This window comes from Narcine bancroftii, chromosome 8 (assembly GCF_036971445.1).
Source record: "Narcine bancroftii isolate sNarBan1 chromosome 8, sNarBan1.hap1, whole genome shotgun sequence".
NCBI classification, from domain to species: domain Eukaryota; kingdom Metazoa; phylum Chordata; class Chondrichthyes; order Torpediniformes; family Narcinidae; genus Narcine; species Narcine bancroftii.
The window spans coordinates 99,448,867-99,520,955 of NC_091476.1; the positions used below are offsets into that span (position 1 = coordinate 99,448,867).

The window sequence follows — 72,089 nt, forward strand, 5'->3', positions numbered from 1 at the left end:
CAACATCCAGTCTTTGTTTTCTTGTTTTCAGACACAACGTCTACATAGAATTGCTCTATCCCCCTTTCATCTAATGGATGAACTTTGCTTTGTTGCACTTGATTCCTACAGCAATGGGCATAATGGTTGCTTTTGTTGCACATATTTCATGTTTTACCATATGCTGGGCACCTTTTTGGTAGGTGTTGTGCACCGCATCGACATGGCTTACGATTGTCCAATTCATTTTTGTTCACTGGCCATGCCTCTCTTTCCACTTTGGCACACTTTGTTAAATGGTTTATGTCTGTTCTTGCTCACTGTATCCATGTTACAGCTAGTTTCACTGAACAGCTCTTTTGCCTGCAATTTTATAGTTTCTGCAGCTCTACAGAGTGCTATGGCTTTTTACAGGTCTAGATTTTGCTATCTTAGCAGTATTTCCCTTAGACTATTATCTGAAATACCACACAATCTATCTTTTATCAGTGAGTCGGTCATTCCACCAAATTCACATGATTTGTTTCTGTTTCTCAATTAAGTCTCGTACTGATCAATACTTTCTTCCTTTTTTCTGCACACATGAAAAATCTGTGCCTCTCACATCACATCATGATGCAGTATGCCTCCATTATTTTTTCCAGTTTCATTTTTTTCTCTTTCAGCAAATGTGAAGTTATTATACACCTCCAGGGCTGCTTCACTCACGACTTGTAGGAAAAATAAAACTGATGCTTTCACTTTATCACTTTTCTCGCCAGCTCTGACTGCCACAAAATACAATCCAAAATGCTGTTTAAATCTGTTACAATTTTCAACCACATTACCTGTCGGCTGAAGTTTCACTTGTGTATGTAATCCTTCAATTTTTCTGTTAGCAACTGATCAGTGACGAGAAGCTGACTTTAGATTTTACCTTTTAAAGTATTTCTTTCTAATTTCCTTCATCTCATTTTTGACACCATGCTTCATCTTGAATTCGTGTGTGAGTTTTTAGACAACACATGGATGAAGGAAAAAATTCTTTACTTTAAAGTTGATATGAAGTGTCATGAGGCTGCAAGTCCCCATTACAGCTCCAGCATACTGTGTGGCTCCTGCTCTGTGACAGCCCCTAATGGCAGCAAAGTATAATCAAACAGTAAGGCATTGCTAGTTGCCTTCCAACAACAATCACTATCATTACAGGTCATGACCACAGTTACCCTGGGTAATGTGGGCATAGATACTCTAATACTATTAAAGAATAAAACATTCAATGAATTGAATTAAAATTAAAATTTGGCATTTTAACCCTTTATCCATTTTTCACATAGAGTTTCTACTGTTTTAGGCATCTTCTGAACATACAAACACCTTTTAAGTACCTTTTTACATTGCATTTTTACCCTTATCGCAGCATTTTTGCCAGGGAAGTATTACCTCCAGTTTCATACTGCCTCCATGACAGCCTGGGCCTCTTTTTTGGCTGAGGAGTTAGGGATTTCAGAGCCTTGAAGGGTATGTGAAAAGAAAGCAATGGGTCTGCCCACTTGGTTGAGTGTTGCAGCCAGGGCAAAGTCTGATGCATCACTTTGCACCTGGAAAGGTGTGGATTCATCTATTACATGCATCACCACCTTGATGCTGCTGAAGGCTGTGCAAGCCTTTGCCGGTGGGGATAAGAGGTGGCTTTTACTAATGGGTGAGCCTTGTTTGCAAAGTTGCGGACCCATTGAATGTAGTATGAGAAGAAACCCAGGCATCTCTTTGGGGCTCTGAGTGTGTGTGAGAGGTCCAACTCCAGTGGGTCAGGGCCAATTATGCCATTTTTGACAATGCAGCCAAGAATAGCTAGTCGGGTTGTCTGGAACACATTTCTCCCTTTTATAAGTAAGGCTCATGAGCTTTGGGCCCAGAGGAATTTTTGTAGGTTGGCGCCATGGTCCTGCAGGTCGTGGCTGCAGATGGCCACATTGTCAAGGTACGGAAAAGTGGCTGCAGTTTATAGTGGTCCACCATGCAGTCTACCTCTCACTAGAAAACAGACCCTATTTGGTGACACTGAAGTGGGCCAGGAGGAAGTGGTAGAGACAGCCATCTGCCTCGAAAGCAGAATACTGGAGGTCCTCCGGGCGGATCGAAAGCTGATGATGGGGTGACTTGAAGTCAATTGTGGAGAATACCTACTATTGTGCAATCTGATTAACCACATTGGAAATGCGGGGGAGGGGGTATGGATCGAGCTGTGTGTACTGGTTGCTGGTCTGGGGGTGGGAAAATCTGGAATTCTCGGCCTGCGAATATTGGAAAGACTTGAAGCCTCATCCCATTATAAAAGTGCACCTAGAAAGCAGAGACCCACAGGGATATGGGGCTGTTGACAGAATTTGAGACCGGATCTGGAACGGGAAAAATATCTTGCATCAATATCATTACCTAAATATCTTACCACTGTTAAAGTCAAATTTTAATTGTCTTTGAGGATGAGCAAATGTAGGTTCTTGGGAGTCATTATCTCAGAAGATCTTTCCTGGAACCAACACACCAATGGCATCATGAAGAAAGCCTCTACTTCCTCAGGAGTTTGCGGAGGAGCTAGTGCAGTTGTTCAAGTGAACCGGTACGGACTTGAAGGGCTGACATGGCCTGCTTCCATGCTGTAAACGGTTCGATGGTTCTATAACCATCCTGTTCTTTACTATGACCACCTGGGACCTCCAGGGACTATTGCTGGCCTTGATGATGGTCTCACCCAACAAATGCTGAATCTCTGACTTGTTGAATGCTCTGCCTGCGAAACAGTATTGCCTTCTCCTGGTGGCTTCCAGCTTGCATTCGGGGGTAAGGTTTGCGAACAGCAGTGGAGGGGTGACCTTGAGGGTCGAGAGCCCACAGGTTGTGCATAGAGGGCCATCTAGGAACTAATCATTGCAAATGGTGAGGAGAGGAAAGAGGTCCATGAAACTCCAATGTAACACTTTTGCATTGTCACTAGAAGTCCAGCTCCAGCATCAAGGGGGTGCAGAGCTGTGGCATGACGAGAAGCCTGTAGTATCTGTCCCTCCAATGGTCAAAGTCACCTTGGACATTTGCCATATGGGATTTGGATGTGAGTGATATTTTATGGCTGACTGGCCGCACTTGGAGAGATAGGCGCTTAGTAGTATCAGAGTGGATAAAGCTTTCTATTCTCCTGCTATCAAACAAGCAGTTGTTACATGTCTGTTGATCTGGATGTCCATCAAGGATCTGGTGAGTTCATGTGGTCCCTCTTGTTTCAGAGTAATGGAAGCCAGTATGGACTCTCTAGTCCAAGTTAGATGAGGGCTTGAGTTCCCAACATGGCCTCTATCCACACCACAGTGCTGCAGGCTCTAAGATAGTTCTGACTGTACAGTCCAAAACGGTAACCCCATGGCTCGCACGTGGCGTTGCTAATCCGCAGAGAGAATGGCACTGATTCCACTGCCTGGGGTGACAGCTGTCTGTATATAGCGCTGCTAGGTTTTGCTGATGAGTTACTAGTAGATAGTTGTGTAATGTCCCCTTTTCCCGTATCTAGCACATCTGCCTCCTTGGCAGGGCAGCATTTCCTTGAGTGCTTGTCTTGCCTGCATAAGTAGCACTTGGGGAGATCACCTGACCCAGTGACCTAGGTCAGGTTGCTAGAGGAGTGCGATGAATCTGTGACCATTCATTCACAGGACGAGAAAATCCCCGTCCCAAGAGAGCAACATCTGTGGTGGCCAAGCGACGGCCGCATAGTTGTCTGAGCTTTGGAGGGCTCCAGTGTCTCTGTTAATTCAACTGCCCCTTATTGGTCGAGTACCTTCTACTCCAGGAGTTTTATTTTTTTACTTTTCACACTATAAACCATATCAATCAAAATACATACAACATTTCCCTCTTAAATATACACAGTGGCATTTTCTCCCCTTTTTTCCCCCTACCTTCCCTCCCCCCTCTAAACCATTAAATGTTCAACATGTACAATACAATAAAACCATTAAACAATGTTATCACACAATGAAAATAAACAAGAAAATTGTGTCATTTACTTTTACACACTGGATCAGGACATTTTGTCGTCTTCTCATTCTGTAATTTTAGGGGGTGGAGGCCCGAGCTAAGCCCTCTCTGTTTTGTTCCATGTACGGTTCCCAAATTTGTTCAAATAATGTGACTTTATTTTTTAAATTATGTTATTTTTTCCAATGGAATACATTTATTAATTTCCATGTACCATTGCTGTACTCTCAGGCTCTCTTCTGATTTCCAAGTTGACATTATGCACTTTATTGCTACAGCTAAGGCTATCATAAATCTTTTTTGCACTTCATCCAGTTTGAGGCATAATTCTTATATTACTTAGAAGAAAGATCTCTGGATTTTTTGGTATGTTGCTTTTTGTGATTTTTATTTAATACCTGATTTAGATCTTCCCAAAACTTTTCCACTTTCTCACATGCCCAAATTGCATGTACTGTTGTTCCCATTTCCTTCTTACAGCGAAGACATCTATCTGATAATGTTGGATCCCATTTTGTAACTTTTGGGGTGTGATATGTAACCTGTGTAACCAATTATTTATCATGCATAACCTTGTGTTTATTATATTCTTCATAGTTCCAGAGCACAATTTTACCCATATTTCATTTTTTATCTTTGTTTAAATCTTTTTCCCACTTTTGTTTGGGTTTATAGCTTATTTCATCATTTTCCTTCTCTTGCAGCTTGATGTACATGCTCGTTATAAATCTTTTTATTATCATTGTTTCTGTAATCACGTATTCAAAGCTGCTTCCTTCTGGTAACCTCAGTCTGTTTCCCAATTTATCCTTTAAGTAGGCTTTCAATTGATGGTATGGAAAAATTGTACCATGAGTTATTCCATATTTGTACTTCATTTGTTCAAATGTTAATAAATTATTTCCCAAAAAACAATTTTCTATTTTAATTCCTTTTCTCTCCCATTCTCTAAAGGAAAGGTTATCTATTGTAAAAGGGATTAGCTGATTTTACGTCAATAATAATTTTGGTAGTTATTAATTTGGTTTTTTTTTTCCTTTCTATGTGAATCTTCCATATATTGAGTAAATAATGCAGTACTGGTGAGCTTTTATATTGCACTAGCTTTTCATCCCACTTATAAAGTATGTGTTCCGGTACCTTCTCCCCTATTTAGTCCAATCTGGTTTTTCCCTTGTCTGATAAAAATCTGATAAATACCTTAATTGTGCTGCTCTATAATAATTTTTAAAGTTTGATAACTGCAAACCACCTTGGTTGTACCTCTCTGTTAATTAATCTAACGCTATCCTCGGTTTCCCCCCCTCCCCCTTCCATAAAAATGTCCTTATTATTTAGTTCATTAAAGTATTTCTCTGTTAAGGGAATTGGTAACAATTGAAGTAAGCATTGTATCCTTGGGAAGACATTAATTTTAATGCAATTTACCCTCCCTATCAACGTTAGTGGTAATTCTTTCCAATGTTCTAAGTCTTCCTGCAATTTCTTTATTAATGGCTGATAATTTAATTTGTACAGGTGGCTTAAATTATTATCTAATCTAATACCTAGGTATCAGATTGCTTGTGTTTGCCATTTAAATGGTGATTCTTTTTAAAATTCTGCATTACTTATTGGCATCGCTTCACTTTTATTTACATTGATCTTGTACTCCAATATTTCTCCATATTCCTTCAATTTCTTATGTAGTTCTTTTATGGATATTTCTCATTCTGTTAAGTATACTATGATGTCATCTGCAAATAAACTGATTTTATGCTCCTTCTCCTTTATTTTTATCCCTTTTATTTTTCTGTTCTTATCAGTTCTGCCAATGGTTCTATTGCTAAAGCAAACAGTGAGGGAGATAGTGGACATCCCTGCCTAGTTGACCTACTTAAATTGGTTCGATTATATATCCATTTACTGTCACCTTTGCCAATGGTCCATTTTATAATGCTTTAATCCAATTAATATTTTTTTCTGGTAGATTGAACCTCTGTAATACTTTGAGTAAATAATTCCATTCTACCCTGTCAAAGGGTTTTTCTGCGTCTAAAGCAACAGCCACTGTTGGCATCTTATTTCCTTGAACTGCATGAATTAAATTAATAAATTTACAGACATTCTCCGCTGTTTGTCTTTTCTTAATAAATCCAGTTTGGTCTTGTTTTACTATTTTTGGTATACAGTCAGCCAATCTGTTTGCCAATAATTTTGCTATTATATAATCTGAATTAAGTAGAGATACTGGTCTATATGATGCTGGTGTTAGTGGATCCTTCCCCGTCTTTGATATTGCTGTAATTATTGCTGTCTTACATGAATCTGGCAAGTTTTGCGTTTCTTCTATCAGGTTCATTACTTCCAGGAAAGGAGGAATTAATAACTCTTTAAATGTTTTATAGAATTCTATTGGGAATCCATCCTCTCCAGGTGTGTTATTGTTTGGCAGCTTTTTTAATATATCCTGTACTTCCTCTATTTCAAATGGTTTTGTCAGTTTGTTTTGTTCTTCTTGCAATTTCAGCAGTTTAATTTTAGCTAAAAACTCTTCTATTTTATCATCTTTGCCCTCGTTATCAGTTTGGTATAATTGTTCATAAAATTCCTTAAAGTTTTCATTAATCTCCATTGGATTATATGTAATTTGTTTGTCCTTTTTCCTTGATGCCAAAAAATTCTTTTAGCTTGTTCTGTTTTAAGTTGCCAGGCTAATATCTTGTGTGTGTTTGCTCCTAGCTCATAATACTTTTGCTTTATTTTCATTATAACATTTGTAATGTTTTTGTATTTTATTTTTTTTATCCACCAATTCTCTTCTTTTTGTTATATCGTCCTTTGTTGCTAGTTCCTTTTCTGTAATTACTATCACCCTTTCCAACTGTTCTATTTCCCGATTGTAGTCCTTTTTCATCTTAGTGACATAACTTATTATCTGCCCTCTAATGAAGGCTTTCATTGCATCCAATAATATAAATTTGTCTTTCACATATTCCGTATTTATTTCAAAGTACATTTTAATTTGGTGTTCAATAAATTCTCTAAATTCCTGTCTTTTAAGTAGTCTGGAGTTTAATCTCCATCTATATGTTCTTGGTGGGATGTCCTCCAGTTCTATTGCTAATAACAGGAGTGAGTGATTAGATAGCAATCTCGCTTTATATTCAGTTTTCCTAACTCTCCCTTGAATATGGGCTGACAACAAAAACATATCAATCCTTGAGTATGTTTTATGCCTACTCGAATAATATGAGTATTCCTTCTCCCTTGGGTGCTTCTTCCTCCATATATCCATAAGTTTCATTTCCTGCATTGATTTAACCATAAATTTGGCCACTATTCTTTTTGCTAGTCTTTTGTCCAGTTTTATCCAACATTGGATCCAAATTAAGGTTAAAATCCCCTCCGATCAACATATTCCCCTGCGTATCTACAATCTTCAAAAAAAAATCTTGCATAAACTTTTGATCCTCTTCATTAGGTGCATATATATTGAGCAAATTCCAAAATTCTGAATATATCTGACACTTTATTATTACATATCTCCCTGGTGGATCTATTATTTCCTCCTCTATTTTGATTGGTACATTTTTATTAATTAATATAGCTACACCTCTGGCTTTTGAATTATATGATGCTGCCGATACATGCCCTACCCAGTCTCTCTTTAATTTATGTTCCACTTCAGTTAGATGCATTTCCTGCACAAATGCTATATCTATTTCTTTCTTTCTTTTTTCAGTAAATTTAATATCCTCTTCCTTTTAATTTGGTTATGTATTCCATTAATGTTTATAGTCATATAATTCAACATGGCCATCTCGTATTCTGTTTACATCTCTTTTCTGCTTCCTCACCACCACCATCCCCCTTTTCCCCATTTTATCTCTGTTTTCCCTTTTTGAACTCAATGTACGACAACATTTTTAAAACATAAAATACTTCAACAACTCCCACATCTAAAATTCCCTTAACCCCAAATGTCCCCCACTCCGAGTTACCCCTTGTCCCTTGTCAGGCAACCACAACTCCCCTCTCCATTTGGATTGTGAACCCACTCGCAAGCATCAACTGATTTCGCAGTGACTGTAATTCTCTCCCACCCAACCCCCTCCAGAAAAGACTTTTATCTTCACATATAACAAAGCTCACCCTCTTTTTTCCCTTCCTTTCTTCCCTTTAGTTCTTACTTACACATTATTTTTACATCCTTATATGTATTTTGTCATCGTTCTTTGTTCTTGTTACATCTCTTCATCTCTCCTTCTGTCCTGCAGGTGTCCTGCAGGCGTTCTGCAAATTCTTGTGCTTCCTCCGGATCCGAGAACAGTCTGTTTTGCTCCCCCAGGATAAATATTTTAAGCACAGCTAGATATCTTAACATAAATTTATAACCTTTTTTCCATAGGATCGATTTTGCTGTATTAAACTCCTTCCTCTTCTTTAAGAGTTCGAAACTTATGTCTGGGTTAAAAAAAATATTTTTGACCCCTGTATTCCAATGGTTTTTTATGTTCTCTAATTTTATTCCTTGCCCTCTCCAACATATTTTCTCTTGACGTGTATCTCAGAAATTTTACTAAAACGGATCTTGGTTTTTGTTGCGTCTGTGGTTTCGGGGCTAGTGTTCTGTGTGCCCTTTCTATTTCCATTCCTTCCTGTATTTCTGACATTCGCAGGACCTTTGGGATCCATTCTTTTATAAATTCTTTCATATTTGTGCCATCTTCATCTTTCTTTAGGCCCACTATCTTTGTTGTTTCGCCTACTATAGTTTTCCATTATATCAATCTTCTGAGCTAACAGCTCTTGTGACTCTAACCTTTTTGTCACTTTCTTCCAGTTTTCTTAAGTCATTCACTTCCATTTCTACGGGCATTTCTCATTCTTCCACATTTTCTAATTTTGCTGTCTTGTGTATCTGGACTGATGGACAGCCACAGAAGTGTCCTGGATGAAGTCCTCTGTTCTGGGTGGCCATCTCAGCTTTGCGGCTGAACGCTCTGCCAAGGCTCCATAGGTACTCAGCAGTCAACTCACAGGGTCGCTGCTCCATGGTGGCCAGGAAGGATGCCGTGCACAGACCTTGTTCACCCTTCTGCAATATTGGAGTCATTGATCATTGGTAAGACCAGGGGTCAGACTTGTGAGAAGAGGAGCTTCAATCTGTCCTTGTCCATGCTAACAACATTTGGGGTCACCATCAGGAAGTCCTCAAAGCAACGTAGCCAGAGTTTGAATGTGTTTGGGGTGTCAGAGGATTGAGGGTCTATGTTGAGTCTCTCTGGTTTCAGGTATTGCTTCATTTTATTTGAAAAATATAATCAATAAAATGGATGCACCATCAAGTACTACAAAAGTGAGGTTGTGAACTGATGGGCTTTTTATTGATTATAGATTGGATCAGCAACCAACGTCATCATGACAGGAAGAGTGGAGGGCATGCAAACGGTAATGGGTAGGAATGGCCTTGGGAGGTATATCCAGCCAGAAGTAGCCAATCACAGAATAAGTGGTTTACCACAACCTACTTTTCCCAGTATGCTTGTGAGTCACTATTTTGTTTCACTGAATTATTTTGAGTCACCAAAGGGAGGGTTTTAATTATTTTATCTTTAAACTGGTTGTGCCTCCCTCATAGCTTGCATGCACAATTGCAGTGGACTGACAATCATCTGTTGGATGAGGTTGACTATCTTGGCTTGAATCATGCGGACTATGTCAAATCCTTCTGACAGCTGACTTGCTCTCAGCTCAAACTGCTGTTACCACAAATTCAGTTCTTCACTGCTGTGAATCAATCCCTGATGGCAATGTCAGGATAAATTGTTCTCAAGGCATTTGTTTTCACTGCAATAACCTGTAAATTAGCAAATGGTACATTGGCAAAAATAAAATCTGTTCAACAACCTATTGTCAAATGTTTCACAGGGGAAATAAAATTGCAGCCTGCATTCATGTCGTAAAACTGTATTTCTTCACTGACTTTAATCATGTCTATCCACAAGCAGAGTGAAAGGTAGGAAGTTATCTCTTGTTCCTGGAGCATATTATTATTGTTGTTGTATTATGCCTATTGCAAAACTTGTTCAAGACCATAAAAACCCAAGAACTATTGAAAATGGGGTGATCAGGCATTTCAGTCTGCTTCACGACTGAGTAATATTGTGGCTGACCATTTACTTCCCATCAATACCCATATCCTTAGTCCCTACAGAACTCTTAACCAGCAAGCATCATGAGAGATTGGATCCATGGTGTTCCGAGGTGGAAAGTTCAAAAGATCCACAGATCTCTGAACAAAGAAATGTTATTGTTCCTCTGCCCTGAATGGTTCACCTCTATCCTTTCAAGATCTTCTACAACCCCATTCTTCCAAACTCCAGTGTGCAATTTCCCCCTTTTTAATAAGCAAACGTGGCTTATTCCAGGAACCAATCCAGTTAAGCACATTTTGCATTAATTCCAAAGCCAACCTATCCATGGGTACTGAGTAAAAATAATGTACAAAAGTGGGACCTCACTAGAGCCCCATATTTTGGCTCCTATATTTTTCCCATTTAGGGGCAGCTCAGTTGGCGCAGTGCTTAGCATAATGCCTTTGCAGTGCCATTGATGGGGATCAGGGTTCGAATCCCACTCTGTTTGTAAGGAGTTTGTATGTTCTCCCTGTCTCTGCATGGGTTTTCCCCGGGACCTCTGGTTTCCTCCCACTATTCAAAATGTACTGGGGTTTGTAGGTTTATTGGGTTCATGGGCTGAAAGGACCTGTTATCGTCCTGTCTTAAATGTCTTATTTTTAAATTAATGGACAATATGTTATTGCTGTGCTTACATGTTTACTTCCTCTTTCCATAAATGACTATTATTCAATGTGAATAATTGTTCTAGCAATGAATATAGCCATGAAACAAGAATGTCTGCAGACACTGAATTTAGTTAATACACAAAAGTGATGATGAAACTTAGCAGGTCCTGTTAAATCCATAGGAGGCAAAAATGTATAACTAATGCTTGGGATCTGAGCCTTTTGTCAAAGTGTGAGCAAAAAGCAGACAGGTGCCTGAATGGGGGAAAAAAAAGCACCAGATTCAAACCTGGCGCTGTTAACAGCGTTGCGCTAACTGCTGTTTTCTTCTTTACAGCGAGACGCTTTAGCTGTCGGATGTGTGTAGGATACAACTTGAATCAACAGTTTTCCTTTCATTATACACCAAAGGTGAAAATAGTTGGAAAATCGTTTGAAAATCCTATCTTAGAACACAATGCAGATGAGATTTTCAATATGAATTATTGACACCAACTTCCTGCACCAAAAATGTACTGTACATGAGTATAAGTGGTCCAAGTTGAGGTTTTACATGTTTTGTAAGTTGGTATAAACAGATCCATCATAACTACACAGTCATTCATTGTGAATGTCTATGGATTTCACAATTGTTATCCAAATAACATTAATTAGCTCATTGTTGCCCATTCTGTGAGTAACCTGTTTGATACTCCACCAAGTATTCAAGGAATTTAAACATTTAGTACATTACACCAAAGGAAATCTTGTACATTTTTTTGTCGTTTCACAATTTTTGGATGACCCAAAGCATTTTGAGCTGACAAAATACTGTTGAAAGGCGGCAAGCATAGTGAAATGAGAATTGTGCTCACAGCAAGTTCCTATAAAGAGCAAACCTGCACAGGTCAGTTGAATGAACACTCCAGCAGTGTTTCAGAGTTTGGTATTAATTTTGGTCAAATATACAGTAAAATCCTCATTATCCAGCACCTTCGGGGATCGTGGATGTTGGATATGCAAATTTTCCGGTTGACTGAGACTCCCCCTTACAATGACTAACTAATATACCTGCATTAAGAAAAACTATAGTTTAAGGGACAAAAGACCGTGCAAAATTCTGAAAACCAAACATTTTTTGAGGGCTGTCATCTGCTCACTAAAGTTCACATATTGCGCCAAACATAACCCAATGTGACTCGCACTTGAATATTCTTGTGTCGGTCTATATCAGTAATTAGTAGAACCCTAGGGAATCCTTTCTTCGGGGCCATCTTCTTCGTTTGTGCCAGTTTGTTTGAAATATTGTATGTTTTAAAAATAAAAAGTATGCTAGTGATTTTATGATCTATCTTATTCTCGTCCCCTCCATTCCAGCACCTCCATAAACCCCTTTTCTTCTTCCCCTCCCCTTGTTTTGCATGAATCAGAAATGGCGCAATTACTTAACATACCTCTGTTACTATTATTCTAGTATCTGAAAACTGTCTGGTCCCAAGGATTTTGAATAAAAGATTAAGCACCTGTAATCGATATCTAATTATGCAAAGTTCACTTTAATCAGCTAATTCTCATAAATTACATAATTTGAATTTGAACCTTGGTTACTGGTACTGTAAGTGTTGCGCTAGCCATACCACAGTCATAATTAACCCCCTCCCCTTCGTGCTGACAACCTGATTCATCTCCATGCAAGTGTCCCAGTCAGGTCCTCTGCACAACCTGACTCTTCTCCACTCAAGTGTCACGGTCAGGCTCTCAGCGCATCTTCCTTTAAATTCAAACCCCGTTTGAGCACTGTAATGATGTTGCACTAGCCACTACACCAGGGTAGACAACCTTTTAATTTTTCATTTTTAATTTAGACATACAGCACAGTAACATGCCATTTTGGCCTATGTGTCCGTGGCACCCAATTAACCTACACTCCTGTTAGAGTGTGACCTGAAATGGCCTGCTACTGTGCTGTATGTCTAAATTAAAGATTAAAAATTAAAAGGTTGGCTACCCCTGCTCCACACTAACTGCTGCCCTTGTAAATACCCCACCAAGTTTATAAATAAACCCTTACTAATAAAGACTCTTACCAGGCAGGGATAAGGAAACACTTTGGGGGATTGCCGCCGTGACAAGTGGTACTGGCTGGCTTTTCATTCTGGGCACTGCCATCTTATTCAAGCACAACTTCATTGAAAATTTATTCAAACAGCTGCTGAGGGCAGGGCCCGACCGGTACACTTCGCTGTCTGAATGTTTGCTCCCAAGGGGTTGTGTCGCTTTGAAGAACGTTATCCTTTACAAATTTAGACTTTTATTTAAAACTTTATTCTTGTTTATATTTATATTTGTTTATTTTCTCTATAGTTTTGACAGTTTGAGTTTTGAGTTGATTGAGTGCCAGATAATGGGGATTTTACTGAACAAAACTTTTATTGGAAACATTTGTACACATTTGTTATATGAAAAATGTTGATTTACTTTTGACCACTTCATTTTCAAAATACCTTTGAAAAGTGCTCATTGTCCAAACCCAGCAGCCAAGTCATACAGAACAATGACCAAGCAAGACCAGAAAAGTAACTGTGGACTTTGTCAAATTTAAAAAAAAATTGCTGAAGGAATTCAATGGATCAGAAAGGATCCACAGCAAAAAATTATCAGTCATTGTTGATAATTATTCTCAATAAGGGGTCCAATTGCGAAATATTGACAGGCCTACTGAGTTCTTCCAGCAATTCTTTGCTCGAGATTCCATCGTCTGCAGTTTTTGTTTCTCCAATAGGATTTGTATATCAAATTGATTATTAGCCACTCTGCTGAGAGAATATTTCTGTTCTTCCAATGGTACCACTGAACCTTCTATTTCCAGCTTGAGGACAAATATTTTAGTGTTTCACTCTGTATCTCTGACACTGAGCCATTCACAAAGATTTCCATTGAACTGCTGCCCCAAATTCCATATCTTAATCAGTGGCATCTGTAGTCATAGTGTGTGTCATACTCCTGACTACTAGATGGAGTGATCTAACTAAAATGGAATCAAAGTTCAAATTTATTGTTTGATTCTTTCTCCTGCTGGCCAGGCAGAATTTCTACTTGTCGGTAGTGCAAAAAAACTAATCAAGAAAAGATGCGTATACAAAAGAGAAATCTAACAAGGAAAGAAATGAAAACAAATTGTAATACAGAGAAAATATTATTCTTCATATTTAGAAATATAGCCTGGTAACCATATAAACCATATAACAACTTACAGCACAGAACAGGCCAGTTCGGCCCTACTAGTCCATGCCGTAGCAAATCCCCACCCTCCTAGTCCCATTGACCAGCACCCAGTCCATACCCCTCTAGTCCCCTCCTATCCATGTAACGGTCCAGTCTTTCCTTAAATGTTACCAATGATCCCGCCTCGACCACGTCTACCGGAAGCTCATTCCACATCCCCACCACCCTCTGAGTAAAGAAATTTCCCCTCATGTTCCCCTTATAATTTTCCCCCTTCAATCTTAAACCATGTCCTCTAGTTTGAATCTCCCCCTTTCTTAATTGAAAAAGCCTATCCACATTTACTCTGTCTGTCCCTTTTAAAATCTTAAACACCTCTATCAAGTCCCCTCTCAATCTTCTACGCTCCAGAGAAAAAAGCCCCAGTCTGCACAACCTTTCCCTGTAACTCAGACCCTGAAATCCTGTAAGAGGCTATTGTGGCCCACAAGTCAGTGCCATCCAATTTACACCCAATTAACCCACACTCCCAGTATGTTTCAAATAGTTGGAGGAAATTGGAGCAGACACAGGGAGAACGTAAAAACTCCTTCCAGTGTGGTCCTGATCACTGGGGATGTAAAGGCGTTGCACTGACCGCTATGTCAATGGTGTTGTGCCAAATTTAGTAATATTCAAAACCAGAGTCCTTAAATCCACAACAAACTAAACGGTAGGCAAGTGAGCTATCACTGAGGCAAGGATGACAATGTCACAACATTTAACTGGAAAAGGGAATAGCAGGACTTTCCAAGTTTATCTATACAATGTCATAAATTGAAGTAAAACAATGCTGGGGAAGCTCAGCAGGTCAAACAGCATGCTTTATATAGCAAAGATTCATAACCAACATTTCAGGTATCAGCCCTTCATCAAGGTATGAAAAATGTAGGAAAGTACCCAAACAGAATGGCGGGGGTGGTAGTGTGAGAGGCAGGAGGAGAAGCATGCTCCCAAAAGCAGGAGGTAATAGGTGGATAAGGAAGAGGGCACACCAGCAAGTAAGGTGAGGAGGGATGGTTCTAAATGGGGAGGGGGGAAGAGAGAGAACTGGAGGAAAGAAGACAGAGTAGGTGATCAGAAAATGGAGAATTCGATGTTAATGCCATCTGGCTGGAGAGTGCCCAGACAGAAAATCATGTGTTATTCCTTCAATTTACCGGGCGGGGGGATCCCTTGATGGGATAGTGTCTGCAGACTTTCATGTTTAAATCCAGTATGAGGATGGGGCCTGGTTAGTATTGCCGCTGCTCTACAAAATTGTAATGTGACCTCATTGGCCATTTTGTAAACATAATGAATAAAGTGTAGTTTCAATGAATGCTGCACTTTGTCGTTTACTAATGACAGATTCTGTTTTTGGAGCACTGTGTTGTGGATGAGAGCAGAATGAATGTGGTTGTTAATAATGAATTAAATGCAATGTAAATTTTTTTCAGTAATAATTATAGTGGGTGAAATGATACAGGGTGAAGCAATCGAGTCTGTGTCAAATTAGTAAAGTGCTTTTTTCATTTATGAACAGGATCAATCCTAACAATTACAGGTGATGATTCAAATTTCACATTGGCAGCAGCAGAAAGCAAAATCAAACCTTCTGTTATATCGCCAGAATAATGAAAACTATTTTGTAACCACGTAAAAATACACCCTTCTCACTGTAGTGCATCACCGTGGGGCATCTGAACAGTTTCCTGAGATGATGGAAGGCATTAGTAAGTAGTCTCTTCTTTTATTTGAATCTTGCATCTGTTGTTTCAGAAGCCTCCCAGGTAACCCAGAGACATTACATGGTAGCTGCGGTATAAGAGAACAGGAATAAACCCACACAATTGATTGCAAGTCACTGAAATACAAAAGGGAAGAAGAGGGGAAAAAAATTTACTGGTTTTAAAAAAATAAATGGCTGGAGCAACAGTAGTTCACCCAGTGATGGACTGGGAGGCTGAAGACACTGTTGAATTGTTTAAAAGGTTTCAGCTTAAGTGCAATTTAGCATTCAAAAGTTATTTTTAAAATGCAACAGCAGAAGAGGTCATTTGGACAGGGGAGCGAGAGCTTGTTTAATAGCTGAGAGCTTAGAGGTGGAGAAAAATTATCCAGAGCAGATATTTGAAAAGTTTGCTTCTCATCTTGAAACCAGCTCTAATTTCAAGGCTTAATGCAAGAGACTGATGAAACTGTTGATAACTTACTTACTAGACTAAAAATTGTTGCTAAAAAATGCAGATTTAAGGATATAGCGGAAAGATTAGTTGATCAACTAATATGCGGGAGTGCCCATCCCAAAATGTCAAAAGTCCCCTATGAGGAAAGAGAGCTTGAAGCTGACCAATGCTATAGACACAGCCAGAGTCTTCGAAGCCATGAGAACACAAATAATATCCCTATCTGTGCAGACCCACCCACAGCAAAGAGAAGGAAGGGTTGATGCTATAAAGAACACAATCAGAAAAATGCAAACCCCCCCCCCCCCCCCAAGACCTGCAGGAAGAGCAGCAGACATCATCCCTTCGATGACTGAAACAAATGCATCGCGTATAGTTCCGAATGTAGAGCCTATGGTAAAACAAAGATGTGCAAGGCTGGTATGAAGAAAACAGTAATACCAGTGAAAAATGAAGACAAGAAGATCCACCACATAGAAGGAAACGACAATGAGATACTGAACATGGAATCCATACACCTTCACGAGATGTGAGATAAAAGAAGGAAGCGAGTTGCACACAAGGATCCAAATGCAAAGGACAATACAGAACAAGCCTACGATATTTAACCTAAGGGTGAAGCTGGATACTGGATCACAAAGCAACGTCCTTCCACACAGACTCACTGCCAGATGCTCCCAGAGACTATAATAAAAAGGGCATCCAAAAGTCAGTGAAATGCAAATAGCAAATGTCACATTAATGGCCTACAGTGGACCCATGATCAAGCAGCTAGGGAGAGCTAAGATCAATGGCTGCCATAAAGGAAAGATGGACCAGCAATTCTAGGTCTGGATAGCTGCCAGGAGTTTCAATTGATCTGTTATTTGAGATCCAGATGAAGATGATATCCAAAAGGATCAACAGAAACACACAGCAAAAAAAAAAGATTTCCACAGAAGTATCTGCCAAGGCCATGGCACACAATGGGAACAGACTTGTTCACTGAGAATCCAGAATTGTATTTAATAGTAGCCTGTTGCCATTCTTAAGTTTCCATTTGTCAAAGGGGTGAAAGACCTGAGAGCATTAACTATCACCTCATAAATGAAAGTGCTCTTTGCTGAACAAGGAATACTTGAGCAAGTAACACGTGACAATGGAACACAGTTCATGTCACAAGAATTCAGAAAGCTGGCTGCAGAGTATGGATTTGTTATCACTACGTCATCCCCATCCTACCCCAAAGGTCATGGGTTCGTTGAAAGATAAGTGCAAACTGAAATGCACACTAGTTAAATGTTGTGAAACAAAAGACCCATCCCTAGCTCTTCTATCATTACAAGCAACACCTTTTAAAGGCTGACATGAAGTCCGCAGCAGAATTTCTAAATGGCAGAAGATATAAAAGAACTCTGCCAAGCCAAGTACACCCTCCAGAAGACCAGGAGGAAAGAAGATGATTGGCTGACATGCAAGAAGAAGGACGCCAGCATTATAACAAACATTGCCAGAATTCTTCAGAGAGCAGCATGTGCATATTCAAGAGCCGATGTTGGAAAAAAATGGACCCCAGCAAAGGTCCGCAGAGAAGCTGAGACACCAAGATCATACGTTGTCGAGACAGACTCTGGCAATCAGCTGAGGAGGAACAGAATTCAATCGCAAACCTGCGATTGGAGTAACCTCAAATTGCATCTATACGTTTAGGATTGGCTGTAGTTAGAAAATGTATAGCTGTTACTTGGAAAAATGAAGTTGAACTGAGTATATAAAGATGGCACAATGAAATTCAATCATGTGTTTATTTGGAAAAGATAACAAAAAATAACAATTGTTCCACAAATTATATGTTAAAATGTGGAGTTTGTATTTGAAGTGTATGGGTTTGGATGTTAAATAAAAGGTGGCACACCATACAACCTGTTATTACCTGATATTTTGGGATTTTTTTCAAAAGCCCGCTGGGGAGTGGGTTTTAGGGGGTGGAGGAGGGGGGTGGAAGGGGGGTAGTAGAGGGTAATTTTAGATTATACTTTGTTTTTTTTTGTATTCTTCTTTGGTTTTGTTAAATTCTTAAATGAAATTTTCAAAAAAAAGAGGTCCGGCCGATACAGATGTGATGAAGCAGAAAGCTTTAATACCAGAAAAGCCTGCAACACTAATATCAAGTGAAGAGACCACAACCACTAATACCAAAACATCAACACAGCAGTTGTCAGGTGAATCACAACAAGCTACATCGCCTACACGTGGACCAGCAATGCAGAGCCCAACGATGGCAGCCAAATCCACAAGATGGTGAAACAACATACTGCCACCAGTGCCATAGCGATAAGAACTATTTTCAAAATAGTTGTGTAAATAAATCCAGTTACTTAAGTTGAACTGGAAAGTGATAAGGAAAAAATTAGTGTTATTTTTATCTTGAGAAGGAGGAATGTTATATAGTCAAGATAATGAGAACTATTTTGTAACTGTAAGAATACACCCTTCTCACTGCAGTAACTGTAGTGCACCACTGGCTCAATTGTGTGAATAGTTTCCTGAAATGATAGAAGATATCTATATGTAAAATCTCCTCTGTTATTTGAATTTTGCATCTCTAAGTTATTTAAGAAGCCTCCCAAGTAACTCAGACATAATATCCTCCCTAGTCACTGGTCTGTAAGATGGCTGCAGCCCAGCAGTACCAATATGACACCTATAGTTAAGACTGAATTAAGTGAGAAGGGGAGTAAATGGCACATGCCAGAGTAATAAGCAGGAATATTCATTAAAAACCTGAAATGAATTTCCTTCTGAAGAATAGCTTAACTCACTGTTCAACCAGTCTTCTGTATAAAGGAGAACTGAGCAGGAACGTTCCTTTCACTCTTATCATATACTTCTGGCTCAATTGTGCCACTAACTTGGGCAACTAGCATCAAGATTGAACAATCTGTGTGAGATCCAAGAAAACTGGAAGAGAAAATAACTGAACTCTGCATCCAGCTAAGAACCAAATACAAGATGTTCAATAAATTGTTCAACCCTTTCCAGAAATTCAATCCTTATAAATTCAATCCAATGTTTAATGAAGATTGGGCTCTGACAACCTAATACACAACATTGGAGACTGGTTTTGGCAGCAATCTTTCAGAAAACTTCAGGAAAATGCATCAGGCTAATGGTGACAAATAGTTGCTGATATATTTTGTGTGTCATTTAAAATTATATGTAATTGTAAAGAAAGTAAATGTCGTTGCCCTCTGGAAATGACTACAAAACTCTTCACTCTCTTTTCAATGCAGCAATCTTGTTCAAATTTGATTGTAAGCAATGAAGTTCTCTGCTTCCATGTGCCTCAAGCTGTCTCAATGATCCACTAGTACTTGGAAATATGAACCAACCCTCCTGAGAACTGAGGGCCTTCACAGAATCTTTTGTCAGCACACTTGAGTCGCAAGCAATCTAAAGGGTTCATGTTCTGTACAGGAAACTCAGCAGTTCAACGGTATTTCACAACTGATTACTTCCCTTCATTCCATAAATTGCCAACATTGTGCAAAGTTTTAATTGTCAAACAATTCAAGAAATTTAGAAACCAGGAATCTTACAAAACAAATTGAGGAAAATTGTAATCCCTGCAGTAAGGCTTGGTTCCCCCGAGGTTGACAGTTAGTACCTTCCTAGTAGTATACATAACAGAGGACCTCTTGGGTCCCGGCAACTCGAGACATTGGTGAAGAAAGCCCAGTAACACCTCTACTTTCTGGGGTGTCTGAGGAGATTTAACATGTCCTCTAATCATCTATCAAACTTCTGCATGCACTGGGAAAAATATTCTGACTAGTTACATCTTGGTCTGGTTTGTTAATTTGAGGACTCATGAACACAAAAGGCAGCAGAAAGTAGGAAACACAGTCGGGCCCATCACAGCTTTGACCTACCGTCTTCATGACGTGCTGCCTCAAGAAGGCAGCCAACATTGTAAAGAATCCCATGACCCTAGTCATGACCTCTTCTTGAGACTAACTTCGGGAAAGGACACAGAAGTCTGAAGTCCAGCACCTATTGGTCAAGAACTGTTCTCTTCCAGCACCTCTTAAGATCTTGAACTTCTAACTACCCCAATTATAAATTACTCCAACACTGCAGAAAGACCAGTCTGTACTATTGAAACACCACTTTATTCTTGCACAACTAACTAAATATTTATTAGTCATGTCAAGTTTGTTATCCACTGATTGCACAAGTACAATCCAATGAAATAGTGTTCTCCAATCCCCGGTGCAAAACTTGTAGTCACGCAACCAGAAATAACACTTGTAGACAAACAATACATATATTCATAGATCTAAATAAATATTGTTTCTGGAATATGAGAGTCCTGGATGGTTAGTGTGAGCAGTTCCTTTGATTGTTCAGCATTCTCACTGCCCGCATGAAGAAGCTGTTTCTCAGCCTGGTGGGGCTGGCTCTGCTATTCCTGCTTCTCTTTCCAAACAGGAGCAGCTGAAAGATGTGTGCAGGGTGGAAGGGGTCCTCAATAATTTTGGGCACGCTCTCTTCAGACTATGATCCTGGTAGATCACATCAATTTTGGTGGGGCACGGGGGAGACTCTATTTGTCCTCTCTGCCACCCTTATGGTCCTGTGGATTGGCCTCCGATCCATTTCTCTGCACCAGCACTGGCCAGACTGTGATGCAGCCAACCAGAATGCTCTTGATAGAGTTCCTGTAGAAGGTGGACGTGATGGTTGCTGGTAGCCTTGCCCACTTCAGTCTTCTCAGGAAGTGCAGTTGAGGAGATGTTATGTGTCCACAATAGGTCGCTTGCTAAATGGACTCCAAGGAATTCTGTGCACTCTCTCCACTTCAGAGTTATTGATATGTAGTGGAGGGTGGTCATTCCTAGTTCTCCTGAAGTCCACAATCATCACCTTTGACTTGTCCACGTGGAGACTTCAGATTTTCTATCTTTTTTCTGTAATGCGACTGATTGTTGTTGCACATGAGGCCATCAACTGTTGTCATCTGCAAATGTGATTACACTGTTGGACTTGGATCTGGTAATGCAGTCATGCGGCAGTAGCATGAACAGGAGAGGGCTGAGCACAGATCCCTGAGGTGCACCAGTGCTCAGCATTATGGTCGTCAGCATTCTGCCTCTGACCTGGACAGACTGTGGCCTTTCCATTAGGGAGTCCAGAATCCAGTTCCAGGGAAGGTTGTTGATTCCCAGTGAGGGCAGCTTCTCTACCAGCCTCTGGGGAATTATCATATGAAACACCAAGCTGAAGCCAAAGAACTGCAGCCTGGTGTGTGAGGCATTGTTCTCCGTGTGTTTCAGGACCGAGTGAAGGGATAAAGCTATAGCATTATCAGTGAAACTTTCTTCTGTAGGTGAATTGAAATGGGCCCAATGTCTCTGGGAGGTGTGTGTTGATACGTTCCATCACCAGACACTCAACGCATTTCATAATGGTGAAGGTCAGTGCCATAGGGCAGTAATTGAGGTTTGTTATTGCCATCATCTTGGGTACCGTGATGATGGTGGCTGTCTTGAAACCTGAGGGGACAATAGACTGATTCAGTGAGGTGTTGAAAATGTTTATAAAGACCTCCATCAATTGGTCTGTGTAGTACTTTAATCCCTGACCAGGTACGTTGTCTGGTCCCATTGTCTTGCATGGGTCCACCTTGGATAGGGTTCTCCTCACCTCAGCCATGACTACACAGGGGGCCCATTTGCCAGGGGGACATTCTATTCTTCTCATCAAACTGTGCATAGATGTTCAGTCTGTCTGGATGGGAGGGGTCATTGTCTTTAACTTTCAAGGATGATGTGATCTGTTGTAGTCTTGATCCCTTGCCACATGCATGTCGTGTCATCAATGCGACACAGTTGTCTGTATATCCTCTGTACGGATCTGCACTTTGTCTTCTGTAATGCAAGGGAGAGTTCATTCCTGGTTAATCTTACTGCCATCTTGTTTCTCATTCTGAAGGCAGCATGATGAGCTCTGAGAAATACCTGGACCTCTACATCCAACCATCGTTTGAGCTGACCCTGGTTGCAAAGCATTTGATCTAGGTGACATCCTCAAGAACTTGCTGATGTAGTCATTCACTGAGCTCATGTACTCCTCTATGTTTACATGACTATTGTAAGTGGTCACCTTCCTGAAACAGCTCCAGTATGTGGTCTCAAAGCAGTCTTGTAACACTGCTCAGCCCCCCCCCCCCCCCCACCTCCGCCCTCCTCCTGATCTCCCTGTGAACTGATGTCGTTTGCTTTGCCAGTTGTCTGTATGCAAGGTTAGCAAGACGGATACGTGATTCGAGTAACCAAGGTGGGGAACAAGGTGCATCTTTGTACGCACCAGAGATGTTGGTGTACACCCAGTCCAGGGTATCCTCTCCTGTGGATGCGGAGTTGACGTGCTGTTGAAACTGTAAAAAGATGGTTTTTCGGTTGGCATGATTGCAGTCATCAGATACAATCATAGCACTGTCAGTGCTTTGCAGATAATTCCATAAAGCTCCTTCATGGCTTCACTCTCGTTAGCTGAAGATTGAACGTAGACTGTGGCATTCAGCATGGCTGAGAATTTCCTGGGCAGGTAGAAGGGTGTACGTTTCACCAGGAGGTACTCTAAATCTGCTGGACAGAAGGTCTTTACAACAGAGACATTTGTGCAGCAGTTTTTGCTGATTTAAATGCACAGCCCTGTCCCCACCTTCTCAAGTCTTGCCAGAATCCGCAGTGTCTCTGTCTGGCCTGAAGGAGGTGAAGCATCTCACTGGATTGCTGAGTCTGGAATGGTTTCCTGTAATCATCAGAACACAGGCACCCTGCAGTTCTCTCGAGTTCAGATGCAGCCTCAGCTAATCCATTTTTTGTTTCTGCAGAGATCTTACATTTGAGAGTAATGGCATCAGGAACTTGGGTCTGAATGGGTTAATTCTCAGTCTGACCCCAATGCCACTCCACTTTCCACACTTCTGCCGCCTTCAGCAGTGCTTTAAATGGTTTCCCACGATCCACTCTGTGGTTTGCAACACGTTGTGCTCCCTGCTTAAAACTGCTCAGTAGCTTACCAGTCCAATCCACTAATTTGAAAGTCCAGTTTGCATTTCTTATCTATCATTTTTCTCTTATAAATAATGTGGTAATTTAATACGTTAATTTGCTGTTTTCAAAGTTCCTGTTTGGCTGCATCAAGTAAAAATTTTGGTGTGTCTGTATATTCCACAGATGCTGCCTTTCCTGCTGAGTGTTTCCACCTTGTATTTGATTTCCATCATTTGCGCTTTGTTGATTTTCATTCCCAACCTTTCTGACTTTGTGAGAGCTAGAAACTGGGACGGATGATATTTGAATTATAATTGATGAATCTTTGTATTTTAATGTTCAGAACATATTTGAATCATTCTCAGTTTCTCCTATAAAATATTCCCCAAGTAGCAGTAGGATAGGCTTCATATTTTCAAAGGTTCCACAGTGCTTGCTGGGAAATTAGTTCCAAGGTCGGCCAAAGTCACTTTCCCAGAGCAGTTCATTCCCATTTTTGTCAATTTTACTTCCCGAAAGAGCTCTAAGGCTTTGGAATTGTCAACAACGAAGGATAGTGGGTGCATTCTTTGAATATTTTAAGATTCTCAACAAGACAAGGAGATGATTATGGACTTCGGGAGGATGAAGGTCAATCACTCTCCACTACACATGAATGGCTCCATTATGGAGGAAATAAAAAGAAAAAAGTTTCTTGATGTTCAAAAAATGGACAACTTATCCTACACCCACAATACCTCATTTGTCTGGAAGACGCAGCAGTGCAGGGTCGGCACCAAAACAAGTCTTAGTGGGGGAGGGGCATTAAGGTAACACAAGGGACACAATCTGATGTTCCAAAACTTGCTCAGAGGGGGTGGAGTCGGGGTGGTGCCATCCCTCCAACATAGCAGACAAACACGCTGCTTGTACTGTGTAGAGACTGTTGACGCTTGACTACTGTTGCTAGTGGGCAGAGGGGTCACAATACCTCATTTTTGCGAGTGGAGCAGGTGGGGGAGGCTCATCACAATACCTCATTTGTCTGGAAGATCAGCAGAACCGACACTTCCTAAGGAGGTTGAGTAGGATGAGGCCATGGACATGACAACATTTTACAGGTGGCCCCATTAGGAGTGTCCTGTGAGGCTGCATCATTGCTTGGTACAGGAGCTGCAAAGCATCTGACTCTAATACAGAGGATCATTAAAACAGCTGAGAAGATCACGGAGGTCTCTATTGACAACACTCGCCAGGAGCCTTGCTTAAATAGGGCTCATAGAATTATGGAGGATCCTTGCCATCCATCACAAAGTATTTTTGACCTTGTACCAACTGGAAGGAGATGAGGGAGCATGAAAATCAGCGCCGCCAGGCTGGGAAATAGATTCTTCCTGCAGGCTAAGATTGTAGAATGGTATCCTGTAACCTTGGTTCTCTTATGTTAAACTGAGTAAATTATTCAGACTATTTATACATATTTCTGTTGTATTATAATTAATGTACGTTTGTGATTATTGTGTGTGAGGGTGTCTGTGTGTGTGCGCACCGTGGTCTGGAAAAACGCTGTTTTGATTGATGAAAAGTGTGTGCTCAGATGATAATGTCAGATGGATTCTTGATAAGAAAATGTAGAGTGAGGGGTAGGAAGAGTTTTGTTAACATATTATCAGAAGTGGGCAAGCAAATTGGCCATGATGTCATTGAATGACAGAGCAGACATACTCTTGCTGGTAAGTGGTTTATGCCTGCATCTAATTCATCCGTTCGTACATGTGGTTGTCTGCAATAGAATCAATCATCTGGGGCACGATGTTATAATTAAACTGGGTACCTCCAGAGAATTAAGATTAATCAATATTTCCTTTTCTATATTTTACAATTATCTGCCATTTCTCGTCCGGTTGACTGTATATATGAATCTTTCTTTTGAGTCTCATCCTTGAGACTTCCCAAAATAAATCAGCCACAAGAACTTGGATGAAAATTGGTCCCTTGGGCAAAGAGCATTGGGCACTTGAGATCCCCGAAACTGTACCACCATGCAAACTAACTACCTGTGGGAGAAAAGAGCTGGATAGGAGAGAATAGTATAGATCTCTGACTGAGTTACAAGGACATGAATGATTTATGTTCTCCCATGTTGTGAGATAATTGTCTTTTCTCATGAAGTATCTTAAGAATCAATGCAAGAATTATTTATGCCTTAAGTATAATGTATAATTTAGGGCCAGTATCTGCCACAGAAATAACTGGGTCATGCAGCTGCAGGATAGGGAAAATAGTAGGTTTAAAACCTTTTTGTTTCTGTGTTGATTTTACAGGTGAAATCTGTCACATGCAGCCCTCTACATAGCAATCCCTGAGCAACGTTGCTGTGCAATTGTCCCCTCTAGTGGCAACATGATTATTTAATGATCTAGGATTTAATAATTTAATGTCGCCAGATTTACAGAGTTCACCAATCAATTGTACTTTGCATTCAGTTTTAATTTTACTTTTGCTTTAGATTTGGCATCATTGCTGTTTTTGCTAATCCACCCAGAGGTCAGATATGTTTCATCTTGTATTCATATGTGTGAGCTCTTAGACAACACAGGGATGAAGGAAAAGGTTCTTTACTTTAAATTTGTTGTAAACAGCACATGAGGCAGGCCACGAGGCTGCAAGTCTCCATTACAGATCTGCATACTGTGTGTCAGCCTCCTGCTGACAGCCAAGTATAATCAAATAGTAAGGCATTGCTAGTTGCATTGCAACCACGATCGCTATCATTATAAGGTAGTTCCAAGATGGAACCAGGAAGTCTCTGTTTTGCTCCACTTGTTGATGGGCAACACTTTTCCAAGATCCTTTTGGCAATTCATTGAAGTGATCGAAGTTCCTCATTGAGGACCTGATCAGAAGTCGACAAATGCCAGCATTGAAACTCCTTACCCACAACATGCAACTAGAAACCTGAGGTAACATTTGCTAATACTCATAATTACTGCATCTAATTCTTTAAATATGTGTTGCCAATTGGAAGATTCCAACTTCAATTCTATTTCTTAGAAACAGATGAGTGTATGATTTATTTTCCAAATTAATTGTGGTTCATATTTTGCACTTGATGGTAAAAGGAAGATATATTTGATATATTTCTTGGCACTTGGACAAGTTTCCGCGAATGTCTCATAATCATGTACTGTCTGTCCCAGTACTAATGAATCTAAAACTGGGCATATATGGTAAAATCCCCATTATCCAGAATTCAAGCAACCATCAAAAAAATTACTGAAAATAAATAGGTAAAAATACAAAAGATTAAAATTGGTGCTCCCTTGTGGTTAGTTCACCAATCACGCCACACTCATTCTGAAACAACTGGAAAATTCACTTATCCGTCATCTACCAATCCCCATAGGTGCCAGATACTGGGGGTTACTTGAATAAGATCAAGAATTTTCCTGCTCTAACTTAAACTGATATCTATATAAATAGCTTATATTTGAAAACTTTATAGGCTATAGACTCCATAAACGTTGTGCAGCTTGCATTCTAATTAATAGCGATCTGTGTTGACTCTTTCCTGGTGATTTCAATTATCGATCAACTGTAATATCTGCAAAAGGCAAGCTCGATGATAATAATATAATAAATGCGAGAGACTGCAGATTGTGGAAAATGGGGAAGCACACAAAATGCTTGGAGAAACCAGCAGGTCAGGCAGCATCCATGGAAGGAAAGAGTCAATTTTTCAGCCCACATCCTAGTCTATTCTATTTCTGCCCCTCTTGCTTGTATTCACCTATTAACTGCCAACTTGTTCTTCCCCACAAGCTCCCCCCACCCCCCCACCTCCACATTCTTATATGGATATATGTCCATTTCTTGATATTCCTGATGAATCTATTGCCTACCCCAAATGCTGCTCGACCCACTAAGTTCCTTCAGTATTTAATGTGTTTCTCTCTGATAACTATGTAGGATACGATAGAGGTAAATCAAAGGTTGGCATTTTTAATCAGTGATTCCTTTTAACCGATTCTGGTTCTCCTTCTGCTCCCTGTGATAAGGTATATATTTGAATGAAAGTGAAATATACAGCATTGGTATTCATATAGTCCTCTCAGCATGTGAAAATACTGCATTAACATTGAGCCAAAAATGAGAGAGATGAGGACTCATAATTAAAAGGCACAATTAAAGAATGACATTTTATGAAAGTTCTTTACTACACAGATGAAGGGTAGAGTGATGTGAATAAAATCAAAACATAGAATCTGAAATCGATAACCTCAGCACTGATAAAAGCAGAAATGCCTGTAATGTACAAGAAGTCAGGCAGCATTTGTGGAGAGAGTAATAAGGTTAATGTTTCAAATCACTGGTCTTTAATTAGGGCTTCAGTATTATATAGAATCTAAACTCTGCTGTAAGTTTTCTGTTTTTGGCACTTTGTCATATCCAGGCAGCCGCATACTTTACCTTGTGATTTCAACTATGATATTTCTCTTGGTTTAGAATTCTATATTCCTGAATGGAAACAAATTTTGATAAAGGTTTTTTTTTGGATTAAACATCTGTTGGGTGTTCAAACTCCCAGAAGGGCATCAGATAAAATATGCCATTTGGGTTTTAGCAAAGAAATAAACAATAGAGTTATTATGATTACCAAGTAATCCAAGAAGGTTTGTGTGATGACTTCTGCTCTAGCTCGATTACATGAGACATTTTTAAAAGTTTATTTAATACAGAATTTTTAAAATAAATATTCGGAAGCATTTGAATGAAATTCAATGGCTTGGGACAACCATGAAATTATGCATAGTTTTGCAGATACTCCATGGTTATTTATTAATAATTAGTTTTAATTTTCATCGAGCTTACCGACATTGTCATGTTATAGTGAAAATATTGTATTCAAGGTTTGGTTGATTCACCTTCGTGGCCATTGAATCTTATTTCAGAAATAATGTTATACATCGTGTCAATCAAATCTATCGTACTCCCACCTTGCAATGTTTAGCCAAGTCATGCCCAGTAGAAATTTTTCAGCCACATTGAACTGTCATTCATTTGTATATCTCGGATGCCTCATTCCACTGGCTGTTGAATAGCATGTAAAACAGAATGAGCTCAGATTACCTAGACTTTGAAGTATGTGGGGCAATCACATTGACATGCTCAATGAACATGGAGGGCTTGACAAGTTAGATGTTAAGGGATTGTTTCCCCTGACTGGTGAATCAAGCTGTGAGGAAGGGGATTGTTTAATTAAGATTGAGATGAGGATAAATGTTTTTATTTTTTGACAGGGGTGAACTTTTTCAACTCCTTGTTCCAGAGAGCTGTGGATACTCAGACACTGAATAGATTCAATGCAGTGATTGATTGAATTTCTTGGGTGTCTCTATCTGAGGATCGTTCCTGGACCCAACACACTAATGGCATTGTGAAGAAAGCATGCCAGCATCTTCCTCAGGAGTTTTCATGGGTTTGGTATGACATCAGAACCTGGAAAAAAATTCTACAGATGTGTGGTGGAAAATATACTGACTGGCTCCATTACAATGTGGTATGGGGACACCAATTACCCTGAGCGTAAAGCCCTACAAAAGGTAGTGGACACAGCCAAGGAGATCACAGACAAAACCATCTCCACCATCACAAACATCTACAGGGGACGCTGCCATCGGACAACAGCAGCAATCATCAAGGATTCACACCAAAAACATTGTATATGTGCCACAAGACAAATCATCAAGTTCAGGACCAACTGCTACCACCCCCTGCTCCACCACCATCCGACACATCAGCAACAAACTCAATCAGGGACTCATTTAGGAACTCTTACTTTTGTACTTTGATATTTTTCTCTTTGTATTGCACTGTTTGTTTACCTTTATTTACATGTGAACATTGTGTACAGTTTTTTTGTACTACCAATAAGTGTTAATTTGCAAGAAAGAAGAATATCAGGGTTGGATGTGATGTCATTCATGTGCTCTGACAAAAAATCTGAATAAGTTCTTGAAGGATATAATGTGCAGGAAATGGAAATTGATGTAGATGCTCAACTATGGTATTCTTGAATCGTTTAAAGGCTTTGAGGGTTTATTGGGCTTATTCTTGTTTTTATCTATGCTTTTGCATTAACGGACAAGTTAACATGATTTGGATGAAGGATTCTGAACTATAAGTTCTATTGTTTATCTCCAACCTTCCAAGGTGGTGAATTAGCATGACTTTCCAGATAAAATGAGGTGGCCTGGCACACTGGGGCTTGGTGTAATTAGTTTAAGTAACAAATAGCAGATTGTAATGGTGCCAGTATCTCCCTAAACACGCATATAGTTTATGGGACTTGGCAATAATAATAATACATTTTAACTGTCTTATGCAGTTATGACTGTGTAAAAATTCTTTTGAATCCTTTTACCGAATGTATACTGTTTTTCTGCATCACAGCAAACTCGTTTTTAGTAAAAGGATTCGATATATATTGTGGCCTCTAAAGTTGCACCCCACATAATGTTCATAGTGTTTTTGGACTTATTTTGTAACATCTTGTTGCATTCTAGATCTAAAAAGGTTTCATATTTCCAAAGAATTGGATTAATGCAGAATGTTGTATGCACAAGATAGTGTTTTATATTATATTAGTCAGATGAATACTGTAAATATCAATGCACCATCTTTCAGGAGTACCCTTCAGCATATTATTGGATGTAATGTATAGATAGATGTTCACTATAAAAATAACCAAAGAGTATTCAAAATGATTTTTTTTCCACAGCAAACTACAACATGCAGAAGAATGATAAAGGAAGTTTGCTTCATTTATTTCAGTGTTGTGTATTTGCTCGGTAGTCCCTAGTATGCTTCTGCAGTCATCAAATAATATGCCTGACAAATACTCTCTTTAGCTTTTATCCACTTCTTTCGCCTGCAGCGCAGCGGAAAAATGTTGCCTAGCAACATCCATTGTAAGTACAACAGAGGAACAATTAATTCCAACGCTTTACTGCAAAATCTCTACCAAATCTCACAGGATGTCCACAGTTTTGATTTCACAGTGCAGCCACGTAACTCTATGCAGATCACTCTATGCACGTAACTCTATGCAGATCAGATTTCTGCACATGCAATGTGTGACAAACAGCATGAAGTTCTTAATAACTGATGCAACATAACTTTTAAAGGAATGGTGATTTGGTGATTTTTTTAAATTCCCACATTTATTATTTCAAACATATGGATTGTGTTGTTAACCAGATTAAAATAACACAACAGGAATTGAATGGGGGAATTCATTTTTTAATGTACAAGGCCTTTGTTTTAATATTGAATGAATTACAGAATATAAAACAAGGAAAATAAAGATGTGGTTCTTGCCCACATTTCAGTGGGAAAGAATTGTGTTTCTGTGCTATAAAATTCTATTCAATTCGTAGAAATGCAAGAGGAACTCAGCTTGTCGCACAGCATCCATAGGAGGTAAAGATATATTACTGATGTTTTGGTCCTGAGCCCTTCTTCGAGGTGTGAGTGAAAAAACAGGCATGTGAAAGATTGGGAGGGAGAGAAGTAAAGACCAACAGACACAAGGTATTAATTGGATATGATGTCACGTGCTTACCTGCTTCAGGAATGGGGCTGGCCACCGCTGATGTGCGTGCTTTTACTCCTCCCCCCCCCACCCCCGGCACGTCACATCGTGTGGGTGTGTTGAGTGTCAGTATACGGATGATGAATCTCCGATGCAGGAGGAGGAGAGTGTCAGGATTACCAATGTGGCAGTGAGCCCATGAGAAGGTCAGAGGAGTTTAGCCGGGTGGTGGTTGGGGAGCTTAAGAATGCGACGTTGTGTCTAGTGAATAATAAAAGCGAGTCAACTTCATGGTGTGTGAAAGAAACAAGTGAGTGGATTCTTTATTTGTAAGCTGTTAATCAGTGCAATGATAAGAGGAAAGGTGAGAATTGATTTTTGACTTTAGCTGCTTTCAGTTGGAATAGTTGGGAGAATGCAACTCCAGAGCCAGCTGTGGGTGTGTGCAAAGCGACATTCAGGTGGAAGCGCTGAAGGCACTGTTCTGGCACCTGAAAGGATCGCAGCGGGGAGAGGCACCGCGGAACAAATGCTGGCTCCTGTCGACTGTGGCCATAGTCCCACCCACTTCCAGGTGCCTTGGGAGTGCTCTGAAGCAAAGAATACACCTACCCAAGGAGGGATGGGTAAGTACTTCTTGAGTCAGGGTTCTCCGCTTTCAGGAGGCCTCTCAACAGTTTGGGTATTTTAGGCAGCTTTACTTTGGGGTATTCTGGCCACTTGAAAATGGCTTGTGTGAAAATAGATGGTGGGATTGGGTGAGAAGGAAAGGGAGAGACAGAACCAGAGGAAAGAAGACAGAGGAAAGAAGATTGGATGGGGGGGGGGGGAGGGAAGGGAGATGGTTCTAAAGGAAGCCTTGGAAATCCATGTTAATACCTTCTAGTTGGAGAATGCCAGACAGAAAATTAGGTGTTGTTCCTCCAAACATTGACTTCTCCAGCTTCTTGATTACAGTCACATCTGCAAACCTTCATGTTTCACTGTGAAATTCTATGTAATTATATGTATTGCAGATTGAACTACATTTTATTCAATCGGCTTGTAGATGAGAGTTTGCGCCTCACAAAGCCCACAGCCATGTCAGTACAATGTACCATTTTCACATAGTCCACGATATTATGGGATTTTGAAGCAGAGGAGAGGAGCTATGGCCACTTACTTGCACACATCTGGCTTTAACATGCGTGCATGGGACATTTATTAGCAAGTCCTCCCACCAGGCAATAAAGCAGATTGAAAGGCTGGTTCTGTTTGGCAAGGGAATGCAGCAGGCCATTAAAGTCACGGGGTTCAAGTTTATTATCTGACCGCACAGATACAATCCAACAAAACAGCGTTTCTCAGGTCCACAGTTCACATGCAATGCACAGTACATAATAATTGCATATACATAAAGGTACAATTTAAAATAAATATAACTATGCTGGGATTTACCCAGTTACAGAATGACATGTGTGAAAAATGTAATCTCAGTCCTTTTGAATATATCTCCTCTCATCTTCAATCTATGCTCTCAAGCGCTTGACTCCTGTCCTCTGCGAAAAAGACAATGATTATTTGCTGTATTTATCCCTCATGATTTTATAAACCTTTATGTCCCTCAGCCTCTGTGACCCTAGACAGAAAAGTTCTATTCATTCAGTCCTTGGTTATGTTTGTAAATCTCTTCTCCATTCTTTACAGCTTTATGATATCTTTACTCTAACTGTGTGATCAGAAATGCATTTAAAAAAAAAAGCAATGGCTGGTCTTTTGGGGAAAGGGTCCTGAACTGAGGGAAAGATGGGTGGGATCTGGTTGTTCAGATCAGCCATGATCTCATTGAATAATAGAGAAGGTTCAATGGACCTGAAGGCCTACTCCTGCTTCTATTTCTTAAGTGAGTCTATGATCACTGAAGTGGGGTTGAGGTCATTGATTGCTGGGAACAAGATTGGGAAAGTAAAGGGTGGTCTGTGGCACATGCAGGAGCTGAAGGAAATCACTGCTGCCATACCAAAGGTTGTAAATGACTTTTTTATTCAAATTCAGTGTGCCCTTTTAAGGGCAGCATGAGCTCAGTCACCTGGTGCATTGTGATATCATAATCGCTGCCCAGGGTGCACGCTGGAAGGGATGCTGGAGTTGGAGAGAAACCTCTGACGACGCCATTTCCCCATGGCTGCCCTGCCACGTGGCGATACAAGTGGGGCTGTTTCGCCATGAGGATGTGCGCCGCCACAGGTCATTATTTATCAGGGTGAAAGTGAATTTAGTGGGAGGGATGGGGCATCATTGATCACTGGGCCTCAACACTGTGATAGCCTCGGTGACCTTGATTGTTGGTGATCAAATGGGATTGCCAACATTACCTGGCATTGTTGACTCTCTGTCATAATAATTGATACCCTCTTGAAGTGTAATCACATGAGATGCTCACTGGGAATGTTGATAGAGACAACAGGAGGACCTTCTGGCCTTTGTGTGGTCCTTTTCTGGACAACCACAAACATTATGAATCCAATAATCTTTGTCTTCTAGTTTTTAGGTTCTGCAACCCCCTGAAACCAATGTAAATTTAGATGTATTGACATACATTCAGTATGATAGCAGGCCCTTTCAGCCCACGAGCCCATGCCGCCCAATTAACAACAACTCCAGTTCATTTTGAAGGGTGGGAGGAAAGGAGCACCCAGAGGAAACTCATGTAGATGCAAGGAGAATGTACAACTCCTTATAGATGGTGCTGGATTCAAACCTGGGTGCTGTGCAAAACCACTATGCTAAGTCTTGAGCATTTTGTTTGAAGCACAAAAAAGATTATTAGAAATGCATACGAAGGAAAACATACATGGGTTTGAAAATAAGTGCAGAGATGTATTCCAGTGCCAACCTTTGTGGATGCCAAAATTTGCTTTGATTTCACTCACAGTGGGTCAGACACAGGCATTGAATGTGAAAGATGAAGCTTGCACCAAAAATGGCAGCAAGTTCAGACGTGCTTTGCAGTTTTTGTAAACTGCTGTGTGCAGGGAAGCCTCTGAGACAGTCAAAGTATTCAAATTACTACATTAATATAATGGATCATCACTAACCAAAATGGACAGTTGTAAAATCACAAATTTGTTGCATTCACATGTCAGATTTAGATAGTACATGATACCATTGCCCAATGATCAGATGTGACCCAATGCCAGTTCATGTTGTGCTTCTAGTTCAACATCAGCATGCATTTGAAACCAATTGACTGTAGAAACGTTTGAGTTCTTGCCCTCCATCACACTCCAAGGCCAGGGACCCATTCCAGTTGCCTAAAGAGAATAGAAACCCCACTGGCTGCCATTGTTTCTCCGCAAAGGTCAAAATTGGTTTGGAGCAAATCAATTTAAGGGAATATTTGACTGACGTGAGCTCTGGTGTGGCAATGACCAGACATGAATGGTGCCAGAGAGAGAACCAATGGAGAGAAACCATGAGCTGAAAAGAGGTAAAAATCCACCAATGATTGCAAACAGCAAGGCTGAAATGTTCATAGACATCTTCAACTGAAGGTTTCAGAGGATAAACGATCCCAGTCCATTCCTGAGGTGCAGACCACCATAAAACCCAATTTTATTCCCTCCACACATGAAGAAACTTTTGAGAAAGGGAATGCAGCAAAAGCTTTGGGCTTGATTTATCTGCATCTCCAGCCAAACTACATCAGTGTAGTTAAAATCTTGGCATCTGCCCAGCAAATAAAAAATCGTTCAATTATGTTGTGGAAGTAAAATGCAAGATAAATTCATTGAAACCAATTACCATTCTATCTACCTGCATTCAATTATCAGCAACGTGATGGAAGAGGCCATCAGTTGTGTAATAAATTGGTTCTTAGTCACAAATAATCTTGTTGGCTGATTCTCAGTATGGGTTCTGCATGGCCCACTTTCGTAGTCCAAACCACAACAAAAGAGCTGAGCTTTAAAAAGGAGCTAAGTATGATTGCTTTGACATCAATGCATAATTTAACAGTATGGCACCAAGCATCCATAGATACCATTATCTTCTTTGGCTTGGCTTCGCGGACGAAGATTTACGGAGGGGGTAAATGTCCACGTCAGCTGCAGGCTCGTTTGTAGCTGACAAGTCCGATGCGGGACAGGCAGATATGGTTGCAGCGGTTGCAGGGGAAAATTGGTTGGTTGGGGTTGGGTGTTGGGTTTTTCCTCCTTTGTCTTTTGTCAGTGAGGTGGGCTCTGCAGTCTTCTTCAAAGGAGGTTGCTGCCCGCCGAACTGTGAGGTGCCAAGATGCACGGATTGAGGCGATATCAGCCCACTGGCGGTGGTCAATGGGGTAGGCACCAAGAGATTTCTTTAGGCAGTCCTTGTACCTCTTCTTTGGTGCACCTCTGAGGTGGTGGATACTTAATGTGATGCCTATACCAAGGTACTTTGTCCTACTTTGCACCAAACTTTCCAATTTTTGTTTTGGCTGCATCTCATGCTGATGAAAGTATTTGCCGTGTCCCCTTTCTATGAAATAGAGGCTTCAAAGAGCTAGACGTCATGTAAAGTACCTCTGTTCTGACAAAGGTTCAAGGTTCCTTTGTCACATAATAATACATTAAAATGTAACATCCATGATTTTTTTAAAAAACTTTTGCCTGCTGTAAGGCAGGAAGAGACACCATTTATTTTACAATAGGGAAAAAGAAACAAAAGCGAGTTCCTTCAGAGTCATTGGATTTACCTTCAGTTCCAACGGTCTCTGTAGCCACACAGACTCCTGGTCATCAGTAATCCAAACACCACATCCAAACTTTTGACATGATCTGGAAGCCTTTAGCTTCCCTTTCAACCCTGAGAACCCCCTTGAATCCTGCCTTCAATATATGGTTCCCATAAGCCAGTATCAAGCAAACCACAGCCAGTGTGGGTTCCCCCCCCCCCCCCCCGAATGCAAGTCATCAACAGCACACAACCTTTGTGGATCTCCCCACTGTAAGTTGCCTGCAGCCTGCGTGGATCCCTCAGTCACTGAGTCCCTCACTGGTCTGTTGCCATGGTCACCTTCCCTTTAGGGCCTTTCAGCCACTGAGCCCCTCACTTATTCACTGCTGTGGTCTCGTAATGTTGGTAATAATGTTGAAATAGCTATTTCAGATAAATTCCCAGTCAATGATGGCCCACAAATTGTTGATGGAAATGTGGCAATGAAAGTCAAGCTAAGTTGTTCTGAATTCCTGGTTGAAGATGGTATTTCCTGGTACTGAGATGCTAAACAAATAAGCTTCATGTCTGGCTAGGTCTAGATGTTGTCTCAATCTTGCTGCTCACAGGGTTAAAATGCTTTATTATCACCCAATGTAATTGAACATCTATCATGAGAGAATAGGTCTTTGCTGCTGAGTTTATAGTAGATGGAAGATGTCTGCTGAAATAACTGACAGTAACTAAGTCGATCATTCTGAGGAACTCCTGCTGCAAAGCCTCTGCCTTTTTTTTAACCACAGCCACCTTGATTTGGGGCAGGCTCAGGACTGGTCTGTTCTTGGAGGGGAGATCGCCTAGGAACACCACGTGCTGTAGGTTTCTGTGAGGGGTGCTGGACTAAGTGGAGACTCTCTGCCTTATGATAGACAAAGGTTAAAGAATTTCATGTATGTTACATTCTGAATGAAGTCTTACATGACTAGATGGAACCTTTACATTTACAGTGAGCAAACAAGAATCACAATTGCATACCAAAGCCTTAGGTTTGGTACCCTGAAGGCCAAATGGGACGGAGGCATGGGACTCTCCGTGTCTGCTCTGAATCATATACTATCCTTTCCTAGATATTAACTTTCAGCATTGCCACTGGTTTAAAAAAAAACCTTCTGGAATATCCTACCCAGCAGTGTTGTGAGAATAATTTCAGGGCACACCCCACATTAGTTCAAAGGAGTGGATTACAATGACTTTCAATTGGAGAGCATTGAAAAAAATCAGTAATAAGATTGGATTGGTTATTGACTTGTGAACAAGTACATTGTGTGTGTGTGTGTGTGTGTGTGTGTGTGTGTGTGTGTGTGTGTGTGTGTGTGTGTGTGTGTGTGTGTGTGTGTGTGTGTGTGTGTGTGTGTGTGTGTGTGTGTGTGTGTGTGTGTGTGTGTGCTGCAATCAAAATATCACAAGATTCACCAACTATAACAGTGTACTGTAGTCGAGCTAGCCGCACAGTGGGTGAAAAACCTGCCAGAATCAAAAGTGAGTTGAACTAACTGCTTTACTGATTCCAAAGTCGCTCGCTTAAGAACCCTCTCCCAGCAGCCCCTGCCACCTGCGGGGTGGAAATTACACCAGACGCCAGACCGCAGGCTTGCCCTGCATCCGGAGTTCAATCAGATCTGCCGCAAACTTGCCTGCGACTCCATGAGCCAGTTCGTCTATTGCGTGGCGAGCTGCCGCAATACTTTAAATTATCCAAGTACGGAAAGAGATAAACATAAAGGAAAAATACATTGTTATGATTACAGTTCAAGAAAAACAGTTGCATTTTTGAACCATTTTATGGTTCGAGTAGTAAGGGTAGGTTCAAGACCCTGATAGCTTTTCGATAAGAATTGCTTTTGAGCCTAGAAGTGCTAGGCTTCTGTATCTTATTTATGAAGGTAGCTGCAAGATGAGGTTGTGATCAGTGTAATAGGGGTGATTTATGATGTATCAGTTATGTTTATTTTTACGTAGAACTTGTGTGATTTTGTTTCCCCCTTCTGTTCTGAAGTGTCTCCCTAACTTCTGGGAGTGGCCGTTCACACAGGAATGACCAAAAGTCCAATTAACTGTACAACACCATGAGTTCAGACAGAATATCTCAAGTGTGGTATTTAAGAAGGCTGGATATTCTATTCACTAGCCCATTGTTCATGGATCACCTGCAATTAAGTTTAAACTGTAGGCGATCCGTGAAAATAACTAGGGCTCGAGGAGGTAAAATGTCGGAACAGGAGTGAGTCCCTTATTCCAGTTCTGATCTTTTTACACAAATTGGAATAATTTCCTGGAGCACAGCGGCTGTGTGTTTTTAAAAAGAAAACACAAGTGCCTCACAAGGATGTCTGCAATTGATGGGAGCTCAGTTCTGTGATAGACCTGGCTCTGTTTTCTACATTCTGGAGCCTTTTGCATTCGTGGGCCCTTGAATTGCCAGACTAGGCTGTGATGCAACCAGCCAGAATATTTTCCTCTGTGAAAACACTATTTTTGTTGAAAACTTGTTTATTTCCACATTTGAAAGCTGAGGAACAGAGGACATCTTTCTTCCCTACACAAAGCCAGCATTGTTAATGTTTATTGAGTTTAAACCTGTCAGGAAAATAGAACATTAATTGTCCTTTGTTTTAAAAAAAATCACCATCTAACGTGGTGACAAATGGAAAGTGAACATGGTACTCATTGACTGAGGTGGGAGAACAGGGAAACAAAATCACAAAGTTGGCATTTAGATAGCAGAATCAAATTTTAAAAAATGGAACAAATAAGGAAAGCAAACACAAGGACAAACTAGGGCAGAATTTGCTGTTGAATCTTTCACCAAGGTCAGCCATTGTTAAAATAAACCTTTTGGCTCGTAATCATTTGAAAGTTTTTGACCAACATCAGTTTTAAGGCAGGCTATTTCTTCATTGGTGTGGGTGGCAAAAATGTTATTGCCAAAATTATTATTCTTGTACTCATGCTTGAAGACTACTTTGGATTTCTAAATATGATTTTGAGCAATTATAATACTAGGCAATACACAAAAGTGCAACACAAAAATCCCCTCTTTATTCCGATTCCTTTCTGGTTTTGCTTGTACCTTGACAAAGGGCTCAGGCCCAAAATCTTAGTTTCCATTTACTTCCTATAAATGCTGTGTGACCTGCTGAGTTTCTCCAGAGCTTTCAATCACAGCATCTGCAAACTTTCCTGTTTACGTATATTTAGCAATTGTTTGATTATGATTTATAGAATTGGAAGTCAATGGATTTACTCTATATCAAAGGAGAGGATATTATACACTTTATTCACATCTGTAATTTGGTGTAGGGATCCTTAACCAGGTTTTTGAAGTGTTCCCACTGATTATATCTACATTCTTATTAGAGATAGCAAATAAAAGATAGTCTCCAATGCATTTGTTTTATTCAGTGATGATTCACTCACTCAAGTAAAGATAGAAAAAGATCCATAAAGAGAGTGTGAATTGTGCAAAGGTATGGATATTCTGCCCTTTGGAATGAATATTCTTTTGAATATATTTCTCTCACAGATTTTCACTCTTGAGATTTCTCAACTTGCAGTTACAATGACATTCAATGAGAAGCTCCTAGATTATTTGATACATATGGCACATTGCTTGGGAGAGATATTTTATGCACTTTGGATGATCTGTAGCTGGTGAGCTAATCCTTAATGAAGCAAATAAGGGATTTTGAATCAAACCATGGGGTAAATCGTCTCCATTTTGGCCAACGACATTACAGAGTGCTCTTGACCTATTGATTTCAATTATTGAAAATTGAGATCAAAAGAAAGTTGTTCAATCAGTTTTCCAGATTACCTCTCAGATGGTGAAGCTGAAATTACAACTCAACTTTGTAAGTAATGTTCCAAAACTAGAATAAACAAATATAACACAGCATGTATCATTTATTTCTTCCTTCCATTTAGAGAGACTATCAATTCTATCTTCTTTTCTTTGGCTTGGCTTCGCGGACGAAGATTTATGGAGGGGTAATGTCCACGTCAGCTGCAGCCTCGTTTGTGGCTGACAAGTCCAATGCGGGACAGGCAGGCACGGTTGCAGCGGTTGCAAGGGAAAATTGGTTGGTTGGGGTTGGGTTGTTGGGTTTTTCCTCCTTTGTCTTTTGTCAGTGAGGTGGGCTCTGCGGTCTTCTTCGAAGGAGGTTGCTGCCCGCTGAACTGTGAGGCGCCAAGATGCACGGTTTGAGGTGATATCAGCCCACTGGCGGTGGTCACTGTGGCAGGCACCAAGAGATTTCTTTAGGCAGTCCTTGTACCTCTTCTTTGGTGCACCTCTGTCTCGGTGGCCAGTGGAGAGCTCGCCATAGAACACGATCTTGGGAAGGCGATGGTCCTCCATTCTGGAGACGTGACCTACCCAGCGCAGTTTCCTTCCCAATTCTATCTAAACAATGACTAAAGGGCATAATTGCATTAATATTGTATCATCAGTGTGAAATCCCATCAAAAGTTCTACTCCTTTATATTGCTCCAACTACCCATATCCATTTACCACCTTTTGTCTGTTGGCCTGTGCTCCTCCCCATACCCTTTCTTCCCTTCTCCCCTGCCTTTTTAATTCAGGTGCCTGCCTGCTCTTTCCTTGTTACTTGAGGAGAGGCTCGGGCCAAAAATGTTGGTTACCGTAAATACCTTTTCCTCCTATGTGTGCTACAAGACCTGCTGAGTTCCTTCAGCATTTTGTTTTCTTACTACAATCACAGTGTCTGCAGACTTTGGTGTTTCACTTCCCTCCTTTACTGCTCAATGTTGTATGTGGAGGAAACGTGGTCTTCCTGCCTATCTGGAAGGTGTGTATTGCAGGTGGTCATATGTCCTTCCTGTCTGAAACTTATTTGGAAGTCACATCATCTGTCAATCAAGGTTGGACTGTGGCTGCCCATTAGTGTACACCTTGCAGTTGGCTAATTTAAATCACCAAAATCATTATTGGTTAGATGCCCAGATCAGAATGGTATAAAAGATTGATGCATAGCCCATTCTTTCTCTCTGCCCCAGACATCGCTCCATGCAGGTCACTACTATGGACATTGCTGGAAGTGTCACGGGCAAGGTGTCCACTAAAATGAAGCTGAGCTGTAGTATTGCAATAGATCAATACTTGCAGAGAGCTGCACCCTCATTGGTAAGGGAACCAGGTGTGTGTAAGAGTCCCTGTTTATTATGTGTGTAGTCAAGTGTGTGAGAGTGTTGAGTGTAGGTTCACTATTGTTGAGAGTCCAACCTAGGTTGGAGGTGAATGTCTCTATTGTTGCTTAAGTCAAATAGTAATTGAGTGTTATTTAATATTCTCCCCAGTTTGTCTCCCGTGTGTTAATTAAATTTGCATCTTAATGATTCCCTTGTGTCCAGGCTCGTCTCTCTGTGAACCCACCGAACCTGATACTCTTCCCAACATGACACTGTTCCGTTGCTTGCTAATAATCCCAAGTTTAATACTCTCTACATAATACTGCCTCCCACGCAGGAGCTGCTATCTTTTTTTGTATTCCCATTTGGTCCTTTGACTGCCAGTGATCAACCCCCCAACTCCGCACCTCCCTTTCATTACTCTGTTGCTGGACTTGCAGACATTTTCACCCCGACATCTAGAATCCTGTCACTGAATGACTCTGCTCCAAGTCATCTCAATTCTTATTCTTCAATTGTTTGGTCATCAATTTTTTCTATCTTACTGTACATGGGTTTTTTTCTTTTGTGTAGGCAATCATGGAAAAATTCTTGCATGTTGGTTATAATAGGTCTTCTCTAGTTTTTTTGCTTGGCTTGTGAAGAATTCTTTACAAACCACATTTGACTAGTCAATGTTTTTAACTTTTGTGTTTTTCTGCCCCCAAAATTGCATAATCTTTAGATAGCACAGCCACTGGCTTATTTCTTTATTTTGTTCCATGGTTCATTTATTCCAAATAGATTGCCAGTTCTACCACAAGACTGAAGATTTATGTCTTTCTGGCTGATGTGTTTGGCATAATTAAGCACTGCATCAGCTTGATGTTTTTTTTCTGGAAACTGAACTTCCAGTTAAGATCTTCCCTACCAGTCAAAAAGCAGTTTTTATCCTCCCTGCTCATTTTTTCCTGTCAGTTTGAAATAATATTTGACATGTTATGATTAATTCAAAACCACAGCTGAATCCTGACAGGTGGAAACCATCAGAGAGAAATTGAAAGGAAGCTTCAACATTTCCAGTTGCCCTTAAATACTTGCCACAAAATTGCTCAAGGTCCACATTCTCCTTAAATAGATCATTTCCCCACAGAATGTGCCCTTTTTTTTTCAAATTCTAGTGAAATTTCTATTTCTCTCATCTTCTCGTCGATGGCATTTTCTGATGTTTCCGAAACCAAGTTATGGCTTAACCATTCTTTATGCTTCAATGAGTCAAAACCACATAAACCTAGTCTAGCAGAAAACATATTGTTGGCTAAATGCGTTATCAGGAAATAGGAATGGTAAGTAATCTCACAGCTGTCAGAACGTTCATCACATAGAAAATTTAGGTGATTGCCATTGGAGGGTTAGATTAATTTGAGTGAATTTTTCTGTGCCCTACAAACCTTTATTTTTTAAAAAGGAAACTTATGGTGATTGTAGAGATAATAATGTATCATGTCCATGTTGAGTGCTGATTCAACATCCACCTTGCTTTCAGAAGTTAAGCATGTTTTCTCATAAGAATGAATATCGGATAAACTCTTACAAACAGAACACAATCTGTAGACAGCAAAATCTCAGTATCTGGCACCTATGGGGATTGGTAGATGCTGGATAAGTGAATTTTCCGGTTGCTTGAGATTGCATGTTGCGTGATTGGCGAATGATCCATGAGGGGCACCAATTTTAATCTTCCAAATTTTTGACCAATTTATTTTGCACGATGTTTGCTCTGGTTGTTTGAGGCTGCTGGTTGCTTGAATTCCAGATATCAGGGATTTTACTGTATTTAATTTTTGGTTTGTGCAGCCACACAGCTAAATGCAAACATTTTGTTCTTAAAACAATCCAGTTTGGCTATGACATTCAATGCATTATTATAGCACATAAACGAAAATAATATAATTGTATGAACATAGTCAGCATTTTTTAGACACACCGATCCAAACATCTAGGGATAATTTTGGGCAATTTCACAAATGAAATATTTCAAATTTAGACAGAGAAATAACACAATATTCTAGGGATATGTGCCTCCAGATTTAAATTAGAAATATCTGAGTTCTGCAAGCTTATTTTATGATCAAATGTATTTCCAAGTTCATAACATCCCACATATTGTAACTGTTACCACAGCAAAAAATATTTTGAGGTTTTCTTTAATCAATATTCACCCATCTCCCTTTTGTATGATTCACCTGTGGCCTCTGGAAATCTACAAGACATCTATGTTAGCTACTTTTTTTAAATTTTCAAAAAACATCCTAAAAATAGCAGCACTGGCGGAGCTGCTGTAACAGCCACTGGTACGGACCCACAGAGAGGGAAGAGCGGAGATACAGCGCTCCCATGGTGTCCAACTGCCCAGTCAACTGCCGTCAGCTCCACACAGGCTTTGAATGGCCCATTAGACAAGCCGACGGTAGTTTTATTTAAATTCCTGCGATCACAGTGTCTGCGCCCCAGCTGGCGGAGCCTATCATTACCAGCAGCCACGAGGGACTGCAGATTCCAGGGAAATGGAGGACTGGTGAAGGGCACCATAAAAGAGGAGATCACCCCTTCCCCACCACCCCTCACCCGGGTCTGAGAAGGAAAAGCAGAGGAGATAACCCACAGGGAGTTGACTACGGTGGACCAGCTGAAAGACCCACACATGTGGCAGGCTACTGGTGACTCAAGGTCAGGAACCCACAGAGGCTATGACTGGTGTTGGGGGACTTGTGCCAGGCTGTGGACTGCTGGAGACTGGCTCTAAACTGGCTGAACGAGTACCAGGTCTCAGAATTGGGACGTGAGGGGGTGCCAAAGGCTATGAAAGGTTACTGAACATGTCGGAGGTTCGGATCTGGAGCTTGAGTTGCCATTGGTTGGGATTGGACTCTCTGTGGCTGCAGAAGTGCTGGAGGCAAATCTTTGAACACTCGACAACTCTGAAGGACTCTTGTATCTTTCTTTGACTGGAAGAGGTGCTTCAGGCACCTTCTTACAGCAGGCAAAAGCAATTTTGTGTAATATGACACTGTTTTATTACATGTCAATAAATTGAATCTTGAACTAAGTCCAGAAGGTTTGAAGCTGAAGTTCTGCATACATTATGAACATGTTTAAAATCTAAACACAGATAATTTTAAACATTCTTACTCATTTAGTTTTATTTAATGTTCTTAAAAATCAAATGTTACTACAGAAAGCTGAGTAAGTAATGTGTTAAACTGTTCAATTAGAGATTTCCAATTCCTTTGTATGTCATGATTTATTAATTTTACAATCAGATGCTTTCAATATTTGTCTTAAAATTCATTCTCCTCTTTTGGCTTGAGTTTAACTTTTCAACAAAAGCTTTGATTTGTTCCTATTCACTGCTCATAATTTTCCAAATGTAATTTAATAGAGGTTTTTTTAAAACATTAAGATGTTTGGATGGCTACCTGTTCTTTATTTCGGTTTATTAATAACCATCCCTCGAGTTGTCAATATAAGCATCTTGCATTCCTTTGAGGAATGAAAGTGTTCATTCACTGTCTATATTCAAGACCAAGAATGATTCTTGTACAAAAGTAAAAACATAATCCTGGAGAAACTTAGCAGGTCAAACAGTGTCCTTTATATAGCAAAGGTAAAAACACATAACTAAATTTTCTGGTTTGAGCCCTTTGTCAAAAGCTCGAAATTTCAGTTATGTATTTTCACCTTTGCTATTATTACGTGTTCCCTGTTCACTTTCATTTGACTTGGACTGTCACTTTAAGAGAACAAATCAAGCTGCAAGTTACAGGAGACTGTGAGCTGATGGGCTAGAATAGTGTGTACTCAAATGTCCTACTTCTGAAGAAAGAGGAAGTGGCCCTGGAAACACAGGTGTGGAGATCATGTGACCAACATGTTAAAAAAATCAGTGCTCTGTTTGCTCGGGGGCCATTTCAAGGAAGCAGCACAGGAGCAGCAGTTCTCTGAAGAATACTGTGCTAAAGTGGCTTTGTGTGGCCAAAGAAAAGGTCATTTTTAAAAGGGACTTGTTGAATCCCACCATGGCCAAAGGAAAGGTCATTTTTGAAGGGAAAGTGTTTAAACTCCATCGTGACCATTATGACAGTCATTCTGGCTGACCCATGAAAGGGTTCTGGAAGCTTTGTGAAAGCCATTCGCTTTGTTTACCTGAGAAAAGGGGAGACTACCACTCATCTGAAAGGATATTTCTCAGGAAGAAACTCAACAAGAATTTTGTGAATTTACAACAGTCTCCATCCCAGTCTCTCCCACCTCCTTCAGAAACACCCCCTTAAGAGTTTACGTGTCAACACTGGATTTCTGAGACTGAACTTTGAAGTGAAGTTCCAGAATGGAGCCTAAGTTGTAATGGCTTGGGGTATTCCAGACACACACACACACACACACACACACACACACACACACACACACACACACACACACACACACACACACACACACACACACACACACACACACACACACACACAGAGACAGAGTTGGGGGTTAAGCAGATTAGATAAATTAAATAAGGTGTTATATTATTGTTAATTATTAATTAAAAATATTATTTTAAATATAACATTGGACTAATTTCTATTGGTACTGTTTGGTATGTAACAAAATATAAAAAAAACACTGTTTGACCTGCTGAGTTTCTCCAACATTGTGTTTTTACTTCAACCACAGTGTGCACAGATTTTTGTGTTTGACCTCTTGATTCTTGGACATCTGAGGGAATCGCAAGGATAAGGGAATCAGGCCTGAGGTAGGTTTGGGTTCTCTCGGATGATGAAGCAGCATTGATGAGCTGCATAGTTTTCTCATTTGCTATCTCATTCTCTTCAAATTTGTTGCAGCATTTAGGCAGGTTTTATTTTGCTCTAGTTAGCTGCAAATGTTAAAAGCCAACCATGTATTGGATTTGTTCTTGTAATTAAACTATGTTTAACATTCTAAATGATAAGGTTGCACTGAAATTAAAGGCCACCATGGCTAATTGTGCCATTACTGGCCATGTCTGTAATAAATGGACAATCAGGAGGCAGGAATAAATTACTAACTTCTACCTCAATTAATACATACTGCAATTAGTGTTTGAATTTGCATGCAAACTGCTCATGGATAATGACAATTTCACAACGACATATCCATTATCACCAGCACTAGACCCACGGACCAAAAACATGTCTAATTAACATCCATTGCTATGTAAACACACACTGATACATGTACTAACTGCTTTAGCTCTCAAGCAAAGATGATTTAAGGCCATTTTCTTACTGTGCAATTGATTGAATTTTAAAAAAACAATTTTTAAAATAAGTTTATTTGCTTCTTGGTGTACATTTGATTGCAGTGTCATAATTGACTAATAATGTCATGATTGCTCAATGGCAGAACAATTCAGGAACAGTGGAAAACTTTCAAAGAGATTTTTCAGTGTGCTCCACAAAAAATATTCCCTTTTTTATATAAAAATAAGGGCAGAAAGAGAGGGAAGAGTCAACCTTGGTTAACTAAGGAAATAAAGGAAAGTATAAAATTAAAAGCTCATGTGTGCAAAGTAGCCAAGAGCAGTGGTAAAACTGAAGGATTAGGAAAACTTTAAAAGGCAACAGGACAACTAAATGAGAAATAAGGAAAGGGAAGAAGGATTATGAAGGTAAATTAGCACAAAATATAAAATCAGAAAGTAAAAGAATTTCTATATAAAACGGAAGAGTGTGGCTAGAGTCAACATAGGAACCTTGGAAGATGAGAAAGGGAAATTAATAGTGAGTTATGAGGAAATAGCTGAGGCATTGAACAGTTATTTTATGACAGTCTTCATCGTGGAAAATACATCCAGCATGCCAAAGGGTGGTGTTAGGGATGTGAAAGGAGATGAGGACCTTGATTAAAATAATTGTTACAAAAGAGATAGTGATGAGTAAACTAATGGGACTGAAAGCTGACAAATCCCCTGGTCCTGATGGGATGCATCCCAGGGTACTGAGGGAAATGGCAGGAGTTATAGTCGATGCGTTGATAGTCATTTACCAAAATTCTCTGGACTCTGGGCAGATCCCAGCAGATTGGAAGCCAGCAAATGTCATGCCACTTTTTAAGAAGGGATGTAGGCAGAAGACGGGTAACTCGGCCAGTTAGCTTAATGTCTGTAGTCGGGAAAGTGCATGAAGCTGTCAATAAGAATGAAATAGTGAGACATTTAGAAGGAAGGGATTCTATTAGGCAAATGCAACATGGATTTAGAAAGAAAGGTCTTGTTTGACAAACTTGCTGGAGTTCTTTGAGTATATAATGGGTGCAGTTGATGTTGTATATTTGGATTTCCAGAAAGCGTTTGATAAGGTTCCGCGCAAGAGACTTGCCAATAAGATACAGATGAATGGTGAGAGGAAGTACATTGGCATGAATTGAGGATTGGTTAACTGACAGAACGCAGAGAGTCAAGATAAATGGGTGTTTTTCTGATTGGCAGACAGTGGTAAGTGGGGTGCAGTAGGGGTCAGTGCTGGGCCAGCAGCTGATCACCATTTACAATAATGATTTGGAAGAGGGGAACAGAGTGTAGTGTAGCCAAATTTGCAGATGATACTACATAGAGTGGAAAATCAAATTGTACAGGGGACATGGAGAGGCTGCAGAAGGATATAGTTAAGTTAGGTGAGTGGACAAAGGTCTGGCAGATGGAGTTCAATGTTAGTAAATGCGAGGGCATCTACTTTGGGAGGAAAAATAGAAGAGCTAATTATTATTTAAACAGTGAAAAACTGCAGAAGGACTTGGGAATGGCTGAGCATGAATTACAATTAAAATTTGTGTTGCAGGTACAACAGGTTATTAAGAAGGCAAATGGAATGTAGGCCTTCATCACTTGAAGAATTGGATTCAAGACAAGGGAGGTCATGCTGCAACTATACAAGGTACTGGGGAGGTTGCACCTGGAGTACCGTGTACAATTCTGGTCTCCGTACTTGAGGAAGGATATACTGGCCTTGGAGGCAGTCCAGAGGAGGTTCATTAGGTGGATCCCCGAGATGAGGGGGTTGATCTATGATTATAATCATCTGCAATTATACTTACTCGAATTTAGAAGAATGAGAAGAAATCTTATAGAAACCTACAATTATGAAAGGAATAGATAAGATGAAGGCAGGAAAATTGTTTTCACTGGTAGGTGAGACTAGAACTAGGGGACACAGCCTCAAGATTCAAGGGAATAGATTTAAGATGGAGAGAGTAGTGAATCTCTGGAATTCTCTGTCAGGGAAGCAGTTGAGGCTACTTCATTAAACATATTTAAGGTTCAGTTAGATAGATTTTTACATAAAAAAGGAATTAAGGGATATGGGGAAAGGCAGGTAGGTGGAGTTGAGTCAATGATCAGATCAGCCATGATCTTATTGAATGGTGGAGAAGGCTCGATGAGCCAGATGGCCGACTCCTGCTCCTATTTCTTAAATTCTGATGTTGACTTCAGAATTTTTCCAAACAAAGTTGAAAATATGCAGCAAAAATGCTGTGTATAAGAGCGTAAGAAATAAAAAGGATGAGACCACTTGGGCCCATGTACCCCTCCTCATTTTGTACCTCAGACATTTTGCTGCATTACCTTTATATCCCTAATCCATTTAATCTCAAAGCATTTGAAAAGAAGAAATGCTGCAAAATCTTTAAAAATCCATTGAATATGGAAGCAAGCCAAAGTCAGTGTCCCTTCCCAACCTATGATGCACAGCATCAAAACCCATTTTATACTCGTTGACCGTCCTAGGAAGATTAGGTTGTTCCAAGACAGATTTTCCCCCACCCCTCTAACAATTAACTAAGCTTGACAGATGTATTTTGCAAGTGTCCTAGTAATGCTGCCCCTTTCACATAATGAGTAAGCTACTTCTCAGGAAGTAAATAACATCAACTGCCCACTGGAAGTATCCTAAGGAGAGATTTCAGCCAATTAACTGTGCCCCTGCAGCAAGTTGTTCAGACCCGTGTGTGAGTAGTGTTAAGGTTACAATTGAATCTAATTTTTGCACACATCAATTTCTTAAACTTGGATCAGCCAAATTTCTTAAACTTGTGATCAATCCAACTTTTTTTATTCAATGGGGACCACATGGATGGAAGTGCAGGCTGTAAGCTTGATTTCATATTTGGAAATCTTAAAATTTCCATTCCAGAAATAAATTTTATGCAACTTTATCTTCTTTACTTTCTTTTCATGGCTTTATCATGGCGGTGAACCATGTTGAAATGTAAATAGACTTCACCATTAATCTGACATTGCAGACCTAGACAGAGTCAGAAATTAAAACTCCATGTCAGGGAAGCAATCCCTTCAAATTATACCTCAATGTGACTTGTTGGTAGAGCTGCAAACTGAACTTAAGTGATTCCATTTCAATTCGGTCTCCAAATAAATGTGATGTGGCTCTTTGCTTGCACGTCACAAATTGATACGGTCAATTAGAAACTTGGTTAGACATCTTTCAATGAATAACTGGCTGTTGCTCTCTATTAACTTGGAAGCAATTGGATTTGAGTATCATAACTTTTACAATGCATCATTGAATAAAATAACCAATTGATTAGTTACATTCTGCAAAGTAAATATAAAGCTACTGTTATTCCAATGAAATATTAGCCATGATTCCCTGCACTTTTCATATAGAAGAATAAAAACCTCTCTGATAGATAATTTGCTTTCTGGAAAACATCACAGTGGTCCCAAGTATGATTGCAATGGTATTACAAATAATTTCACTTTGAATGATATTTAAACAATAAAAAATGCATTGGCTTCACCCTGCCATTAAGTTGTCATGAACATTTGCATGTTTATAGATGTGTGTGTTTATCAAAATATTCTGTACTTGCATAAAATAAGGTGGTATCTTAATGTACTGAAGATTTAAAATGTGCTACTTACATTGTGTTGATATTTCCTTATTACATAAGAAAATTGTATTTACATACTTCCCTGGAAAACACACCATTATAGGACAGTAAAAAGTCTAGGATGACACATAGCAAAGGGACAGGCAATGCCAAAAAGAATTATTCTAAATTAAAAAGCATATTATTCAAAACACATCTTACAGAAGAATATCTCCCATTGCTCATAAGGTGCAAATAGATTATCTAAATATTTACCTAATTTAATTCATGTGGATCAAACAGGATTTATTAAAAAATGATACTCTGCTCATAATATTGCAAGACTACTTAGTTTAATTCATTTAATTCATAAAAGAGATGATCAAAGTGTAGCAATAACTTTGGATGTGGAAAAGCCTTTATTAGATTAGAATGATTTTTTTTTGTTTAAGGTGTTGAGGGTTGGTTTTGGTTCTACATTTATAAATTGGGTTAACACTTTATATAAAAAATCTTTTAGCAAAAGTGATTACTAATGGACAAATATCTGCTTCTTTGTCATTAACAGATCAGGTCAACAAGGTTATCTTTTGTCAATGACTTTGTTTTAGCAATTGAACCTTTAGCTGATCTTATTAAACAAGATCCTTAGATTAAAGGAATTAAGGTGAATCGGGAAGAATATTATATAATTAATTTGTTTGCTGATGATGTTTTGGTTTATTTAACTGATCCTATAAATTCTTTGTCCCAATTACAGGGTAGGTTGGAAGAATATGGGGAAGATTCTGGATATAAAGTTAATCGGGGAACAGAGTAAAATTATGCCTTTAGCTGTGGGTGACTACACAGATTGTAAAATGGCTACTAAACTTTGGTGGCCAGATGTAAGTATTAAATATTTAGGAATTTGAATTGATAACAATTTTTTAAAAGTTATAAAAATTAAATTATTTACCTTTGCTTAATAGAATTATTGGAGATTTACCTATTACTTTAGTTGGTAGAGTAAGTTGTGTTAAAATATATGTTTTTCCTAGAATTCAATATATTTTTCTGTCAATCCAAATCCTAATTCCTTCAATTTTTTTAAGGATTAAAAAAACCAGTGGTTAGGAAATTTTTTATGGAAAGATAAAATACCAAGGGTTTCTTTGGAAAAAAATTGACCTGAAATTATGAATTAGGGGTTTACGACTTCCTCATTTTAAGAATTATTATAAAGCAGCTCAACTGAAATTTATAAATGTATTGTTTAGTTCAGACAATATTCCAGCTTGGTTTTTTTTTTCTATGTAGAGTTTAATGCGATAGGGACTATGAATCCCCAGGATTTTATTTATAAATGGAATTCTAAATTGTTAGTTGGAAATAGGGAATCACCTATTTTGAAACATTTGATTGAGTTGTGGAATAACGTTGATAATGAAATTGGTAGGAAAGGTTTAATATCTAGAAAAATGCCACCATGTCAAAATAAGTCTATTCCATTTTCAATGGCTAATCAAGTTTTGAGGATTTGGAGTCAGGTGTGTATTCAGAAGATTGAGGACAGTTTTGAGAATGAGAAATTTATAAGATTTGAATGAATGAAATAAAATTTTAATGTACCCTAATGATACTTTATTTTGTTATTATCAAGTTGAAGCTTCTTTTCAATCAGGTAAAATAGGTCCTAGTTTGATGTTACCTAATCAAAGTGAATTGGAATTACTGATTTATAATACTAGAATAAATAAATTTATTTATGTAATGTATAATTTACTTCAAACGAAGGCTCCAAAAATTGGGGTGCATAAATCAAGACTAAGGTGGGAAGTAGATTTCTCTTTTTCTTTCTTTGGCTTGGCTTCGCGGACGAAGATTTATGGAGGGGTATGTCCACATCTGCTGCAGGCTCGTTGGTGACTGACAAGTCCGATGTGGGACAGGCAGGCACGGTTGCAGTGGATGCAAGGGAAAATTGGTTGGTTGGGGTTGGGTGTTGGGTTTTCCTCCTTTGTCTTTTGTCAGTGAGGTGGGCTCTGCGGTCTCCTTCAAAGGAGGTTGCTGCCCGCCGAACTGTGAGGCGCCAAGATGCACAGTTGGAGGCAATATCAGCCCACTGCCGGTGGTCAATGTGGCAGGCACCAAGAGATTTCTTTAAGCAGTCCTTGTACCTCTTTGGTGCACCTCTGTCTCGGTGGCCAGTGGAGAGCTCGCCATATAACACGATCTTGGGAAGGCGATGGTCCTCCATTCTGGAAACATGACCCACGCAGCGCAGTTGGGTCTTCAGCAGCGTGGATTCGATGCTTGTGGACTCTGCCAGCTCAAGTACTTCAATGTTGGTGATGAAGTCACTCCAATGAATGTTGAGGATGGAGCGGAGACAGCGCTGATGGAAGCGTTCTAGGAGTCATAGGTTTACAGACACAAATAACTGAAAAGGACTGGATGGAGTTATGTAAGAGTAATATGACTAAAATTATAAATGTAAGATATAGGTTGGTCCAATATAGTTTTTTACATCAATTATATTTGACTTGACAAGAATTAAATAGATTAAATCCTGCTGTATCGGATTTAAGGGTGTAGATCTGAGTTTGTATTCAACTTGCCAATGCCTAAAGTTAGACATTTTTGGCTAGCGCAAGGTAATTTTTAGGAATTAATTACAGGGATTAAATTCCTACAGGATCTGATGTTACTTTTATTGAGTAATATTTAAGTTATAAGGCAAAAGCTAAAATTAAATATGTACCAAATTGAATTGTACTAATTGCTTTAGCAGTTTTGAGGAAATATATAGCAATATCATGGAATTCAGCAATAGATTTAGGTATGGAACGATGGCACACATAACTTCATAGTTGTATAACATTTGAGAAGATTACATAATCTGCGAGATAAATATCTTGTGTTTTGAAAAATATGGCACCCATATTCACAAAATATGTGTTTGCATGTTTAAGAGACTCTCTGAAGACTTCTTGATAGCCTCCAATATGGACTTTATGGTATAAATGTTTTATTCCCTTAGCATCCACTTTTTCTGTTTTTTTTTTTCTTTTTAGAGGTTGGGGAGGGGAGGTAGGAGGGTGGGATGGGGGGTTGGGGAGGGGAGGAAGGAGGGTGGGGTGGGGGGTTAGGGAGGGGAGGTAGGAGGGTGGGATGGGGGGTTGGGTTATATACGACGTATAATTTTTTGACAATTTTTGTATTGAATGGAATGCAATTATTACTATGGTTTAAAATTTGTAAATAAAATCATTTAAAGAAAGGATACATCACAGGACAAACATAATCTTAGTGTAAGACTTTTCAGTGTGGTTAAGCCTGAGGAGAACAAATGTGTGCAAAGGCTCCAGCTAACTCGAAAATGGGTTGAATTCCCAAGTCCAGCAAGTTCTTCCCTGCTTTATTAAGGACCGATTTCATGTTCTAGATCACACATGTCAAACTCTGGCCCGCGGGCCAAATTTGGCCCGCGATATAATTATATTTGGCCCACAAGATCATATTAAATATATATTAGAGTTGGCCCGCTGGCCGCCGCGCCAGTATAGCGCATGCACACTGAAGGTGAAAATGAAGACGCCGGAGGTGTGGAGGGATCTCAGAGTCCCGAATCCCGGGGATCGGAGCGCCACACTCAGCCCGCCCGGCTCCTGGACACACAGACGCGGCTGGAGTTGGGGACCATCCTCACTGGGTCTGCGCTTCAGCGGCGACGCCGGACCGAACGTCTCGTTGGCGATGCCTTCCCCCTCGCTCTGTGTGTGGCGGACCCTGCCTCCCGCTCCTTTTGTTGGAGACAAGCCCGGCGCCGTGAGATCGCAGTTTAATCCCTCTCCAACCATGGGAGGGGGGTGGGAGCAACGCGCTCTTCTCAGCCAATTCCTCCACCGCCCCGGACGCCGGCGTTTCAATGGGGGGTTCAGGTGCCTTCGTCAGGCAACCAACCTGTTGGTCCAAGACAAGGGGAGAGCGTACAAACTCCACACAGACAGCACCTGAACTCGGGTGAACGTGGAGCTGCGACCCCACATTCCACATCAGGACTGTGTGTAAGATTGGGAGCAGTGAGACGGAAGCTTATTTTGTTCCTGTGATTTAAGCCTTTCTTGGGGTGGGGGGGGGTCCTTCTCTGACCACTTGCCTAACAATTAACCTAATCAGATGTGGAGTTTCCACAATACAACAGTTCTCAACCTTTTTCTTTCCACTCGCGTCCCTGTGCCATTGGTGCTCTGTGATTAGTAAGGGATTGCTTAAGGTGGTCTGTGGGTGGAAAGAAAAAGTTTGAAGACCACTTTAATTATCCCTCATTGATTCGTCATGTGCACGGTTTCAGAACGCTAAAGGAAATGGGCCAATGACAATGACAATGAAAGAGTTTATCCAAAACTATTATTAAACATTTATTTTAATAAGAAAAAGTTTAACATTACATATGTTGAAAGAAGAGAAAACATGCAGATGTTGTTGAAAATTTTCAATAAATATTTAGTTCGGCCCTCGACTTAGTCCAAGTTTTTAATTTTGGCCCTCCGTGAATTTGAGTTTGACACCCCTGTTCTAGATTTTTAATTTAAATTTAGGCATACAGCAAAGTAACAGGCCCTTCAAGCCCGTGCCACCCAAATATCCCAATTAATCTACAATCCCCATACATTTTGAGCTCAAGTTCAACGATCAGTGAAAATTTTGCACTTCTAATGCTAGCAAAACCCCAGTTATTGCCTAGAATTCTCATTGTAACAAGACAAGAAAGAGGAGACGATTTTTAAATTACTGAACTCCCTGCAAAGAAAATTATCTTCTAATGGGTGTATGATAAGCAGCAACAAAGAAAGAACACTGCTTGATTAAGAAACATGATGATCAGTGTTCCTTTTCTCCCATGAAGGGAGAGGGCTTCATAGCTTTTACATCAATTCTCTGGCCCATCGCAGCATTATGCATGGAAGCCTGGAGAAGATTCATGCACTCTAACGATGAACAGTGCTGCAGAATGGTTTGCAAAATCATGTTAATTTGATTTAAACTACAACTCAAAAGGCCTCTGTCCCTTTAATCTCAGGCTGTGTGCAAGCCATGAAGATGAATATGTTCTGACAGCAGACAAGAAATCTTTTTTCTCAGGGAGTCTGCCATATCATCAGTGTTTGACCCATTATGAGCAACCTCAGGAGAGTAGGCAGACAGAGACACTTTATAATCATTTGGATCATCACTTCTGTGCAGCACCTCCACACGTTCTCAGTCAATGCAGTGAAAATCATGCTCGCGTGACAAAAGGCACTTTGCTGCCCGGATGACTTTGGAGAAGCCCTGGAGTTCTTGATGGAACCAAATGGCAAGATTTGAGGTGATCTGGTCAATACCACCAGGGGGCAGAACCTGTCTCCGGCCATGCCACAAGTGCTTGACGAGCAGGCAGATGAGGAAGAGAAGTACCCATGTAGCTCCTTCTATTCAAGGTATAAAGAAGCAAATGACTAATAAATGTAACCCAGTTTCCCATTTATCACTATTCACCTTACCTACTCTTTGCTATTCCAGTAACCATTTATCATATTGCTAAGACAAAGGAGGAAAAACCCAACACCCAACCCCAACCAACCAATTTTCCCTTGCAACCGCTGCAACCGTGTCTGTCTGTCCCACATCGGACTTGTCAGCCACAAACGAGCCTGCAGCTGACATGGACATTACCCCTCCATAAATCTTCGTCCGCCAAGCCAAGCCAAAGAAAAGAATTATAGAAACTATCATATGTGTTATCTTGCCTCTTGCAGACCAGGCAACTTGCCCTCCACCCTGACCACTGGTGACATGCCCATTCTCTCACCACATTCTTATGTGAGCTGAAGGTTGTTGCCATATATTACGTGACCACGAGTCTTCATCGTGCACACTTTCCATCTTTGTTGCTATTTCAGGAATGTGAAAGATGAAGTTCGTGGGCCAGGTACAATCAGAAATTGAAGGGGAGCTGCCTGTAACTTGTAAACAAGGGGTGATTTGGAGCAAATGGGTTCTGCAAAGTAGGATTGAAGATGCCCTCACCTTTCATTATTTCAGCCCTTCTTCTGGCTGTAGTCTTGGGATTGGCCTATGCACAACTCCCCATATTACATCTGTGTTTGTTTCTCACCAGATAGCTGCTGTTGAATCCTGCTGTGTGTCACTTTACCTTACAAAAGAAAGTACGCTTGTTAATTCCACAACTACTGATTATTATACACCAGAGTAAAGCATACACATGCACCAAAATTCTTACTTGCTGCAGCCAAATTGAAACTTCTGTATAAGACCACAATATTACATATTAAATTACCCAGTACAGAAAGAGATAACTGTTCCTGAAACTAGAGATGCTGGACTTCTGTACTTCCTTCAAGAAGTTAGTAGTGAAAAGATGTGACCATGGTAATGTGGGTTTTTGCCATGTTGGGTACCTTCTTGAGACAATGTTCACATAAATGCATTCAATGAATGGAAATTTGGGAATAAAGATAGACTTGGCTATGATGGACCTGCCTATGTTTGCTACTCTATGTAGCCTTTTGCATTCCAGGGCATTCGAATGATCAAACCAGAACATGATGCAAACAGCCAGTTAACTTTCCACAATACACTTGTAGAGGTTTGATCGGGCTTTCAACGACATGCCAAATCTCTTCAGACTCCTTACAAAGTAATGACTTTGGTGTACCTACTTTACATTTTGTGAATTTAATTTTCACAATTGAATGGCTAACTTCAGGACTTGGTGGAGAGGCATGAAGCATTAATAAGCCTGTGAGAGATTGACTTTGCATTTTGTGAATTTAATTTTCACAATTGAATGGCTAACTTCAGGACTTGGTGGAGAGGCATGAAGCAATAATAAGCCTGTGAGAGATTGACTAATGGAGAATGCTGGGATTTGTGTAATGGGGTACTTCAGTCATAACCTGTTAAAGTCACGCTTCTGTAGAGTACAAAAAGGTACAATAACAAACCACAAAGTCCAAAATACAGTCTTTATTGAGCGGAAATGAGGTGTACCAGTGGTGGGTAGATAATATTCTACAAATCTCGTGCCTATTTTGGGGACAACTAAATTTAACACTAAAGTGAATTTTATTCTTTAATAATTAAAACAAAAGATTGCAGGCAAATGTGGTTAAAGTAAAAAAAAACAATGCTGGAGAAACTCAGTTTATCAAGTTAAGTCAAGTTTATTTATTGTCATCTGATTGTACAACAGCATTCTCTGATGTTCAATGCAAAACCATTCAGACAATCAACCAAACATAGCACACAGACTGACAAACAATACATGAGTAGGACAAGTATTTCATCTATACAAATAAATAAATATTGCTTTATGAATATGAGGGCCTCGGATGGTTCATGTGAGCAGCTCCTTTGGTCGTTCAGTATTCTCATTGCCTGTGGGAAGAAGCTGTTCCTCAGCCTGATGATGCTGGTTGTGATACTCCTGTATCTACTTCCCAACTGGAGTAGCTGAAAGGTGCTGTGTGCAGGGTGGCAGGGGTCCTCAATGATCTTGCGTGCCCTCTTCAGACATTGGTCCAGATAGATCAGGTGATTGGAGGGGAGGGAGACTCCAGTGATCCTCTCTGCCACTCTTGTGGTCCAGTGGATTGACCACTGATCCATTTTCCTGCAGCAACTGTACAATGGAGTGATGCAGCTGGCCAGTGCACTCTCGGTAGAGCTTCTAGAGAAGGTCAACATAATGGTGGCCAGTAGCGTTGCCCACTTCAGTCTTCTCAGGAACTGTAGTCACTGTTGCGCCTTCCTGAGAAGTGAGAAAATGTTGAGTGTCCAAGTTAGGTCACAAGTTAAGTGAACTCCAATAATTTGGCCCTTTCTCCTGAAGTCCAGAATCATCTCCTTTATCTGTCCACATTGAGCCTCAGGTTGTTACTGTTGCACCATTTCATGAGATTTTCCCCTTTTTTGTTAGAGCTACTCATTGTTGTTGCTGATGAGCCCATCTACTGCTGTGTCATCTGCAAACTTGATTGCACTGTTAGAGCTGGATCTGGTGAGGCAGTCGTGGGTCAGTCGTGTGAAGAACAGTGTTCTGGGGACACAACCCTGAAGTGCTCCAGTGCTCAGAGTGATGATGTTCAACATTCTGCTGTTGACCTGGACAGACTGTGGAAGACCAGAATCCAGTTACAGAAAGAATTGTTGAGTTCCAGTGTGGACTGTTTCTCCACTAGTTTCTGAGCAATGATCGTATAAACACTGAGCTGAAGTCAACGAACAGCAGACTGGCGTATTTGACATCATTCTCCAGGTAAGTCAGGATGAAGTGAGGGGACAAAGCTATAGCATTGTCAGTGGAATGGTTTCTTCCATAAGTCAATTGAAATGGGTATTGTATCTCTGGGAGGTGTGCTTTGATGAGTTCCATCAAAGCATTTAATGATGTTGGAGGTTATTAAGGCCTGTTATTGTTGCCCTCTTGGGTACCAGAATGATGTTGGCTGTCTTAAACCCTGTGGGAACAATGGACTTCTGCAGTGAGGTGTTGAGGATATCCGTGAAGACCTCCGTCAATTGGTCTGCGCAGTCTTTCAGGACCTGACCAGTTATGTTGTCTGGTCTCTCTACCTTGTATGGGTTCACCTTGGATAGTGTTCTTCTCATCTCAGTGGCGGCCATGCAGGGATTCCATACATTGGGGGACACAGGGCTTTCTTGGCATCATCCTGTTCCCAATTGCTGTGTGGGAAGAGAAATGTTCAGTGGTTTCAAAGAATAGCGGGTCTGGACAAAGGCAGAATGCAGAAAGAATCTTTATTGAAACAGACGTAAGGGGATTGCAACAGGGATAACACACGCGATATTTTCAATCATACAATACAGTGCAACCAGTCACATCGGACTTAATACTACCAATATCAGCAACTGCTTACACTCTTACAAGCATAGTATAACCCAGTCACATTGGACCTAATACTACCAATGTTATCACAAATAAGGACTACAATACACTACCTGCTGTTTGTTCTGTCTGTAAGGCAACTGATCAAACAGTGTACTTTATATAGGAAAGATAAAGATACATAACCAACATTTCAGGCTTGAACCCTTCATCAAGGTGACAAAATGTTGGTTATGTATCTTTATCTTTGCTAATTAAACTATATAAAGTGAACTATTTGATCAGGTGAGTTTCTCCAGCATTAATAGTTATCTGGATATTTTCTTAATAACTTTTTAGATGTCAAATTTGAAAGTGTTAAACTGTCCTGAAGAAAACAAGTCCATTGAGTTCTTGCTTCACTACATCATCAGGAGCAATGATAGTGCCTTTTAATCAGAAGTGCTCACGGAGTGATGAACATATAATCAATACGTACCTTGTTAGTATAGTGATGGTCAGTGGAACGTCAAATGAAATACTGACACTATTCCTCTCTTGACAGATTCAGGCTGGCCTTCAAGTATTTCCAACATTTTCTGCCTTTTTTTCAGATTTCCAACATTGTAAATATTTTCCTTCTATTTCATTTGACTGGGGAGCTCCACTGTTTAAGATGTACTGACAGATTAATAAGCCTGTCTTGACCAGTGGGAAATTGAAAGGGGTCATTGTTGTTCCATGATATTTGTTAAAGTAATGATTTAAAAGTTTTCTGGTGTGAGCTTTATGGCCCATCTGCTGGAAAGCAGCAATGAGCCAAATTTACACAAGGGAACATATCTGAAGCCAACACATTGAAGAACAAGACACGTTTGTAAATTGTCTTATTTTACAGCCTCGCCAGCTGTGGTAGAAACCTGCACCTGTGCCAGACTGAAAATGTGGCTCAGTCACACATTATTCACAGTGAGATCTGAAAAACTAGAAATGACAATCGTCTTTGTGAAGTCATAATATCTTGAAAAATTACCCGCTTGATTTCAGCGAAATTGTTAACATCCCATCACCATATTATATTATTACAGAGCCTGCTGCTTATCTTTCTCCAGAATACTTGGTTCCAAATGGTTCAATAAAGATTTTGTCACCCCTCCTCAGCATTGCTGCATATGCTTTGTTTGTCATGCTGACAGCACTGCTAAGGTCATTTAACTCTTCAACCTGTTCTACAAGCTCTGTGTCAGCCATGATTAGAGTTGTAAGCTCATGCCTGATGCACACCACCAGCTTTGATTTCTGTAGATTAGCATATAGCTACAAACAAATCAGAAAGATCTTATGGGGACTACAACTTGGACAACTCATGGTGTGAATTCATTTACTACTGAGATTTTTAGTGCACAGAATATTCTAAAAATTATCCCTTAGTCTTGTTGGGCACTACCAGTTTCCCCAATAATCACCAAGACAAAGACTGAGGGGAACAATAGGCTTTATTACACACAAAACTTGCTGACCGAGGTCCAAGCTAGGGAAGTGCAAGAAAGAAGAGGTGACTAGACCTTTATGGACTGGGTCACAGGGGAGGAGTCTAGGAGAGGATGTCACCAGGAGGGCAGGCCAGCCCGTGCCTGTACCGGCTAGTACATACAATAAACCATATCATTCCAAGTCTGCTGTTAATTTTGATTTTTGTCTTCTCCCGCAGCTTTGCACACAGTTCAAGAGAGTGAGATTGTTACGAGCCCAGAGGACCCAAAATCCAGCAGCAATAGATATTCACCAAGACAAATGGTTACTTAAACAAAAGTTGCTTTTAATTATCTTTAAACATGAAAACAGGATCAAACTTTAACTTATTACTATTAACTGAACCCCATTAAGAAAAGTTCTTTGATTCACAGTCCAACCTCATTTCTCACTCCTCCCAAGTTCACCAGAATCAGCCAATTCTTATACTGTGCACAGAATTTAACATTTATGAATGTCACCAGGCTTTGGTGCATGAATGGTTACCACTCAGGAAGGTTCTTGTCAGTTTTCAGAGAGAGAGAGATTCATTGTATGCTGACACCCACAACTGATTCCTTTTTTAATTAGCCACTTCAGTGCCTTGCTGAAGAAACTTGCCCCCTTCAGGGTTCTCCAGATGATAATCTCTTTCTTTCAGGTCACCACAGAGTGCCTTTTTGTTTCTCTTATTTCAAGTGAAGCATTAGACAGCCAGTCCTTTCTTCTTGCATGAACCACAATGGCTTTGTCCAGGCTGAACTAAGTACTCACACCCTGTCTTCCAAATGGGGTTTTCCACAAGCTTGCCAGCTTGTCCTGTTCCAGTCCCAGTTGCTGCTGCTGACTGCAAAGCTGTAGAACTGATCTCTCTCTCTCTCTCTCTCTCTCTCTCTCTCTCTCTCTCTCTCTCTCTCTCTCTCTCTCTCTCTCTCTCTCTCAGAAAAAAAAAGCCCATTTGACTCTCTCTGTTTGTGGCACCACATGACCCTCCTAGAACAGCAAGTTCCACTCCAGACTGTCTTGGGTAAACTTGTACCTCTCATTTTATTTGTTTTAGATTGGTCACAGTGTTTGAGCTACCGAAAGAAAATAGACACACACACCGGGAGCAGTTCAGTTTATACAAATGTTTATTACAAATTCAAAAGCTGATTTCACACTACAATATGCAAGCCCTTCCCAACTATACTTATCAACGCTTGGACTGGTCCCAACTGCCGAAGCGAGGCAACAACTGCACACTTGTAGTAGGTTGTCAGGGTGGCAGTAGCAGCTTCTCCACCTCCCCTGACTGGGACGTTGGCTGGACTCTAGAAGTTCTTCTTCTTCTTGCTGAGAGATGTTGCCACCTCTCGGAGAGGCTCAAACTTCAGCAGCGGGACAATGGCTTATATTACCCAAAAACTGCTTACCCAAGCACTTATTCCCAGCAGAGCCAGAAAGATAAGTGAGCAAGCTAGCATGCTAGGCTTCTATCGAATAACATAATTTTCACTTATCACTTTGAATACAATGGTTTATTTTGCATCTGACAGTCTGTGACCAAAACAAGCAGGAAGATTAAATGTTCTTGGTACACAGATGTCCTTTCTTCAGATAACAGCATCTCTGGCCCCTCGGTGGAATTTAGCTTATGTCTGCTGATTCTAAAAACAAGCAGGTTCTCAGCCCTGCAAAACCAAGAGCTGCAAATTAAAAAAGCAGGTTCTCAGCCCTGCAAAACCAAGAGCTGCAAATTAAAAAAGCAGGTTAGAATCTTCCATTACACAGACAGAATGCGGCTCCGACAAGCTCTTTCATCTGTTGCCTTTTTGTAACAACAATCCATTAGTGAACTCTCTTGGGCACTCTCCAAAGCTTCTGCAAAGGTTGGGGGGGCCGATATGACTAGCATTAGCAGAGCTCCAGTATTTTAAATAAGATCTGTTGTAAAGTGTTTGTATGTGACCTTCACTAAAAACCCTGCCCCAATTTATCTCCCAAAAACATATCTATATTCTGTCACAAGGTAATGTGCAAGAAAACTCTAAGTAATTGGAGGGAGTTCCTCCAGCAGTTCATTGTTTGGTCAAGAATCCAGCATCTGCAGTTTCTGTGTTTCTCAGTAAAACTCGATATTTCATAACTAGACTTTGATGCATCCAAATATTGATAGAGAGTTGTAAAACCATACACAAAAGTGCTAGGTGAACTCAGCAGGGCAACCAGATGAAACAGTGTTTCTCCAGATGCACACTCATAATGTACAGCACATAATGATCATGTAGCCCACAATGTAGAGTTGGGGGAAACTACTTGAGTATTAGGTACAATTCTTGATATTCCATTATAGGAATGATGAGATAGGTGGGTGTTGAGAAAATTCACAAGGATATTGCCTGCACTGGAAAGTTGTGGCTCTGAGTTAAGCCAAACGTGTTCATTTTAGATCAAGGAAGGTTGAGGCATGCAAAATGATGAAGGCCTTTGAAAGAAAAAATACAATAAAAAAATAAAATGTGTAAACATTCTGTAATAATTGTTTCATTACTAAGAGATCCCAGTTCATAGGATACCATTCATCAATCACACAGCATGTGGGAAGAAGCTATTTCCCAGCCTGGCAGTCTTGATTTTGATGTTCCTGTGCCTCTTTCCTAATGGTAGTGGATCAAGTTTCTTTGTGATGGATGACAGGGATCCTCACTAATTCTTTGAGCCCTATTTAAGAAACGCTCCTGGTATATCTTGCCAATAGAGGAAAAGGAGACCCCAGTGGCCTTATTGTCTGTTTTGTTGATCCTCTATATTAACTTCCAGTCTGATGCTGTGCACCTTCCTTACAATGATGCAGCTAGACAGGACACTCTCAATTGTCCTCTAATCAAAGAGAAAATAGCCTAGTTTGACTAATTCTTGGTGAATGAATAATGCTGTGCTTGTCTTGGAGCTCAGAGGAAGCCAAATTTATCTTATTTTGGGAAAGAAAGGGAATCCATCATTTCAGGCCTGGGCCCTTCGTAAGATGTAAAAGGTTAATTACCCTTTCATTCCTAAGGATGCTGTGTGACTTGCTGAGGTTCTCCAGCATGTTTGTGTGCTGCACTTTAACTCAGCAACTGCAGACTTTCTTGTGAACACTCATGAAAGTTTTGATTTCCTTTCACAGATCGTGTAGTTTATTCATGTTGCTGTCCTTGTAATTTCAAAACCAATTACTGGTTGTAGGTTATATTTGAAAATAGTTTTAATGTCAGTTCTTGTTGTGTCAATATATAATCAATCCCATACTTTTATACTTTTCAGTTATGGCCATCGTTCCCGAACTTGCCACTTTTTTAGATCAAACTGAGGTGTCACCCAGATATTGCTGCAGATTGACATGAGCTGCTTTCTTATTGGTGAAGTTGTAAATGGAACAAAACCGCATGTATTAGCAAAAGAATTTTTTTTTTAATTTTTAAGCAGTCGGTTTTTTTTTCTGGATGCTCTAGAATATCCATTCTTTTTGTCAACAATTATTCTGGTGTTTGCTTTTTGACTGGTTCCTGGAGTTTGATTTTAATCTATTCTGAACGGTCTCAAGTTACTCCAACCAATTAAAAGTGAACAAGATACAGTAATTTGAAGCAGCAACCCACTTATTAGCTCTTTAATGCCCTTTCTCTTTTTTGTAATTCCCTCACTCCAATGAAACTTTGTAAGGCTTTTATTTTTGTACTGCTAATTTGATAAAGGTCACAATAGAACATTAAGGTATTAAAAACTAGCTCCTTGTGTCAGATAATAAGGTTACCAACCAGGTATTTTGCGTGTGAGATTCTTCATACTGATGTTTGTAGAGCCTTTGAGTTCCTAGAGGATGGAGAAGATAGTTGGGATAAAATGTTTCCATTTATCATAGATGGACTATCTATTTGTTTGTGCGATATATTCATTCCATAAATTGATAAAAAATAAAAGTCATTAACCAAACTAAAGAACAGTATATTTCTGTAGGACGTCAACTATTCTAAACAGGACCTGAAATAATTATTTGACTTCTGTTCTTCATGACACAGATCTTAATGAAAATGGTTCTGAAGTACCAAGCCTCTGGAATTCCATGGTACTTCTGCAGGTTTCAAATTAGAAGTGTGTCAGCTCTTTAATGCCCTTTCTCTTTTTTGTAATTCCCTCACTCCAATGAAACTTTGTAAGGCATTTTCGTTCATGATCAACATTTTCTCTCTGCAAGTTGCTTCTCACTGATTCTGATAGAAGAAAATATAGAATTTTTGGGGCTAGCCATCATCCCCTCACCCCCATGAATATTTCTATAATATTCAATCTAAACAGAAAGTAACAATGCATTCTGGATGAAGGGTTCAGGCCTGAAACATTGATTGCCTTTCACTTCCCATGGATGTTGTGTGACCTGTTCAGTTTCTCCAGCATCTGCAGATTTTCTTCTTTATCGCACAAGATGCATGTTTTTGGAGATTTATAGACAGGACCTTATGATTAAGAATGATTTACTTTCACTCCGGTTCGTAACTTTTCGAGGTGACTGATGAGTCTAATACGAGAATCACAGATTTTTCCACAACTGGGGAATCTCATGCCTGGTGGACTAGGAGGACGAGTAGTTGTGAGGTGTTGCTAAGCTCCTCTGTGATCACAATGAATGAACTCCAGTTTCTCAAGACTGCCTGAGCATTCCTTCTCCACCTTGAGCAGTCACAGACCAAGGATTCCCATGAGTCATAGAAGATGCTGCATGTTTTCAAGAGGCTTTAACACATCCTTGAATCATTTCCTCTGTTCAGCTGGTTGCCTGCTTCCATGGTTGGACGTGGGATAGGGTGCACTGGGACAGAGGGCCATGTTTTTAAAAAAAAGAGAATAATCTGCTCTTCTCAACTGAGTGGCCACCCTGAGATTACCTATAAATATATTTAGCTTTGTTTCAAATATGTGTTTTTCCATTATTTATTTTATGTTCCTGGAAAATGCTTTTTCCATGAGATATCAACTTGATTTTTGCATTCTTAAGCTTTACATGTGGTATAATTTAAGGACATAAATCATGGATCGTCAACTAGTATTTGATTATTTAAGGTTGATTTTCAGTTAATTTTCATGCATATATTATGATTTAGTAAATTAACACTTATGCAATCAAAGGTAAGTAGCACATTTCAGTTAAAATGATTGATTGCATCCTAATTAGGTATTTGGCTTGATGAATTTGAAAGTTAATTATTCACTCTGCAATAGGTATTTTCAGTTTTAATTGAAGACAATTAGGGATTCTTTCATTGAAATAAAGCCAATGTGTCTAAATTGTGATTTTCTTTGGAAATGTGTATACTCCAGGGCTAGACTACTTTTAAATTTAAACTCTCCTTCCTCAAAGTATATATTAAGAGTAATTGCTAGCTGAGAGGTTAGGGTGCACATTTGGAATATCACCACACTGAATGTATCAAAGGCCCATATCTAGACCATGTGTCCTTACTTTCATAATAGGGATTGCTGTTGACTCCAGTTGAGGTCTAAAGGTGGTTCCTTGGGGTTGGGTGGTCTTCAGGTGGATGACAGATGTGCTGGCCCACAGGGGGAAACTGCTTGAGTATTATGTATAATTCTTGATATCGCATTGTAGGCATGATGAGATAGGTGGCTGTTGAGAAGATTCACAAGGATGTTGCCAGGACAGGAAAATTGTGGCTCCAAGGAAAGGTTAGCTAAGCCAAAAGTGTTCAATTTAGATCAAGGAAGGTTGAGGCATGCAAAATGATGAAGGCCTTAAAAGAGTAAATACAGAGGGGTCAAAAATCAGAAGGCATTCATTTAAAATAACACTTTTGGGTGTATTTTATGGATTTTGGGCTACTGATCACAAAAACCATTTTTTTTTTTTAAATATCTATCATGTACCAGACTTTAGATATAATCTAGTTTTGTGATTTTCTGTAATGATCTATGAGTATATTTCTCACAAAGCAACCTATTTTGTTCAGTCCAAGCATGCCTGGGCAAGCACTCAGTGCAGGTTCTGCAAATGTTGTCTTAGGCCTGGGCAAGCTTAGTCAGGATAGATGCAGACAAGTTATAAAAGCAACTTGCATATATCGATGCTGTGCATTACATTGATATAGATTGAACACATGTTTATGCCCATGTTTTTCAGGCAATACCATGGTGAATGTACTTAACAATAACATCTATTGTCAATACAGCAGAAATATCTCCTCAATGTCACAATAGTTGCATTACATTCTGTTACATTTGTGACGGATATACATTTAAGGCTCAAAGACGCAACATGACTGCATTTACTAAGAATATACATGAGCTTTAGTTTGGTTGTGAAATTGGTGACCAAGGCAAATGCTGGGATCCTCCCATTTGTTGTGCAACATGTGCAGTCCACCTGAGCGCATGGAAGTCAATGCAATTTGCAGTCTAATGATATTGGGAGAACAAAAAGATCACGTGACAGACTTCTGTCTGACCTATGTATTTGGGTTATTTGCTAAAATAAGATATCTATTGAATACCCCTATCTGCCTTCAGTCATGAGACCAGCGCCACATGATGACAGTTTGCCAGATCTGAAGCCATCAGAGACATGGAGTATTTAAAGAGGTTGTTGAGAATTTTCTTGGCAACTACAGAGCACCAAACTACATCTAGCTGATTGGCAACATGCTTCAAGCATACAAAACAATTAAATACAATATATCATTGAAAATTCATTTTCTGCATTCACACTTGGACTTCTTCCCTGCTGATCTTGGTGCAGTCAGTGACGAACATGGTGAAAGGTTTCACCAGGACATTGTGACCATAGAAAAATGGTATCATGGCAACTGGAATATATTAATACTGGCTGACTAATGTTGGACACTGACACGAGAGGCATCAGATGCTGAGTACAAATGAAAATCAGCGGCAAAATATTTTTAGAATAGTTGAACTGATGCATGTGTCACCAGCATTATGTGATTTAAGCTAAATTCAATAAAAGTTAATTTAATGTTTCTCCAACTTCCTACGTGATACAGCAAATCTGAAATTATCTTTATGTTCAGCTTGATTCCCAATTTTTTTTCAGGAAGAAAACTTTCAGAAAAATAATTGCTGTCCAGTGTTATCAGTCAAAAGAATTGGAAGAAAAGTGTTTTCATGCAGAGAAAGGTAAAGATCTGGAAATCACTGAGTGGAAACAGAAAACTACATCCCATTTAAAAAAGATTTTGATGCATGCATGAAAAGCTGTAGAACTTGTGCAGAAAGTTGCAAGTTGGTTCCTATTGTGTCCAGCACAGACAAAATGGACCAAATGGTCTAAATTTAATTTTTTAAATTAAATTTTAAATTTAGGCATACAGTACATTAACAAGCCATTTCAGCCCATGAGCCTGTGCCACCCAATTGACCTCCAACACTGGTACGTTTTGGACAGAGGGTGGAAACTGGAGCCCCTGGAGGAAACCCATGCAGACAAGGGAAGAATGTACTAACTCCTTACAGACAGCAGGGGATTTGAACCCAGTCCCAATCACCGGTGTGTCTTTGGCTTGGCTTCGCGGACGAAGATTTATGGAGGGGGTAAAAGTCCACGTCAGCTGCAGGCTCGTTTGTGGCTGACAAGTCCGATGCGGGACAGGCAGACACGGTTGCAGCGGCTGCAGGGGAAAATTGGTTGGTTGGGGTTGGGTGTTGGGTTTTTCCTCCTTTGCCTTTTGTCAGTGAGGTGGGCTCTGCGGTCTTCTTCAAAGGAGGTTGCTGCCCGCCAAACTGTGAGGCGCCAAGATGCACGGTTTGAGGCATTATCAGCCCACTGGCGGTGGTCAATGTGGCAGGCACCAAGAGATTTCTTTAGGCAGTCCTTGTACCTTTTCTTTGGTGCACCTCTGTCACGGTGGCCAGTGGAGAGCTCACCATATAACACGATCTTGGGAAGGCGATGGTCCTCCATTCTGGAGACGTGACCCATCCAGCGCAGCTGGATCTTCAGCAGCGTGGACTCGATGCTGTCGACCTCTGCCATCTCGAGTACTTCGACGTTAGGGATGAAAGCGCTCCAATGGATGTTGAGGATGGAGCGGAGACAACGCTGGTGGAAGCGTTCTAGGAGCCGTAGGTGGTGCCGGTAGAGGACCCATGATTCGGAGCCGAACAGGAGTGTGGGTATGACAACGGCTCTGTATACGCTTATCTTTGTGAGGTTTTTCAGTTGGTTGTTTTTCCAGACTCTTTTGTGTAGTCTTCCAAAGGCGCTATTTGCCTTGGCGAGTCTGTTGTCTATCTCATTGTCGATCCTTGCATCTGATGAAATGGTGCAGCCGAGATAGGTAAACTGGTTGACCGTTTTGAGTTTTGTGTGCCCGATGGAGATGTGGGGGGGCTGGTAGTCATGGTGGGGAGCTGGCTGATGGAGGACCTCAGTTTTCTTCAGGCTGACTTCCAGGCCAAACATTTTGGCAGTTTCCGCAAAGCAGGACGTCAGGCGCTGAAGAGCTGGCTCTGAATGAGCAACTAAAGCGGCATCGTCTGCAAAGAGTAATTCACGGACAAGTTTCTCTTGTGTCTTGGTGTGAGCTTGTAGGCGCCTCAGATTGAAGAGACTGCCATCCGTGCGGTACCGGATGTAAACAGCGTCTTCATTGTTGGGGTCTTTCATGGCTTGGTTCAGCATCATGCTGAAGAAGATTGAAAAGAGGGTTGGTGCGAGAACACAGCCTTGCTTCACGCCATTATTAATGGAGAAGGGTTCAGAGAGCTCATTGCTGTATCTGACCCGACCTTGTTGGTTTTCGTGCAGTTGGATAATCATGTTGAGGAACTTTGGGGGACATCCGATGCGCTCTAGTATTTGCCAAAGCCCTTTCCTGCTCACGGTGTCGAAGGCTTTGGTGAGGTCAACAAAGGTGATGTAGAGTCCTTTGTTTTGTTCTCTGCACTTTTCTTGGAGCTGTCTGAGGGCAAAGACCATGTCAGTAGTTCCTCTGTTTGCGCAAAAGCCGCACTGTGATTCTGGGAGAATATTCTCGACGACACTAGGTATTATTCTATTTAGTAGAATCCTAGCGAAGATTTTGCCTGCAATGGAGAGCAACGTGATTCCCCTGTAGTTTGAGCAGTCTGATTTCTTGCCTTTGTTTTTGTACAGGGTGATGATGGTGGCATCACGAAGATCCTGAGGCAATTTTCCTTGGTCCCAACAAAGCTTGAAAAACTCCGGTGTGTAACAGCATGCTAACCACTATATTAACTATGCTGCCCCCTATTGGAATTTGTTTCTTTTTCTAGCCAGTGAATTAATTCAGTGGAAGCTCATCTCTAATTTGTGCCAGTGTCAAGCCTGAACCATGACTGGATCATCTTTGAGACTCCAAATTGCTGGTTGCTATGCTTCGTCTGAAACAGTGAAGAAGTGCCCTCTGATAAAAAGGCAGGTTAGGTCCAGAGATCGAGAAGTGAGATCCACAACCAGTAAATAACTGGTGACCAGAGTCAGATAAAAGTCATCTGCCACGGGATCTCAGCCGTTGTGACTGGCTTAGCATCATCAACTATAAAGGATGTTGTGATGCTGGGTATACTTGTGGACAGCTGGAATATGGCCTGCTTAGGCTTGACACCTAGCTTCTCATGGCAAGCTCTGTGTTCAGCGGAGAGGAGGTGATGTGGTTCAGAACTGCGACATAATTCTCTGAATGTATTTCTCCTTAATTAGTGAGTTTCTAATTTAGATCAATCTCTTAGGAGATCTATACCATTTACTTCACTGATAACAAGTGGAAAACAAAAAAATCAGATTCGTATAGCAGAGGAGAATGAAGCAAAACATATTGCTGGCACAGAGGAGTGAGGCTTTGCTTATCAAGAACTAGAGGCCTTATGTTATTGATTTTCTATTGGACATGAGTAAAATATTTCTGTTCAAAATATTGCAACCCTTCATTTTAATTGGTAGGGTCAATTACTTGGAACCTTTATTAGATAAATCTCCGAAGAAAGTTAAGAAATCTAAGATGGCAGTTCAGGTTCAAGTGTTGATGAAAGATCTTAATTTAGTAGATATTTGGAGACGTCATAATCCGACAGAGAAAGATTTCTCCTTTTATTCATCTAGACATGAATCGTTTTCAAGGATTGACTTTTTTTTAGTATCGGCACATTTACAAGGGAAAATACAACAAGCAGAATATAAAAGTAGGGTGATTTCAGATCATTCTTTGTTATACTTTACATATGCAACTTCTGAGAAAATTCAAGTGGCCTGTCATTGGTGGTTTAATACAATGTTATTAAAAAATACAGAATTTATTGATTTTTTTGAAAAAAACAAATTAACTTTTTTTTTAAAGAAAATCCTAATTCTGTTCAAAGTAAGTTTGTATTATGGGACGCTATGAAAGCTTATTTGAGAGGACAAATGATTAGTTATACTTCTAAAATAAAAAAGAATCGATTAAATCAGAGTCTTGAATTAGAGAAACAGATTGATGAGTTAGAAAATGAATTTCAGAAAGATGCTACAGAAAATAGAATTATCTAGGTTGAAATTGGAATATAATAATGCAATCTTATCAATTTGAATGTGAGATTAACAGGACTAAACAACGGTATTATGAATGGGGAGAGAATGCACATAAGATATTGGCGTGGCAACTAAAGAAAGAACAGGTTTCGAGGACTATTAATACTGTTAGACGGAATTCTCTTATCACATAAACCTCATGAGATTAATGATGAATTTTGTTCATTTTATAAAAAGTTATATACATCTGAAGAAAACCAAGAAACTGGATCGATTGATCTTTTTTTTAATCAGAGTTGAATTTACAGATATTAGAGGATGCAAATATACAGGAGTTGGAAGAACCATTTACTGATTCGGAAATTAAAATGGCTATGATGGAAATGTCGAATGGTAAATCACCTGGTGATGATGGATTTTCGGTTGAATTTTATAAAATCTTTTATGATTATTTTTCTAGTGTTTGGGGATGTATTACGTCAAGTTGTAGAACATTATGAATTACCTGAGTCTTGTTCTAGTGCTTTAATTATGGTAGGGGCAATTACACAAATTATGCTCAAATTTTGAATATACATCTGAGCCTGGAGTATGAATTTGGAACATTTTTCTCCAGATGTGTCAAGTGCAAAAATTCAACACAAGCCTATATTAATAAAATCCACCCAATAATATGTATGGATAAAATGTGGCACAAATGAAATCATGGAGGAAATGAAGAAACATGAACATTTCTTTGTAAGGCATGAATGCCAATGAATATTCAAACAACAATTGTATAGATTAAAAGGAGAGATTTCTTTCAGAGAAAGCCTTGGAAAGAATCCTGCCTGGAGTATGTTCATTAATGGGTAGTTCTGCAAGAATCTTTTCTTGCGTGCTTCAAATCATTTGAGCTTTGCTCACCAATTTGAGTTTGATGCAATGGATGGAAACAAACAAAATGTTTCTTGTAACAGCAACATTTATTGCATATACTTAAAATTATTCACAACTAGAAATATGTTGGCAAAATTTCCCAATTATTAATCTTTTTGTATTCTTCTTCAAGGGAGAGTTGAAAATTGATGGTGAATGATATATCCAAGAAGCCTCTGTCAGGCAACTTTTTTTTCCCAAACTGAACTTAATCCAGGTATTATAAATTCTAATGAATCAGATTCTACTAGTTTGTAGTTCAAAGTTACCCAAGTGGATGTGATCTTTATGCCTGTCTTTTTTTTAAACTTTATTTATTCGTTCAAGAAACAAATAATATATGACATATACAGCAATTAAACATGAACATGAACATTTTTTATATATATAAAAAAAGAAAAAGAAAAAAAAAGACCCACCCTTCCCCCTTCAGTCAACTCTCCTAAGGAGAGATGCCTGTCTTTTAATGTCATTCCTAAAGTATTATGACAGCTTTGAATCACTCAGCAAACATTCAAGAAACCCACTTGTCGATTAAAGCATGAAAGTTGACAGTTGCTGCAATTTAAGGAAAAACACAATGCTAGAGAAACTCAGCAGGTCAATCAGTGCATTTTAAATGCAAAGATAAAGATACATAATCAATGTTTCAGACTCAACTATATAAAATACAATGTT

The 72,089-nt window shown here is 39.9% G+C and overlaps 1 long non-coding RNA gene across 1 annotated transcript; it reads right to left on the minus strand.

The window, feature by feature from the left end:
- Positions 1-32,161: 32,161 nt before the first annotated feature.
- On the minus strand, positions 32,162-59,401 carry LOC138741822 (uncharacterized). The gene is made up of 3 exons (XR_011343794.1): positions 58,962-59,401; positions 55,642-55,768; positions 32,162-32,342 (listed from the first exon to the last, which is right to left on the minus strand). It is a non-coding gene; the product is annotated as an uncharacterized lncRNA (long non-coding RNA).
- Between the last annotated feature and the right edge of the window lie 12,688 nt (positions 59,402-72,089).